The sequence below is a fragment of the Chanos chanos genome, chromosome 10 (genome assembly GCF_902362185.1).
Source record: "Chanos chanos chromosome 10, fChaCha1.1, whole genome shotgun sequence".
Classification (NCBI taxonomy): domain Eukaryota; kingdom Metazoa; phylum Chordata; class Actinopteri; order Gonorynchiformes; family Chanidae; genus Chanos; species Chanos chanos.
In genome coordinates, this window is record NC_044504.1 from 13,042,407 (window position 1) to 13,114,495 (window position 72,089).

Here is a 72,089-nt window from a genome sequence, read left to right on the forward strand (position 1 = left end):
GTCATTCTGGAAGACTGAGTCAGACTGGATTCCTCTTATTTTTTGACTTAAGAATTAACGTTCGTCTTGAGGATTGTTTCTCGTTCATAACGTAAACTCTTCTCAGTAAGTAGAGTACAAGATTTCTTGTAATCTTAGTATTGCTTATTCTTCATTCTTTTTGTCAGGGAATATGTCTCATTTTTTATTCTGGTGGATTTGGCATTGTTCTGTGTGTAAATTATGGAAATGCGTAAACTGACCAATAGTTATTCTTTATTTTGACATGAATATAATGTTCAACCATATCTAATTACTAAATTCTCATTGTTAAGACAGAGATAATACGAAAATTGTAGGGCACATTAATGAACATTAAAATGAATTTCTCATTCCCTTCCCAAATTTCAAACTAATTTGACACATTGTACCTTGAATGTCGTTTTGTGTCACATGTGGTGTGGAATCAGCTGGCTTCGACCCCAACATTTAGCTTCGTGTCTTTTTATGTATTCTGTGTCTTTAGTTGGTGAATATCTATGCATAGCAATGCAATGTCCTTGTGAGTCAGGCTTACGCAGCAAAAAATGTTGACAGGCCCGAGGTCTTTATCGGCTGGAAGCGCCACAATATTGTTTCAAGTTTTATTTTACTGGTTTTTGAGGTCATTCTTGTTTCATAAGATGATTTCATATCACGCAAAATTACAAACTTGGTAGTTCAAACTTGAGGTTGAAATGGGAGAGAGCGCACTATGCACCTGTGTACTAATCACAGTGAAAAATAGTAGTCAAAAACTGATTTGGGATATGGATTACCCTTGAGATCATGGCTCAGTGATTGCCTGTTTAAAAACTATAACTTTGAGTTCTCCATCAGTGATCTGCAAACTGTGAGAATGGATTTAGATAAGACAGGATGGCCTGACCAAGACTGCATAGCTGTCCTGTGAGAATGGATTTAGATAGGACAGGATGGCCTAACCAAGACTGCATAGCTGTCTTTTAAAATGATTCTGTGAGTTTGAAATGTTGCCACATTAGAGACATTGTCAGGAGGAATTCAAATGTGAGAGTTTCTCTTTCCCTTTTACAACGTGGCTTTCACAAGCATTTTGCATCATTCTGCGTTTTACAAGTAATTGTGTATGTGAGTGTGTGTGTGCGTGTGGGTTTGTGTGTGTGTTTGTTTGGGAGAGAAAAAAAAGAAAGTGTCTCATGAATAGTCATTTTTTTGTTCTCTCTCTAAAAAACACGTTGTTCCGATTCCCCTATTAAGCCAGATCCTATCCTTAGATTCTCTGGTTCGTCAACATGGAATTGAGATGTTGTTCTATCATTGTAAGCTATGATGCACATGGATGGCTGGAATTTCCCCCTTACAAAACTCACCTTGCTCTTCTCCCAGTTTCACTCAGGTCTGCTCAGTGTTAAGAGAGAGAGTGTGCTCAGAAAGAGAGAGAGAGAGAGAGAGAGAGAGAGAGAGAGATTTCACAGGTGCAGAATTGCTTTGCTGGTGTGTGAGTGAGCAGAATGGACAGGGAATAGGAGTATCTACATTGAACTGCTTCATGATTTAAAAGCAAACATGAATCATCCATCTTAATATGTAGTTTTGGGAGAAGAAGTAGCTGAAATGATGTTCCATTCATCCTGATGGGAAAAAAAAATCCTTTTCAGTAGCTTAGCTGCTCTGAACAAGTGCAAGTACGCCTAGAATAAAAGCAAGTCTTGCCTTTAACCATAAGTGTAGATGGATTTAGATAAGACAGGGTAGCCTGACCAGGACTGCATAGGCTGTCTTTAAAATGACCAGTAAATCATCCCGTGTGTTTGAAATATTTGTTACATTAGAAGTGTTGGTAGGGGGAATTCAACTGCGAGAGTTCCTCTTTTTCATTTACAACATCACTTTCACAAGCATTTTGCGTCATCTTGCATTTTACAAGTTATCACATTTTTGTGTGAACGAGTGTGTGTGTGTGTGTGCGTGTGTGTGTGTTTTGGAGAGAAAAAGAAAGTGAGAGTTTCATGAATAGTCTTAATGTTTTGCACTCTGAAAAATATGTTGTTCTGATAACTGTTGGGCCAGAAACCATCCTTAGCTTCACTAGTCAGTCAGCATGACATCAAGGTATTGTTCTGTTGTTGTAATCTATGAACTACATGGATAGCTGGGAATCCTCCCTTATGAAGCAAAATTAGTTCTTCTTCCAACTTCACTGAAGTTTGCCCAGTCTTTACCTGCAACTGTTAGCATTCCCTGCACTGCTCTCTCCATGGTTCGCATGCTGTGTGTTGCTCTGTAATGTGTCTCAGTACTTTACTGTCTCATTTGGTAACTGTCATCAAAATTCACAAGTGGCAGATTTTATTAGTTTATGTTGTTTTATTCCTTTTTTTTTTACTGTTCTTCTTTTATTGGTACTTTCACCAGAAGTTCAAGCCCAGTTTAGATTTGTATTACAAATTATAGCACAACATAAGTTCTATTTTTTTTACATATTAAGGGATAATGAGTAACACCATCTGCTGTCAGGGCTGTTTTACTTGCCAAATGACTGAAGCAAAATAAGCTCCTTTTCTGCCTCCATATCCTAATTAATACTTTTTAATGGAATTGTGCCTTACTTGAAAGTACCTCCAAATCTTCAGCCAACCCCAAACCAAAACAGCAGACACCCTGCTGAGTTGTGAGGTGGGGTGAGATAACTAAGCCCATTGGTCAACATATGGCAGTGAGCAGCCTAATAATGCAGGCTTACATGCTGTGCTGTCTTCAGACTCTGAGTGGAGCTTCACCAAGCAATAAACAGGAAGGGACTTTGTGAGAATTGTCAGTGAATGCGAGAGAGATACCTGTCATTCGGGGGTTCGCGTCAGCTCCCGATGGCTGAGTGGACAGCCAGGCCTTGCATTTACCTCTCCAAGCTCATTGAGCTTTTCCTCCACGAACACTCACCAATTGAGGCTCTTTGTTCATTACTGGCCATGAGCTGGTTTTGGCCTCAGTTTTTCAGGGAGGGAAAAGACGTATTTCTGGGCTTGGATTTACTCAGAATACACCAGGTTCTGCAAGATAAGGTAGCCCACTTCCTGGAAGACATGAGTACCTGTGTGGCCTGCCAGACAACTGCTGAGAGATCTGCTACCCTGGTAACTTTCTTCTTCTTCTTCCTCTATGACTGATCATAGTCTCTGTTATCAAGACTCTGATATACTGAAGCCTTTAATTTGTGCTCTTTTAATCAGCTACACTGCCAGGGTGGTTAGTTAAGATATTTGTAATAAAGTGGTACAAATAATTTCCAGCAGTTTGTCACAGGTGCTTTGCATAAAGTATGAACCAATGATCTCACTAAATCTATCAATAAATTAGGAAAAAGAATCCTAATTCATGCTGCAGTGGGGTCTGTTTGTGGAATACTGTTTTGTGCTTTTTGTGTTTACTGAGCCTTTAAAGAGTTCACAAATCAGCTCCAACCCCAGGGCTGAATAATCACATGTCAAAAGTCCCATGACTGCCTGACAGGGCTGGATTTTCCCCTGAACAATAAGCAAAGTTTACTTGAGATCATTTGTATTTTGCCCGATAGTTTCACTGCTACTCTCTCTCTCTCTCTCTCTCTCTCTCTTTCTCCCTTTCACTCTTTTTTTTTGAGACACCAACCTTTAAGATTGGGTTTTCCTTTTTCCCTATTTTATTGTCTAGCAGTATGTGACCAGCATTGGCCACCTTAGCACTAAGAATATTACAGGTTTTTGGTGTTTTGTATATGCTGGTTGCCTTGCATTTATGTATGCGTCACAGGTGATCTGATGAACATGATCAGTAGCTGTGTGGAATGTTTTTACAGGTGTGCATGTACATGTGAGAGAGAATAGATGGTTTTAGTTAAGCTCTTTGCTCCTGTAAAATGCTAGTTGAGGATAATCTCCCTTTTGGCAGATATGTTTGGTCAGTAATCCCTCCACCTCCGTAATAGCCTCACAGACTTCAGACAAGTTATTGCTGGCTTCTTCATTTCATCTGCATGCTGCTAATATTAAAAGAGCTGGTCAGAATGCAGGAGTGGTCAGATACCTCTGTTGGGAATACAACACTTAAAAAGATGGCTACTGTAGTGTATTTTGCAAAACAGAAATATTTTAGGTTCTTGGTTACTGAGAACTAATACTGTCTTGCAGTGTTGTGTGTCAGACATATTGATTCAGTGCATAATATGCTTCAGTGTATAATATGCCTCTGAAACATAGTTGGTTTGATGTTTGCAGGCACAGTGTTGTATGCTTTTAGATGAATAGGAACACCACTCTTTTAAAAAAAAGGGGGGGGGAGTGAGTCCTGTTGTGTATTTTCTTTTTGGTCTATTGTGTATGGAAGTTTAAATGTCACAACACTGAGCCTGTAAAGGCATAGCATCAGGTAACTCTGGAATCGAAGAGGTTTTTCACATGCTCAGGGAACTACAGGTAACTGTTTATGCACAAGCAGTTTGAATTGATGTGTGTTGCCCAGAACTTGACACACCAAGCAACACCTTTCTCCTTTGTGATTCAGAAGAAACTACTGTTAGCTCGTCTGCTGTGTGTTCACATAGTCTGCCCTTCATTTTAAATGAAATCTCAGGGATGGAGAAAACAGGGTGCTAAAAAGAGCCAGTCAGATGTAGACTGAAGGCACTGTTATTTATTAAATAATGACTATAAAACATTACGTATGATGACTCTCATAAAATCAAATGTATTTGATAAGCTTTTTGTATTTACTTTTGAAATTAAACAAACAAAAAAAACCAAACAAACAAAACTTTGGTAACCTGCAAAATTCCCTAAAGTTTTGCAAGGAATTTGTAGATCCTGAGGCTGAAGTCATAAGGCCTGATCAAACAGATTCTGCTCCACACCCTCTTCTCTCTCTCTCTCTCTCTCTCTCTCAGTCTAATCCACTGTCAGTGGTGAAGAATATCCTCTATAAATACCCTGTAAGCTTGGATCGCGCTGTTAAATGACAGGCAGCCAGAAGAGTCGTCATTGTGTGGATGTTATTGAAAAGGCTCCGGCCTTTGGCAGGGTGCTGATACTGTCTGGCCTCTTCATTATGTGCTCTAGAAGCTGTGGCGGGTCACGCGTGCCACGGGGAGGAGGTCCCCACCGTGTGTTTGACTAGCCTTTTGACACTGACTGACATGCATATTTTGGTGGCCAGCAGCAGCTTTTGTCCTGTGGCCCGCATGTGCAAAACATCTGACCGCTTGATCCTCCCAAAGACTATTAAGCCCAGATGAAGTAGGCATCCTACGCGTTAAAAAAAAAAAAAGGATGTGAGCCTTTTTGAGATGCGACGTTACTGACTGAGGATGATCCGATAAGTTAGAGGAAAAGGACCAAAGTGGGAGAAAGTGAAGATCTGTGGAGAGACAGATTCTGGCTGTCCGGCCGTTATGCCAGTGCTAAGGCTAGGCAGCCTGAGGAGGAAGAGCTTCTCGCTGGTCCGTCGGACCAAACGACGGGCCACGTCCGCCTGGAGAGTCCTGTACAGGCTGCTCTTCCTGGTGAGTCTTTAGCCACACTGACCAGCATGAAAATGTAAGTGGTTGGAACTGAATGAATGTGCTGTCTCTTTAGGTTTGTATTCTAGCTAAGCTACTGATAGCACTTTGTGGCCAATAGGTAGGTGGGATGTTTAATTGGACAGCATATGGGAGGATTAGTATCCGAAGTAAATCATCCAGAGGGCCAGGGAAGCAGCCGTCAGTAAGTAAGTGATCAGAGAAGGGTGGACAAACTCAAATGAAGGGTGAACAGGTTTGTATGTCATTGGCCAAGATTGTGGCCCACCCTCTCTTTTGCCTCCACTTGTCCTATGCTGTACACAGAAACTGGAAACTCCTCCTTGAGACCAGCCTCTCTGTAAGAGCGAGGGTACCAGCACCATATCAGCTTTTAATACCATTCCAGTGAGCAACTGGTGGGGAACTGGCTTAAGTTTGGTTTGTTTGTAGCTGATCTTGTTTTTGTTCAGGGTGGATGTTCTTCCTTTTGTCCTGTCATTCCTTTACTGGTGGAAACACATGGAGCACAGTGATAACATCATGCTCTTGCCAACATACTTTCAAATACATATGATTTTCCACATACCTCCAGTGTAATAGTTCAGTCCAAATAGTCTCCTGGGGCATCAGTGCCCTTTTTGTTCATTCATTTCTCAGGACATTTGTGTAAGACATAACCATGTAGTATACCTCAGTTTCAATACTTTTGTACGAGATACTAATTACATTAGCACTTCATTTTATGCAATAATCTAATTTATCTTAGTGAGAAGTTTGCCAAAATAATTTCGAAGTCTCAAGTTTAAAGCCATTTTGATGGCAACATGAAATGGTAACTTGCAGTGAATTATGAAATTAATGTGCCGACAACTTCCATTAAAAAGTTAAGAATGTTTTCAGTTATCATCTGCACTGAGTTCAGTCTGCTCAATGGAGCCTCTGATTGGTATGAAAACAGTATTAAATACAGGGAGTAGGAAGCGAATAGGTTTTCACAGATATTGAAATAGCTTGACGTCATAAATCCATATAATAGTTTGATTTACATGAGCAATCTGATTGAGATTTGAACTGCTCAAATTGCTTTGACTACATTTTATTCACCTTTCTATTCAGCTACCGTGAATTTTACCAGCTTATCTTATCTATCGAATTGTAATGCTTGTAACTGTGTGAAGCACCCTGTGAAAATATAAATGATTTTCGTGTTGATAAGGCATTGAGGAAATTCATGTTATCGTAATACCATACTCACATAGTTGTGTTGAGCAGTGCTGGGGTTTGGTTCTGAATTTGAATCCCGGCATTAGCACCGGCAGGGCTGGGCATTGTTAAGAATACAGTCGGCTGTGATTCGGGAAGGTCAGGTGGACAGGTGAATGCTCCCCACTATCGCGTTCAGCATCTCCTAGCATCAGTGTGGTGCTTGCACAGTTGCAGGTGAACCTTGGAAAATAGCACTGGCCTTCACACACGCTACATTTCACCTTCACATATACCACGTCCTGTAGAGATGCTGGCAGGCTGGCACACTGGCAGGTGAACAGAGGAGGTAGCTGACTTTGTGTGTAATGAAGGACACATGCACTAGCCTTCACCATCATTGGCATGAGGGTCTTGCAAAGGCATCAAAATATAAGATTACAGAGAACTGTTTATGCCCAAACTAAAAAAAAAAGAAGAAAAAAGACAGGAGAAAAAAATCAGTATTAATAATAACATTAGTGACTACAACAACAACAACAGTAATAATAATAATAATAATAATAATAATAATGATAAAAACACCAGTTGGGAGGCAATACTAAATTTAATATTGTAATATGAAGCAATACTATGACTGCCAAGAAAAAGCCTCTGATTAAACTTGTTTTCATTTTGACCTACAACTGCCTCACATAAATTTGGCAGATTGCATAAATCATATGCATGCCAAAATGAAAACTAAATACATCATTTTCTGCTTTTCGCGCCTGTTGTATTTTGAGCCCCTTGCGAAGGCCAGGATGGGTGTCTGGTGAATACTTTGCCAATTTACACAACTCTGAAATATTTCCTGCAGATTAGGAATCTGCTGTTAGTGGACTCATCTTCATTTGCTCAGTGGGCAAAATATGTCAGATTTTAGATTTTCCTTCTGATTTTGTTGCTTTAACTGATTTTTGTTTGTTTGTCAGATGGTGAGGACGGCATCTACAGTTGCCATGTCTTTATTGTCATGTGATTTCTCCAGGCTTAACCCTCAGTTCTGATCCTTTACGTTACCGTCTGATATTAAGCACATTCTGTTTGTGTGTGTTCAGTCAGTGCTCTCATGTCAGCACCCTTTAAACACTGCCCTCTGATTAATATTCGCATGAATAATACATACATGTTTACATTTCACTCAGCCCCAAGGAAATGTTCTCTTAGCCATTTTTAATGAAAGCACTGGTACCAAAAAAATTGTAGTTTAGAATATTTTTCAAATTAAACAGACTCCAGAACTGCCTGTTAACAATGTTGCTTGAATCAGTCATAAGTTTACAGATGATCTACTGTCAAGGGGGTAAAACAAACAAACAAGGAAACAAAATCCCACCTATTTCTTATATATTGTCTTACAGTTACTGTTTTGGTGCAAAGAACTCCCTGAATCACTCCTTGCGTGACAGAAGTAGCCCTATCTATGCATATTTACTTGAAATGAGTATTTTCCATTGCAGAGTGTGAACACAGTGTGCACACTGTACCAAACCTTTCAGGACAGTTCCGGGGGCCTAATGGAGGGTGAAAAGGAGTCAACAGTTTCAGAAGCCACTCCACTCAGACCATGTTCATCTCAAATATCTGCCACTGAGAGACTATGCAAGGTCATCCAGGAACTGGTGGACACGGAAAGATCTTATGTCAAGGTAGACCATTTTCCATGCAATTCTCTTATAGTGAGTTATTTCACAGTGAATCTTTGAAAGCTTTAAAAATAATTACCCTCTTGGAGTATTAACTATCAGGGCTAATTCTCTCTTCCAAACATTGGGGGTTAACTGCCTCTCTGTGTGTCGCTGTAAACAAAAAAACAAAAGCAAATGCCTAAGGGGAGAGAAATGTTCTAAAACATCTTGGCACCACACAGGTGAGATGTTCACAGTTTTTGTGTGTCCTTCTGTGAGGGAGTAAGGGGAGACCAGGGCTGGCTGTAACATTTTTAATGTTCTTGGGATTATCTCTCAGACGTTTTGAACTCTTGGGTTTAAGCATTGATTTAGACAGCTTCTATCACTATGCTTCAACTTAGTGTTCTCTCTAACTTCAATTTAACTTCAATTTAACTTTAATTTAAAACGTGCACACAAAGAATGAGTTTGTCTACAGTACAATACATGGGAAAAATATAGTGTCCCCCTATGTGTGCTTGGGATGGAATATCATGCGCATATTCAGTTTTACTTAATCATCACATTCAAGTCAATAGAACAAGGTATAATTGTGCACTTCAGCAAAAAAGAAAACAGCACTCATTTTTTTCTTTTCTTCTCTGTTTCTTCTTTTTTTTGCACTTTTGGCATCTCCAGAGCAAAATCATGATTAGCAGAATTTCAACATTTCCTCATTCTGAAATTGTCCCTGGCACTCTCCATCCCTCCTAAAAACATCCCAGTGCCTCTGTACCTCATGACAGTGTCTCAGGATGGTGAAATTAAATAATAATACTGGGGAGGAAGATGGAGCCCAAGCACTAAGTTTATTTAATCATGAGGAAGTGCTTGTCTTCCCCCCACACATAATACCCTCTGTTTTGTTCGTGATGTGCTCATGACGAAGAGCCAGAATAAATCATTCCCAAAATGAATAAATAAAAGGATAAAAGAGAAGAGATAAAAATAAAGAAGTCACAATAAATGAATGAATTAATAAATATAACAATAAATAAGTGATTAAATTTGGAAATAAAGTCTGATTTTGACTAGACTCGTGATGTTTTGCACTGTAATACAATGGAGAACACACAGTGCCTAACATGTTATTGTCCCAAGACTGAATTGACAATAAATAAAAGTTTATCTGTAGGACTAACAAAGTCAGATATACTAGTTTAATCACCATGGCTGCAATCAGAAAAGAACAAACTGATGTAGAAAAATGTGGTGCATTATAACCACTGCTGCTAACTGTTCAGATCAGAACAGAAGTGTTCCAGTTTTAACACTACCCCAGTGATGTGCCTTCACTCTGTGGACTGTGGCATGATGTGTCTCTCAGCTTGAAAACACATGCACTGGTGGAGCCTTGTAATATTACAGTGACTCTGTTGAACATTTTCCCTATAGAGGTCTAGGCGTAATTATAACATGATTTTCCACCAGATCATGTTTGTGAAAGTGGCATACAGTTTCTCAGAGGATTTTTTTTAATAATAGATGTTTATTTGTATAAACATTGATTCTGTTTAAATATATCAGAATATATTTGGATTTTTTCCACTTGGCAATTTCTCTGACATAATTAAGCACAAAAACACAAAAAGCACTAAAAGCATTTCAAGAATAAAATTGAGGGTAGGCGTGACAGGGCATTTAAGCATTGCATAAGTGTCTCTCCACCTGCTGTTAACTGTGTACTGAAAATACTGCTGTCATTCTCAGTGACGCAGTTCACACAACAGTCTACTGCATTACGACACACTACTGCATTTTCATGTTTCCAGTTTTTTTTTTTTTAGTTTGTATTGACTTCTTTAAATGAAAGGAAAGAAAACTGAAAAAAAAACCCCAATGTGAAACATTTTTGGTCTCTATAAAATGTAAGGTCATTTTTGACAAGTTTGAGCTGATGTGAAAATTCTCATTTAATTTGGTCATGTGATAAACGCTCACTGGCGGGTCAAATCTATGTGGTTGCCAATTAAAGATGAAAATATTTTATCTTACAGTTGATGAAGTGAGTGTACATGCATTGCCTCCTTATCAAATGAGAATAAATGAGACCAAAAGCGGTTAATGTGAACAGTGGTTGGTACAATTATCACACCTAAACCAAGATCTATTCCGCTTTGTTTCCTTAGTATCAAGATCAGCAGTTATGTTGGGAGGCATCTTACCATCATTCTAATTGTAAAAAATTGTGCTTTTTTTTCATTCAAATTTAAAATGTCTGATACAGGAAACACTTACCTCCATTTGAACATGTCAACTTCAATAGGACAAAAACGTCACCATAGGCGGTCCCAAGAGGTGTTTACTACATATTGTGTATACAGTAGCAGCCCAACCATGCTATGCCTAGTTTGCATTCAACCATAACGCAGCAGTAAAGCTCCTCTTTGAAGATGTGCTACTGCATGTTAATATATGTCATTGAGCTGGATTACAATCTCACCAGTCGTTTATGGGTTTTATGGTGGGTGGAGGTAGCTGTCCTTTCCCTGGATGTGTCCTTTGTCTGTGATGTGCTGCATTGGCACACTGGTATGCTGCCCTGTATCTGCATAATCAGAATATTGCGCTGTCGCAATGACAACGTGCCAGTGCCTTAAAACTGCCACAGCGGGCAGAGCAAGAGGCCTCTGCTATAAGTTACTGTTCCATAGGATCAGGCTGTTTCTTCCTGTAATTGCACTGTGTCAGTATTATGTGTGTGTTATACATATGCATGAGGGTTTATACATTTATACATGAGAATATGTCTGTGCTGATGTTTGAGTTTGTCTGATGTATGCCTAGATTTTAGATCTGTTTGATCAAAACTTTAGATTGCCGTTTTGCCTTTACTCTTGTACAGGATCTGAGTTGTCTGATGGAAATCTACCTGAAGCCGTTGCAGAGAGAGACATTTCTTACACCAGATGAGGTAGTGTGCAATGTCAATTATGGTGGCTGTGACACGATTTATGACAGGATGAACCAATTTAAGCCTCTCGTGTTTTTCTTCCTGTACAATTTTATTCAGAAATATTCCAAATTCTAAAATTCAATAACATGCAAGAGTACAAATATAGAGAGGAGTTTTTTTGGGGTTTTTTTTTGCAGTGAATTGCATCATTTCTTGTAACGTAATGCTGTCAACATCATAGCTCTGCTTTCAGGAAATGCAAATGTGTGAGACTTCCCAGTTACATGATAGATTTTTTTTATATTTAATGTGTGTGTCTTGTTGACATATTGATGTTTGCTAGCTGATGAACTCCTTTAGAGTCATCCAAGAAAAACAAATTTCAAATGAGATCTCTTGCTTTTTGTATACTTAATGAAAAGTACAAGCGGCAGATAAAGCTCCCAGTGGGAAAATAGCTCATAACTATTCATGAAGTTGGGAAATGGGTACTGTAGCTTCAACAGACTCCAAAAATTAAGATTTTTTTGTACAGCCAGATGTTTTTTTTCCTTGACACCCACTGTGACCCCTAAGAATAAATGAGGAGAGTTGACATAAAATTGCAGTTTTGTGCTATGTCCGTTCAAGTACAGTCAATACAGTTTACTAATCAGTGGCTATAATACACAGTGTTTGAAGGATTTCTCCATCATTAGCATCTGGATTCTTGGTTCTCTAGGCTTATCAGACCACTGCTCATTATAAGCCCTACAGCCGACCACTGATCCCAGTGCTGCAATGGTTTTGACCATGAACCCAGTTTAGGATGCCTGTGAGAGGAGGAGGGCACATTTAACAGCTATTGACTGAGACATGCCTGCAAACAAAATTATATAAATGTAGAAAACTATAGAAAACATATGGCTTTACACAAGGCCTCAGGATTAAGACAGAGAATGGTTAATGAATAGGATGTAGTGCTAAACCACAGGGATTCCAGCTTTGGAGTTTCTGTTACAGAGGGACATGATGTATGTTGATGGGTGGGAGTTTCTGTTACAGAGGGACGTGATGTACGTTGATGGGTGGGAAGGTTTTAGTCAGGTTTGAGCTTGCTATGTTCTCTTCAGAAGAAATGCTGCCTCTGGGGGAATTGGTTTCGGTTGTAATGCTTGATTCACTGATATTCAGGGATCTTTCTGATAAACTTTGCCGCTTCCATGCTACAAGCATAAATGACTAGTTAAGTTTTTGTTTGACTTACCTGGCCAGGTCTACAAAAGTCATTTGGTGTAACCAAATTAAGATTTCTTGCATTCTGTGTCTTGACTATGCAACACTAGTCCTAAGGTAATGAATATGATGTGACAGAAAACATTGCTATGACTGACGACTGATTAGTATTAGATCCCCTTAATTAACACCACAGCTACACCATTTCAATCATGATGGTGTCGTGAAATGAAGGACTGGTGTTTAGATGAATGAGCTGCTTGTCGTTCTCCAGATGGAGAGTCTGTTTGGCAGCTTACCAGAGATGCTGGACTTTCAAAAAGTTTTCCTACAGACTTTAGAGGAAAAGGTTGCCTCCTCACCAGACTTCAGATCACTACAGACCCCTGTGCAATTTAAGGTAAGACTTGCACATCCCATGTACACATAATATTTGTAGAACAAAAGAATGTTTTGTTTACAAATATCTGTGATTGTAAAGGTTTTCTGGAAAAAACCCAAACAAACAAAAAAAACCCCAGAATTGTTGGTTAGGCCCTGTTATCACATATATCATGACATTATAGATTACTGCATTTAATAAATCTGACAGGGATTGAATTACTGATGATAGTTTTTCCATACCATATTCTCTGCGTGCTTCAAAATGAATCCGTTTTGCCCTCTTTATCATTCTAAGGGACTCTGCATTGCTGTGTCAAAGGTTTGGAGCTCAGTAATGCTTTGTCATTCATTTATTATTCTGTCTGTTTTTTCAGTCTCTATTCAGTCTCTATTTGCTTTTGTTTTGTTGTGGTTTCAGAAACTGCTATTCTCCTTAGGCGGCTCTTTCCTGTACTATGCAGACCACTTCAAACTCTACAGTGGATTCTGTGCCAACCACATCAAGGTCCAGAAGGTCTTGGAACGAGGTAAATCCATCAATACCAAAAACCTAGTTGTGCTCTCGGTTTGCATCAGTAGCCGCATGGAAGTAACCGTAGAGAATTGGTACTGTTGTTGAAAGAATAATGCATTCCAGTTAACACCAAAGATTTGATTTGATCCTAATACTTACTTTTGGAAAGAAGTGCCACTCTGCCGTTGTAAGCTGGCTTATTCACTCTGGCCTACTGAGCTGTAGAGCAACCTGCTACGTCTGCAAGGAGAAGGATTGTACTTAGTGTGCAATAAACTAATGATTTTGAAAGCTGCAGTATATGATGGAATATAAATGTTGTATTTAATTTCGTACCTGCAAAATTGGCCCAGTTTTACAACTTGGGCACAGTGCCCGCTGCAGAGTGAATGAGAACGTCTGGCCGCCCCGCTGACTTCGGGGGAAAATGGTATCAAGCGTCTCTAATTTCCTCTCATTCAAAGATCAGACGAACGGGGACAGAAATTGCCGTTTAATGGCTAGTGAAAAAAAACAAAAAAAACCAGGCAAGCACTGACACTGTACTCACGGTGCTGGGTCAGGACACGGCCCTTCATGCATGCGGTGTCTGGGTGTGTGTCAGCAGTGCCTGTGAATTATACAGTCTCACACTCTTTCCACTGTGCCAAATCATCCACTTGCGCAGAAAAAAAAAATGTAGGTATTTGTCAACTTGCTAATTGCCTGCTAGTTGCTTACTGAAGAGTCAAAGCAAAAGCTCGTCTGTTATGTGGAGTACCACAATTATCACTCTAATGACTCATCTGAGTAAACTGATAGCACTATCTGACAAAACAAAGTGAACTGTAGTAGCGGAACCACATCTTGATACATTCGTGCTACTAGCAATACAGTTACTATAGTTATTTATTACAGTTACTATAATGAGTTCAGGTTGTAATTTTAATATCTACATATACCTGGTAAATGTGACTATGTGCTCTGTATTAACACTTTGAGTCATGTCATGCACTTTTACAGTCACTCTCCATGACAAACAGCATAAATTATACAACACCTGCAAAACACTAACTCTAATAGGACTGTTTCCTTTTTGTTCCATATTGCATCAGATATATTACATTGTTTTATACTTCACTGACCAAAGCATAGTTCATAGTAAATTTATCAGAAATCTGACAAGATTAGTCTGTGCCTGGCTGTGATACACCAGTGAATTTGGTGTGACGTAAAACAGTGATTCAGTGTTAAGGGAATGTAGGCTGAGTATAATGTAAAAGATGTGTGAAAAAATCTGTGGATCACGCTTCACATGAAGGACATGAAAAGTTTTCGTCTGCATCAACTAAAAAAAAAATCGCAAAATATAAGCATGCGCTTTCAGAAATCTTTGGGTGTGATCCCTGCCCCATAGGTGATTGTTTATTAGATTCCACACACTGGCCACTTGGTGCAATCCATCCCACCCATTAAGAAGTCCTACCCACATCTCTTCCCCATACGGACTGCTGCACCGGTAGAGACCGACTGGAATTCACAGACTGATTACTGGTGTAGAATAATAAGCGGTGTAACACTCATACTCCGCTCTTCCTTTCACCTGCAAGTGTTGACGCATCTGCAGTAAAGCCATTTTGCTGCAGTGGTTTTATGAGGAGGTTAAAAAGGCTGTGCTGCCACCTGGTGGTTCATCTAAATAGACCCCAAGGCCCCAGCCTGCAGTGCCACTACAGCCATCCCATCAGTAATACTGGCAGCCATGTAGACAAGAGCAACAATGGGGAAAAAAAAAGAAAGTATTGGATGAGTAGTTTACTTACGTTTTGTTGTTCCAGCAAAAACAGATCAAGCTTTTAAAGAGTTCCTTGAAGCGAAAAATCCAACCAAGCAGCATTCTTCTACGCTGGAGTCCTACCTGATAAAGCCAGTGCAGAGAGTGCTGAAGTACCCCCTGCTACTCAGAGAGCTGGTGGTGTTAACAGACAATGACAGTGAGGAACACTATCACCTCACAGGTACACACACACACACACACACACACACACACACATACACACACACACAAAACATCCTGCTTTCAGAGGCTGCTACTCTAAACAGACTTAAGTGACAGTAGCAGAGATAGATTGATATCAGCAAAATTGCTTTTCCACACATTCCGATAGCACCTGATCCAGGTGGGAAAAAAGTTTCATATTTGTTTTGCAGTCCCAGTTCATAACACAGTTTAATAACTCACTCTCTCATCCATTAAAAGGCGTGACATAAGCCATTGGATGGAACATTTTTTCTTCATACACACACACACTCACTTAGAGACAAAGCCAAATATATATGGATGAGATGTCCACATCATAAGTTTTCATGACATTACCAATCACCTTTTTTTTCCCACACCTCACCTCAGAGGGAACATTTTCACTGAAAAAATAGAAAAAGGACAGCAGATTATTTGCACTCTTTGCCTTATTGGATGAACTCTATCATGGACATGTAAATTGGATCTGTCCCAAGGAGGCAGTGCACTCTGGCCATGCCAAGAATATGAAACATCACTATACAGTTGTAAAATTATTATTGTTGCTGTATCCCTAATCTAATTAACGACCTGAACAGCTGTTTTGAATGAACAAAGGTTGATTCAGTTCCACTTTAATAGGATTATGGGTAATAACTTTTGCTACGCCCATTTCAAGTATGCTGAAGCTGACAACTGCCGAATTTCTGCTTTCATTAATTCAGAGGCCTTAAAGGCCATGGAAAAGGTGGCCAGTCACATAAATGAGATGCAGAAGATCTACGAAGAGTACGGCTCTGTGTTCGACCAGCTGGTTGCGAAGCAAAGTGGCAGACAGAGGGAGGAGGTAAAGCAGCAAAATAATTCATGACACAATCCTACTTCTTTTAATTCATCCTCTCATCATACCACTCTTATAAACTCAATATTATCGTCTTTTAATATATATATATATATATATATATTTTAATTACCAGTCCCATCTCTCTCCCTTTCCCAGGTCACTGAGATTTCCATGGGAGATTTTCTCATGCATTCCTCCGTCATGTGGCTCAATCCCTTCCCATCACTGGGCCGTGTGAGAAAGGAACCTAAGCTGACCTTGTTTGGTAAGTGGGCAGCATGGCACGGCTTTCCCATGAAACCCTGCCGTTCAGAGAGCTATTTACTGCTGCTTGTGCAATGAGAAATACCATATAACTCTGCAAAGTTCAATTCTGTCGACACCTTGTTTTTGCCAGGATATCACACACACACACACACACACACACACACACACACACACAAAAAAAAACAGATTCCAGCATTATTGGCATTCAATATGTGGGATCAGGAGCCTAAAAAGAATGAGGATGATTTAGGCTGACGTAAGTGGCTACAGTCAACCATAGATAAAAGTAATCTGAAAGTAATGGTTGAGTCAGTTAAGACACTGTCGGATCAAATCCTGTCTGCGCCTTATGTGTTGTCTGGGAATGAAAATGGCTGACTTGTCCTGTGTCAGGAGAGTTCATTCTGACTCCTCCCTTGTTGTTCTCACTGATGATCCATACGCTGGTGTGTACAGATGATTCATACGCTGGTGTGTACAGATGATCCATACGCTAGTGTGAACTGATGATCCATACACTAGTGTGTACTGATGATCCATATGCTAGTATGTACTGATGGTCCATACACTAGTGTGTACTGATGATCCATACACAAGTGAGTACTAATGATCCATACACTAGTGTGTACTGATGATCCATACACTAGTGTAGCTGCAGGTAGAGACAAGCGAACAGCGATTTACTTCTGCAGTGTAATGTCACTTGATTCATTGCAATTCACAGTTGGAAAAATTGCCGTTACTGGGTGTCTCACGAGATGGAGAAGCGTGTGCTAGCCTCACTCACCTCGCCTGAAGTGACTGCTGTGGGCTGGAGGGAAGATTTATGAGATTAGGGGTAATTGGATATTCTAGACTGGGGAAGAAAAGATGAAGTGGGGCATCAGTAAAATTTTCCAATGACTTTTAGGGCTGTAAGAAAATATGATGGTGACGCTGCTGCACAGCTTCTATCTCAGAAATTATGGCAAGAATTTTAACATAAAACATCTCAAGATCACATCTGGAACTGTGCTGTTTCTCTCATTAGTGTTTAAGAAAGCTGTGATACTTGTCTACAAGGACAACAACAAACTGAAAAAGAAGATGGTGAGTTCATCCTAATTCTTGCTATTACTATTAGGTCCCCTTTGTCTGTAAAGCTTTTATAATGTCTGTGTGTGTGTGTGTGTGTGTGTATGATAGAATATGCCAAGGTCGGTCCTGGCTCATGGAGACATGGAACAGGTTAAGTTCTGCTGGCTTATTCCCCGGTCTGCAATACAGGTTAAACTAGGAGATGCTGCAGGTGAGAGATCTTTAGCCTTAAACCCTACACATATTTTCCCATACTGAATTTTCACCTACACCTTGATATTTCTAAACTTCTCTCATTCTTTTTTTTTTTTTTTTACAGAAACAAACTGCATTTGGGAACTGATCCACACTAAATCAGAGGGCAGACCAGAGGCCATATTCCAGTTTTGTAGCAGGTAGAAAAAAAAGGTTTCACTATGAATCAAATGTTTTCCTTCAGAATACTAATGATCCGTGTTTCTCGTTCAGTGGACCAGAGTGTAAAGTCAGTGTTATCAAGGCGATCCGCTCTATTCTGAGGGAGAACGTTCGACGGAACTTGCTTGGAATGGAACTTCCAGTTGAGAGGGTCTGTAAGGAGAAGCTTGTTCCGCTGAGGAGTGCTCTACCCTCCTCTGCTCGATTGGGTTAGTGTCAACATCCTCTCTGTCTTTCGCTGCCTCAACAAGACCCTTTGGAGATGTGGTGTTACTGTTTGAGATGTGGTGTTACTGAACAGTATGCGGTGTGATTCCACAGATTTGCTGAAAACTCTAATCTGATTAGTCAGTGAGCAACCATTATTTCTTGAATAATCATTGTAGCATTAACTTAGAATGACCAACAAAGTGTTTGACTTAAAAGCCCCATAATAAAAGTAACTTAACACATTACTGTGAAATATTTTTTGGGAAAATAGCCATGACATAAGCGCTACAGTGTGAAGCAAGTGCAAGTGAATCAATTATTAGAAAATTAATCCAGTTTGATAAGTGAGAGAGCTCTGCTTCGAATCAGTGTCACATCAGCACGTCATCACTTATTTTCAAGTGACAGGCTTGATCAGTGTACATTATCCCATACTGAATGTGCAGTGTGCGTGGGGGTCAGAACCCTAGACACGTCTAAAATGCTCTAAATGTTCTCAGTGAACCGCCCTTAGGTGACCCTGTTGCTATGCACACAGTGCTCTCTGTGGAGCTAACAGTAACGGCAGATGGTGTCACTCTTACTCAGGAAGCTTGGTGGGGGTGTGTGTGTGCATATGTTACAGGTTCTTCTCGAGCCTCTTGGATGTGTAGACAGCCCCCAGCACAAACACTCGAAGCTCTGAGACCAGCCGATCCAGATTCAGACGACATAAGCTCCAACAGTGGCATGCACAGCAGTGAGGGTCTACCTCCAGAGCGCTCCTCACAGTCCGCAATCACGATTCTCCACGACTTCCCGACCGAGCATGGCACGGTCGAAGAGTCACACGTCTCCAGAGATCAAAACCGGGAATTCAGTCAGCGTTTTAACGAACAGAATTCTCTTCCTAGTACATTAGAGGCTAAATTCCAGCAGCTACACCTGACTGAAAAGGCTTCGCTGGAGCCCGCGCCTTGCGTGCAACCTGAGGGCAGTGAGGTTGACACGCCTGAGAGGCAGCCTTGTTTACGCCGTGCTCACTTCTGCCCCGTGAAGCGAAGACAGGGCAGAAATGCTGGAGGTAGTTTCAGGCGCAGACAGGGTGCATTACAGACTATGCGGCAACACAGTCGCTCACTGGACAGTCAGACAGAGTCTATGCTGGCGAATGTGGATTTCAACACCTTGCTCGAGAGGGAGTTCAGTGTCCAGAGCCTAACCTCCGTCACTAATGAGGACTGTTTCTACGACAATGTCGTAGAGGAGGGAAGACAGTAGCGCCACTGCAACTGCTTCTTCACAACCTGTGCCACTATGAGAGACCAATGCAGAAGTAACCTCTCCAGGAGTAACTCTCCAGCTACTCTCCTGTCCTTGTTAGACAAACAACCTCAATGCCAAAGTCTAAGATACTTTCTAAATGAAGGGTTAGGCAGGGTTGCTTACTACCTCAGGGTGTCTGTAACTGGTCTCTGCACAAGTCACTTAATTTTTTCAGTAAAAAAAAAAAAACATTAGCAAGTCTGAAAAATAAAGGGATCCATTATTTTATCATTAATCTTTATTAGAGGTCACCATGACGTCTTCCTGTGGTGCAAAGCAATGTACAGAGTGGCCGTCACTTTGAGTCTGCATAATTTGATTTAAATGTGCTAAAGTGGCAACTTGCCATAGCTAAGTGACTCCAGCTATGCAGAGTGTCCAAGCTGAAGCCTTTATTAAACCATTTCAAATGGGAACATAGTAGATTACTTCCCCGAATGACTGGAATTTCAATTGTGACTGTAACAATTTCTCAATTTATATTCACTACTGGTCTTTTACCAGTTAAAATGCTGTAACTCCTCATAAAACGTGTGTAAATCGATTTAGGGTACCGAAGAGATATCAGAATGTAAAATTAAAAAAAAAAAAAAAAACTCTTCCTTTTTTTGGTGCAGAGAACCAGAGTCACATTCCCTTTCAATATTTGGCTTTAAAGCTAGCAAAGCGAATAAACCTGAACATCATTCATCTTGATGTTACGTGCTAGGGGCAGGTGCATGGCCTTAGGTTGACCTAATTTTAGACTGATAATGAGGAACTAAGCATGGAGACCGTGTTTGGTCTCAACAGAAGACTCATAGCTCTGAATTCAGTGCTTCATTTGCTCCCAGTAACAGATTTTGGACTCAGAAATGATGATATTTTCTCTATCAGCTGCAGAGAGAGGTATCATCTGTTCCTGGTGTTCAGCGAACACATTCTTGATGGACGCAATAAATATGAAGATATTTATAGCTATATAAATCAATACATACTTCAGTTTGTATGTATATGAAACGATTCTTGAAGGATGTGAGTTACCACGCTTTATGCACATTATCATTTTGTAACGATAAATATTTAATTAGACTGATTCATTCACTGTGGTTTTATTTTCATTTTAGAAAATGCTAAGCCCCAGCTAGCTAAGTTTAAATATTGTGTACCTCACAGACTGTAATCTGTAAATTTATACGCTAATAAACTGGTTGGTTCTGCTTATTTAAATTGAAACCTATTTGATTTTCATTTAGCATAGAAATCAAATCAAACGGCATCCAAAAATGAGTGTCTGTCAGTTGCCTGTATAGGAGTGTGTTGCTGTGCACATTCATTGAAAACTAAGGACCTGAGAATACAGTGAATATGTTGAAAAGAAAGAAAAAACGTCCACATGATAAAATAAGACATGCCCTCACTTGCACAGGCACTGAGATCTGGTTCTCAGAACTCTTTGTGCAGAAGGAATAATGCTGAACATACAGCTCCATTACTCTGTGTACGCTCTAGAACAGTGTTTCTCAATCCGGCTCCTGGGGGACCCCTGCTCTGCATATCTTCTATCTATCCTTGCCCTGAACACACCTGATTAGTGTGATTAACATGCTCTTGATTAAATCAGGTGTGCTCAGCCAGTCAAAAGTGCCACTGGTGAGTTCAGCCAGGTAAGCAGAGCAGGGAAAGATGGAAAACGTAGAGAGCAGGGGTCCCCTAGGGGCAGGATTGAGAACCACCGCACTAGGATGCCAAAGCTTTTTCAGTATGACCCCCTCTTCCATCTACTACCCTGTGAGAATCATACAAAGACCTAAAATCTACTTAACTTTCTGAGTCTCATGTTAGTTATTTCTCTGCAAATTGAGTTCAATATCCCTCCCTGCTGTGGAGGAGCTTGTCATAACTTAACATTTGAGGTTGGGAGGATTACAAGTACTCAAATGACTATTTTAATTTCCAAAATTGATTAAAACAACAACAACAAAAACTTCATACATTTACGGCTATGAGACATATGTCTTTGTCCTCTTTACTGACGAGGTTAGTTATACAACAAGAACCAAAGCTGAGCCGTAGAACTCACAACAGATATACCTAGACTGCAGATTACCACACTCATCCACAGAGAAGAAAAACAATTTATTATTGAATGTTTCACTTGTTGAGTCTCCAGTCCAGTGTCAACATGACCAACAATAATCATGATTAACGTCCTCATCTCTTCACTGTGTAAGAGTCAAGCTCTTTGCTTCTGTCAGCTCGTCTCTTCGCTCGATTCTCTGTTAACTCTTCTCGAAAGTCGTAGTCGATGAGGCCTTGATTTTGAGCGCAGAGTCTGCTGTATGTGTCGGCCAAAGCCCGAAAGTGTGAAAGCGTGAGATCTACGGGCCGGAGTGTGGGGTCCACATCAGACTCGCGCAGCAACTGCTCTGCCAGCTCAAGACGCCGTGACTCCGGAAACAGCATCCTGGAACGGATTTCAAAAAGAGAAAAATGTGGGAGAAACCATCAAAGACTGACTTTGTGACTTAAGAGTTGGGAAAAACCTTCAGATTAGCATGAAACAATGAATTAGCACAAGCTCAGTCTGCACTGCACTTCCAGAACATGCTGAATGCCAACACACGCTGCTAATACAGCTGGCAGAATTTCATCAGCTCTCTTCTTGGCCTGACATCCCAATGAATCATAGCGGCAGCTCTGTTTGAAAAGAGTTCTTCTATTATCTCAGCCTACACAAGCACATAACAAGCTCTGGTGAGGAACATACCAAACCCATGACAAGAGCTCAGTCTACAAGCAGGTGTCATTTGGGGGTGGGGGTGGGGGCAAAAAAACGAAGATGTTGCTAGGGGTGACATAGAAAAGTGCTTACTCTAGCCCTCTGCGGCAGTGCTTCCTCCGGAACTGGAAGACATTCTTTACTATTTTCTCCACCAGCTTGAAGGGCTGTTGGATCTGGGGCTGAGCCAGTGGAGTGAAGTGTACCACCCCCACGTCCACCTACACACACCACAGGAGATAAAGCACACACACACAAACGCACACATACAAACACACATACACACAGACACACACAAAAGCTGTTAGACAGACCTGAAGTCTACACTATGGAACTGCTCCCTCACTCCTGTGTGAGAGAGAGAGAGACACAGAGGGAGAGAGGAGGGGGGGCAGTGAGAGAGAGAGACAGATGGAGGCAGGGAGTGTGGTATGGAAAAGAAAGTGATGACACAGCAAGTGATGCCAAGTCAGTTCTGGTTGCCACAGTAACACCTGTATGAAGGACCACAAAAACAAAGCCCTCTGTGTGTGTGTGAAACACTGCCCTTTTAGCAGAAGAAACAGACAGGTTTATCCAGCATCCATGTGAGTGTACACACACACACACACACAACACACACACACACGCATCATTCTGTATATGGTGAGTGTGTTCTGAAACAGAGACTGGAGACTGGTGTTTTGCGAGAGACTGTGAGAAGTCTGAGTTTTGGGAGGCAGTAAAGAGCCTGAGTTTTAGCTTCACTCTCTGTTCTCTTTCCCCAGTTCCCCAGTTGGTTCTAAGATGACATGACAAACTGTTAAAATAATCGTGCCAGACCCATCAAAGCCAAGCTCCTAAACACATCCCTCCCTTGCTTATTCTCTCTCTCCCTCGCTCTACAAAAGTGATGTCTCTTCTTTTCATTGTGGGTAATCAAACAGATAAAACATAGCTGTTGCACCCAGCCTAAAGCTTTTTAACCAAACATGTGTTGAAAGCTCCCTCATGAGGCCTGGGAAGGGGTCTCACACAGAGCTCCCCCGCAGTAGTTCCAAACCCATAACAGAGAAGACTGAAAAGAAGGCCCTACTGAATGGTGTGGGTGCCAACGCTGAGCTACTGACACACATATGCTTTTTCATTGCCCTCCTACTGGAGGAACTCATATAGGAAGACTGATCTAAGGGGAGCAGAGGTGCGAGGTGATGGACGCAGCGACGGGCTGCGTAACGCTAAGGTTTGTACGTTAACTTTCATCCTCTATGTTCTCAGCTTTAGTCGCTCCCACGCGGAGTGTTGAATACAGGAAATTTGCCAATTACTTCGCTTTGTATTCACATGGGCAGCCGAACTTCTTTTCAACCGAGGTTCCGAGGACAACGTCTCTTTAATGTAGCAGCCCAGTGTTTTGCGTGCTGATCTCAAAGTTTGCATGAGCTGAAGCGACGGGCCAGCCCTGAGGCAGTAGAGCGAGTTCCTTAAGCCACAGTGAACTCTCTAACTCCTGAGCTAACTCCAAAATCAATAAAAAGCACTGCTAAAGACTCGAGAGAACAGCTCTGTTTATGAATTACACCACATTACCACAGAGAGAGCGCTACAAGTAACAGGAGCTATCAGAGACTATAAAGTCATATTAGTGCCCTGACAATAAACATACTAACAATTTAGCCTGCTGTCACTCAAACAGCGGAGTGCACACAGCTGTGAATTTATCAATATGTTGTGATACAAATTCACCATGTTAGAAAACAAATGCATTTCTTTCTGCTCTCTCCTGGAGTCATTAAACTATTTACAATCAACATGGCACGGTGTTAAATTGCATCCAGGGTAAGTTGATTTTCCAGCTGTACCGTTTGCAGCCTTTTTCCTGTCATTTTGATTGTGCTTAATGAGGGCCTACATTGTCTCACTCACTGCTTGTCAGTTACGTGTCCTACCTTCACATTTTATCATCTTCTCCTTACAGCAATGTCAGAAATCTTCATCTTAAATCCACTTGCTCCTCCTGCCACCCCTGTGAGGATTTAAGGCAAGTTCCTAAGCTGAAGTCTGAGAAAGACTACTTAACTGCCCACGGCCTTAATGTCCTTCCACAACTGCCTTGTCATTCTTTCTTTAGAGGCTAAAAGGAACGTTCAGAAATGATGTCTGGATGAATCAAGCTATTGTACATTTTATACTTTTGCATGTTCATTTTAAAAGAGCCAAAACAAACAACCGCTTCATATGATGTTCATCTTCGGCTCTAAAATTGGCTTGTGCGCATATATTTAAAACACATTTAATGCTGAATAATAAGGCTGAGTGGTGTCTGAAACCTCGCTGTCTGAAGATCTCCTCTCTATGGAACTTTAAGGCACCAAAAAACAAAAGAATAGTCTCCAGCCTTCGTCTGTTCTGTGTAAAGCCAATTCAGCCGAAACACGTAACCCAAAACACAATGCACTCTATTGCTCTACAGCCGCAGAGTGACGGTCTAAATGCAGGCACTTTTTATGTTTGTGAAACCTAATAAGATGCCGTGAGAGAATCTGCATGACACAGTTGTGTGCAGATCAGCACAGATGTACAGTATTGGACGGGCAAGGTCGCTGGATTTGGAGGACAACCATAAACAGAATGCCCTCTTATAGGTCAGAATCCTTCTGCAGAATAAAGCGCGCACATGTGCACGAATGTACACGTACACACACAAAAAGCATAAATCAAAGCAATAAAATCCAGAGATGCGTGACAAGAAGTCACATTTATTCCAGTACAGACGGCAATGTAAAACTGGGAAGATTTTGTGATATCAGAGTATGTCCTGCAGCCAGAACCTTTTCTAATGTGTTCTTAAATGTATTTTCAAAGAATGAAACCAACTGTTTACCCAGAAACATTTCATAACCCTCTCTTCTTTTTTGTATGGCTGTTGGTCACATTTCTCTATTCAACCAATCAAGCAAAGTCACAACTTTTAGCATGGACCAATAGCAAAAATGGGTGCAGTGGGGGAAGGGTAGCAGAGATTTGTGTTGTCAGGTGTTTCTGAAGAAAACAAACTGGCGGTGACTGTCTTTTTACTGGAGCAACATTAAGTTTATTGTTTATTTCCCTGCGGTCTGTTAAAATGGATTTCAGAAAAGGCTAAATTTACCACCATAATCACGTACTGCGGCAAACAGGCTTACTTCATCTGCTGAAACATCCGGTCCAAATGCGATTACAAGCACTATGGAAAGTGTCAGAGACATTTAGCCAGTAAAGTTCTATCGCTCCACCCCAACACCAACATTTTAGCTTGCTATTGCTAGAAGCAGAGCGGAGACACTGACAAACTGGATCACGTCATACTTCATAAATGGTCAAATTGTATCTTTGTGAAGGAGAAGCAGAATCCTGTGAGTAGGCCTGTTTGGTTTAACAGGAAGATTATCTGGAAAGCTTTGTTAACGCAGAAATAGTTTTCTGTTAGCCATGGTGAGTAAGCTGTTTTGTTTTTTTTTTTCCTACTTTATTAGTTGTAATAATGTTTGCTGAACTTTCTGTTGGTGGCTCCAGTAGTTCCCACTCATTCCTGGGTGGAAACCACTGGGGCCGGTTAAAAGGCTGGATCGCTCCGGGCCGAGTTCTTAACAAAGGTCTTACTTAATCTCAGTTCACTATATTCAGAGTCTATTATCATTTTTTTTTTTTAAATTATCTTTAAATGAACATTTTATGGACTGTACATGGTGACCATCACAGAGATATTCCCTCAATTTGTGAAACGAAACCATTTCAAATCGGTCACACTCAAATTTCGTTTTTCTGTGTGACAGGAATCATTATTACAGTCTCTTTTCACTGCCTCCTCCTCAGACCCTTTCTTCTCTACTACTGTTACATCAACTCCAAATATACACAGTATCACCCACTACTATAAAATAATAGCTCTGCAGTTTGCTGTCAAAAATTAGCTGCGAAATGTAACTGTGACAGAAACATTATAATTACGGGATGACAAACGTTATCTGCCAACTGCGAACAAAAAAGGGGATCGGACGGGAATTTCAAGATAAAAGCCGTTAAGACTCTGGAATAAAGCGTAGGCACACGCTACATAAAAATCCCTCATCTTAGGAACAGAATACCCTCATGTCCAGTCAAGCCTTACAGCAAATGCCACCAAGAGGTCATAAAAATCAGGCACCATGCCTATAATAGCTTTTCGTGTCTTTACACATCAGCACCTCCCATGTCCACACTCCCAGGGTACATGTTAACAGCTTCTTTCCACACATCCTTCTTTATTTATATATTTCTTTCAGTTCCAAGCACAAACCCAGCATCAGCACTTAGAAGCTACTTAGTGAGGAAACACAAGCCAGCAAAAAAAACAGAGGACATTTTTCATGCTGCTGCCACCACTACCACGAGAGCCATAGACATGTTGCCTGAAAGTCAGCACTGGCACAGAGAGAGCCTTCTCAGTGGTGGTGAATATGCTGAATGCTTTCCACTGTGTTTTTTTTTTTTTTTTTATCACTTCAGGACTCAATAGAGGTGTCATTGAGGAAAACAATAGGGGAATTCAAATCATTAGACAACAGGGCAATAATAAAAAAACACATCTTTTTTTTTTTTTAACATATATATATTAAAAGCCACCAAAACGTGGTGGTGATGGTGTGATCATATCTATGAGCCATGTTCTGTTTTAACAGGGCTGTTTGGTTAAATGCACTGTGACAACATTACTATATCAAGCAGTCAGAGTCTCTCACTCTCTTTTGTCCTTTTCTGCCCTCTTTGTCATTCATGAATCAAGGCCGTGTTGCCCCTCCCACCCCCTCTTCTTTACCCTTTGAAGAGAGGAGTCGCGTGAAGGAGAAGGGGGTAGGGGATGCAAAGTGCAGCAGCTGTGAGTTTGCCCTCCTGAAGAGACCTTTATTATTATTGAAGAAGGTCAACTCTTCTGCAGAAGTGTGTACTGTCTGGGCTATACTAATGACATTTCACAACAAGCACACCTATAAAATTTCTTCTTTCTTCTGACGATTGTCCATCAGCAGTCAGTTGAAATCAGTTGACAAGAAATCCGCAGTCCCTCCCCCAAGGTATCAAATGATATCAAGAAAACTGCATCTCCAGTGGGCATGGTCTTCATCAGTTCTCAGAGAGAATGGACTTAGTACATATGCAACTACGCTAACTTATTTAAACAAACGGATTACACAGCGTTACTTCGCCGACAGAAGTTTTATTTTATTTTATTTGATAGTACGAGCAGCAAACAGCTAATATTATGGCACTTTGTCTCTTTCACAACCTGGAAAACTGATCGACTGCAAAATATTAAAGTTTTACGAATCGTTCTCTTCGGAAATTTGGCAGAAGTTTTATTAATTGTCCTTAATTTTTAACTTCTATTAGCTTAATTGGAATCTGATAGTGCGCTTCTGCTTTGAAGTGAAAACAAACGCGTTACGTGAATATTTTACCAACAAACATAACAGCACTTACCCTGATAACAACAAAAAATTCCATAAAATACACCGCTGATACCGCTACACAATAAGACCTCAAATTTAAAACATAGCCGACATTTTTTCGGTCTGAACTTGAAGCAAACCAGTAAATTATGTCGGTCAGCTCAGGCTACTGTGACGTAGAATCCTTTCGGCAGCCCTTGTTCAAAAGCACCGAGCAAGCATGTGTGGTCTACGTCTGGGATACCCTCTAATATACTGTTGCTAAGGAAATTGATGACATGAATGGGTCTGCACGGCTAAATCCGCTCCCTCTCACACCGTGTTTTGTGTACGTATGTGTGTGTATGTGTGCTCAGAAATCACTGCGAACAACCTGACGCGTCACAGATCATTCTGCACCAGCCGAGGTAAGGATTCTGCATCACGTTCTCTCTTAGAATAGCGATAAACAAATACGTTCAACTACGTCCTTGAACTGAAGCCCGTGTTACAATCACAGTAATTATAGCAAAGCTGTTACAATTAATTCCATTTGAGAATTCTGAGAAAATAAATATAACAAGGACTTCAGAGTTGTACACAGATATAAATGTGAAATGCTTCAATACTAATTTAAATTACCTTACTGTGTGGACCTCACATTGGCATTGCAGCTTAACTCTTACTCCGTTTTAGGACACTGCAGCTTTAAGTGCATATACTGAAGCACAGCAAATACTAGAAACTCATCGCTTCCCTCCAGTAACAGTTCCATAAGATGCCGGCACAAGACATGATATGGACAAGCAGAAAATGCACTGTAGTACAAAATCAGGGACCCCCTCAATCATCGGCAGCCTGCTCCCATCTGCCTGCATGCATGCTTCTCTTTGTTCCCCATGAGAAAAGTGCATGTGTAAGGGGGAGGAGGAGATCCGTTCAATTTTGTTTCTCATTACCTCAGCCAGGCACCGGTGCTGAAGAGACCACCGCTGCTCGTTCTTGCACCAAGCGGGTGAGGGGACGGCCGGGGGCTGAACTGGTTGAATGGTGCGCGATCCAGCGGCAGTGGCAGGATGGCGTCCATGGGCACGCAGATCTTCGCCTTCGTGCTGGCGCTGATGGGCATACTGGGCGCCACGGTGGCCACGCTGCTTCCCAACTGGAAGGTGAGCGCTGATGTGGGCTCCAACATTATCACGGCTATTTCTCAGATGCAGGGGCTGTGGATGGACTGCACCTGGTACAGCACAGGCATGTTCAGCTGCACACTGAAGTACTCTGTGTTAGCCCTGCCTGCCTATCTACAGACAGCACGCACCACCATGGTACTCTCCTGCGTGCTAGCTGCTCTGGGACTGTGTCTCGCCTCGTTGGGGCTCAAGTGCACACGCTGGGGTGGGGGTCATCGCGCAAAGCGCCACGCTGCGTTGTCTGCGGGGGCCTGCTTCCTCGCTTCTGGCTTCCTCTGCCTGGTGCCGGCTTCTTGGTACACTAATGAAGTGATAGCCAGCTTCTTGGACACCAACGTACCCGAGAGCAACAAGTTTGAGCCAGGGGGTGCCGTCTATGTTGCCTTTGTTTCGGCCGGGTTTCTTTTTGTAGGTGGCTTCATTTTTTGCATGTCCTGTTCGGGAAAGCGACAGGGCCCCCAGGATTTGATTCTGCTTCCCCCAGACAAACTCCTACTGCAACAACAGCAGCAGCTGCTCCAACAGCAACAGCAGCAAGAGCAGCTCCAGCACCAATACTGCTCTCTCTCACCTTTGGACAACAAGACTGGCTACAGCCTACAGGACTACGTGTAGTGAACACACAATTCAGCAGCCAGGCATGCGTGTGGTATACAACTGCTCAAGCTCTGGTTTGTGCGATTACAGGATGAAAAGGGGAGGATGGCAACATCTTTGATGCCCCCCCCCCCCACCTCCTCTCCCCCCCTTTTTGATCAGCAAGCACAAGCAGTGGAGGTTTCCCTGAGCAATGTCTTGGAATAGATGGATTGTGAGTACTGTGGTAAAGCTGATGAAGAGCTGCGGTGGAGAAGCAGAAGCGGGGGAGAGATAGAGAGACAGAGAGAGAGAGAGCGAGAGAGATAGAGTGGGAGAATGACTGTAAATAAATACAGATACTCGACGTCCATGTAAACCGTATTTTGACTTCCCTGGGAAATGGATTAACTGAAAGGAAATGTTTCTCTTCTTCTTCTGCCTCCCTCCCACAGCCCAAAGGTCAGAAATTAAAAGCAATCTTTTAGCTGCTAGAAATTGTTTGGTAACCTCTATTGAAAGTATGCTGGCAATATGTCTAAAAGAGGCAATAGTATGGGGAAGCCCCTCTTTGTAAACCTTTTTTTTTTTCCAATCTTTCAACTTGAGTGCTAGTCAAGTTGATGAGGTCTCTTGTCCTATTTTGATAGATGATATAATGATTGATATTTTGCCTAAGCATGTTCTCTGGAGCTTGTGCATAATGCAGTGGGATGCATAGTTGCCACAATGCCTGTGCCTAAAGAAAAAAAAACAAAAAAAACAAAAAAAAAAAAAACTGCAGTAGAGTATTACACAGCTGAAACTGTCTCGAGAGAAATGTAAGAGAATGCGCTGGGTTAGGCATGTCACAGCAGAAAAACATAACCCAGCTGATGACTTAAGAGGAGACCACCTCTACAGTTTGAACAGTATGATGTGCAACTGTTCAATGTTTTTGAATCCATTCAGTCCATACACAAGACAAAACAAGCTGCCTTCAGCTGAGAGCACACTGTCTTATGCTGTCTGAGGCAACTGCACCGTCCGAAAAGAAAAAAAAAAAACCCGCCTGTGTACTTTCTAGTCACGCTGCCACTCACACTGCCATGGAAACCGAATCTTCTGCCCAAATATCTCTATTGTCAGGGTGTCTGTGCTGGAGGGGAGGATGTTCTTTCCAAATCTCCACTGCGATACCTTCTCTTACACACGGCCAACCTCCCTCCCACCCACACACATCCACACACACACACACACACACACACACACACACACACACACACACACACACACACACACACACACACACACACACACAAACACACACACACACACACACACACACACACACACACACACACCAAACCTCAAGTTCTATTAATTTACAAACAGTTATCAACTATGATGTGCTTAAGGAAAAACCAAAACTTTGAGGACTAAAGAAAAAAGAAAAAAAAAAACCAACTAAACTAAAATGGCTATATCTGCATGATGCTGAGGTGAACGCTGGTGCTTTGTGACGCTGCATTCTGCTAATAAATATAATTGTAGTTCATGCATTGTTTAAATCAGCCATCATGTTTCATTCTCTAAACTCATTGATGGTGCACCTACTCCTGGCTTGCCTCCTACTGGAAACATTGTTCTTACTTCCAGAAACTCCTCTGTGCTGCATTCGTCCACAGTCATCCCCCCCTGCCTCATATAGATGATAACTGTGACAGAAAGAGAAGTCTTGCGTCGAGATCATGTGCACACACACACACACACAACCTCATACGTACTCGTGTGATAATGCAGCCATGGTCATGCTTCCCTGCACCGCTGAGAGAAGAGCCTGAGTCTCCCGTGTAGCTCCGGCAAAAAAAAAAAAAAAAAAAAAGAGAAAAAAAAGAGAAAAAAGAGGAAAAAAAGAAGGGTCCGTATAAGGGCCTTTACAATGATAGATGGAGCTGTGCATTTTTTCTTTGCGCAGATTCCTATGGGTGTGCAGATGGTCCGCTCAGCCCGCCACCTGCAGGCAGCAGCGGGCATGCTGAATATAAGCTCAGCTGGAGACTGGACTGACCTTCTGGGATGGACTACGCCCTCCACAGCGGGCCACTTCTGGCACCGTCACCCAACGCAATAACAAAATTCGCTCCCTCATAAACTCATTACATACAGAAATGTTTAAGTTGAGACAGTGGCAGGTCCATGAGTATATTTAATGATTCTGCACTGTTTGCTAATTGTCTCTGTATGACAAAATGGTTTGAAAGATGGATCCTATGTCTTCACATATTATATAATTTCTCTCTCAACTTTTTGTTCTCTCTTATCCCAAAGCACAATAATTTGAAGTTCATTACAAAGTTAGGTTCAGCGGGATAAGCTTGGAAACACGAGCCATGTTCAGGAATGTTTAAATCAGCCTTTGGATTTTCGTATTTCACTAAAACTCTGCATAGCACTAAAACATTTAGGAAGAGTGGCAGCTTATTTTATTTGAAGTTATGCACTTCTCCATTTTGTTTCCAACAGAACATGCGGTTACAGGTTCACTTAAATAGCAAAGCATGTTCATACAGAATCTTCTTTATAAGAAGACAACACATTTACACTGTTCCTCCTCTAGCCTCTGTCAACAGCCATTAGAGTGACTCTGACGTAAAATAGTATAGTGACACGGCTTTCTCATTAGCACAATAGGAAAACACACACACACACACACACACACACACAAACGACTGAATGTTTTGGCAACAAAGCCTAATTTTCATTCAAACAAATGCAGCTTATTTTTTTTTTTGTGGATGCCTCAGCTCTTCTTAGTTTTGCAGAGGGTAAAACTTGTCTACAAATGTCTTAGTATTGCTGTCTCAGTGTACTTGTGAAAGTAGTTCTATTTTTATTAATAAAACTATTTTGTGGATGTATGGCTTCATGTTTTGTGATTATAATGATATTTTGTTTTATGTGTAGTCTGATACATGCATTCTATTGCCTGCCAAACAGGCAAAGACTGTGAAAAGAGCAGACTGTATTAACGGTATTTTTAAGGGGAAGCTCACCCTTGTTAACACACGGGTCCCAAGTTTGACAGCTGCCTCCTTTCGGTGACATTTGATTATTTAAAATTTTATTTCAGTAAATTTTTTTTGCCATGAAATGTGTCGCTGTTGTTAATGGTAGGGTAACCGAATGTAGTTTTGAGAGTGATTTCTAGTGGAAAAACACACAAAAAGGGAAACACTCCAGAGTGTCTACAAATGCCGGGTTGAGAGTTACAAGCTCAAACACCGTAAAGGGTGAGGTTCCCCTTTAAAGTCATGGAAAACCAGGGATAGAGGCTCAGATGCAGAGTGGCAGAGTGGGTGCTTTGGGCCCCTCTGGCCCGTGGGAGAACAGCTAATTGAATCTCCCTGTGTAATCAAGGTCAATTGTACTTGGACCCCATTTCAACTGCATTTGACTGGGCAGTCTTCCTCATACAGAGAAAACCTATATGAGCAGCATTAGCCGCAGGCAGCGAGGTTCTATTTCAGAAATAGCACCTTATCCGTCACACTGTGTATAACACCACTCATAACACAGTGACCTTGTCACGGTGACCATCTAACTTGTCATTTGCCTGTCAAATTAAAGTTGTTAGGTGACAACTGTTCTATTTTGACACTGGCTTTCAAAGCTATTTCTGTGGTGGCTTTACCCATCAGACTCAAGGGGGAAAATAAATAAATAAATAAACAAACAAACATACTTGAGGGAGCAGAAAACTGTGGCCGGACAATGCGCACATGTGGTTCAGAAAAAGCTGAAGCAATCCAGCATAAACAAACAGGTTTACGATGACAGACTGGACTGTGATGTATTAAGGCAGTTCTCAGCTGGCCTATTATCCCACTTACGAGCATTTGGAGGTGGTCAAGTCAGTTCTGGCAGATTACAAAAGAGAGATTGACTGATACGAAAGAGCAATAGAAAAGTACATCAATCATAAATCTCCATAAGCGGTTATGGAGTGATGTAATACACGCCTGTGGACAATCAGTCAAAACACTCTTCGGCTGCGGTCCGGTTAATGGAGACCATTTTCTGATGCAAACAGTTCTCCTTTAGAGGACTAAGATGTAGATGATATTAATGGATGTCACGTGGAAGCCACAAATGACCTTGCCCTGTGCAAGGCTGTCTGCAAACTAGCACACAGCCCACAGGAATAACGATATTGCCCTTGCAATGTGCTGTAAACTGTGGTGGTAGATAGTCTAGGACTGTAAAGCCAAATGACTCAAAATGGAAATTTACATAATTTTAAATATTCCAGCTAGGAATTAGATTAGATTTCACTGTAATGTAGCAATAAATGCATCGCGAGGCATATGATGGAATTGTTTGTCTTAGAGCTAACTAATATTGCTGAGAATATGATAATCAATTTTGGGTAATTCAGTCTAGGAACAGTAAAAAATAAAACACTTGACTTAACGGACGTTATCTAAGATCAAATCTTATCAGGTTATTTACAGCCGCTACCCTTGACACAGGCCCGGTTTTCTCTGCTGAACCTTGTATTTCCTTTCGTTCTCTAAATGGTCACAAATAGTGTTACCAGTATTTCACAGCAGTTCACTGCTTAACCATATCCACGTTAAATACACTGCTTTTCGTGCTCAATTCGAATTCAGCATGTTCAAACAACAGTCTTTTTAAGATATGCTTCACTTTCCCCTCATATTGATTCCCCACATAAATCTGTCACCAGGCATGTTCTTCCTGACGTTTTCTCCTCGTAAATTCCCCTCTCGCCGCTCCTCCTGCAGTCTGTAAGAGGTCGGATTTGCAAAACCAGCACTTCCATTTAGATATCTAGATACTCTCCATGTCCCACGTAGTGCAGCAGTGCCCATCATCTCTCTCAACAGGCATTAAATAGGAACTGCGAAGAGAATTACTGAAGGGGTTCTGGAACATTCAATGATGTCAACAGTGTCTATTCACATTCACAGGCTCCTCTCATCAGCCAAAGCTTCTCAGAATTTTCCACTATCCCTAACCCTGAGGATCCAGGTCCAAACTACACTAAACCATTCATAACATAAAGAAAACCGTCAGCCAGACCGTGCAAGTTCCAACTGTATTTGTGACGTCAGAAAACACGGCTAACTTTATATCAAAACATGATGATGTTGAGATGAGGCTGGCCCGGCTGATTTCACGGACACAACGTGCTGCCTCTCGAAAGCCATTATTCAGATGAAGATTTGCAAACAGTGCATAGAGCACTGTTTAGGTTTCTGAGAACACTGGACAAAAACGGGGTGAGGATGTGTTGTCGGTGCCAAGCCATTTCTGCTTGTTTCTAAAGATGCGGATAAAGCATCCGGATTAAAATTTAAGCCCAACGGGAACATGTTCAAAATATTAAAAAAGGAGTCACAAAATAACTCCACCTTCATAAACATTTAGACATAAGCAACATTCCAAAGCTCCCCCGACACTGACACCAGACAACATGGAATTTTTTGAAGGATTTATGCAGTTTTCCTGTGATGATGATCATTCTATACAATTGCTAACTGACATAGCAAATGTTTTTGCTCATCTATAATGAACATAAACTTGTCACCTCTGTGTTGAAGTGCTTAGTCTCTTTGATAAATTGAGACTAAAATAAAACATCTTTAATATTGTAGGGCAGGGCTTTTGAGAGTACAGATGACAATCACAGGCGTAGTTATCTTCAGATGTAAGGCTGCACTGGTCCAGAATGTACTGTGCAAATACTCTCGCTTGTTAAAGACACAATTTTCCAACATGTAGGACAGACTCAATGTCCTCATATTTTCTGATGGGCTCTAACCACATTTAGGCGTATCTGATTGTTTTTACTGTAATTATCCAATATTCTTGTGCAAACAAACAAGCAAAGCTTCCTCCCTTAAAATCCCGATGAACAGGGTAAATGTAGTCAAGATGAATTTCTCCTCTACTCCTAAATTGTATTTTAACAGTAACAGTGATAATCTGAAGATATCCCCCCCCAAAAAAATAAAAAAAGACATCCACCTCTAGGCTGATTTTCTCAGGCAAAGACATATAAGACTGTTTTTAGAGCGTTACGGGATTGCAAGCTTTTTAACTTCAAAGTGAAAATCTCCATGGTATATAAAATATGAATTACCATGTGAGCTATGCTTCTATAGCTTCGCCCCTAACACAATTCTTCTCGTGTGAACCCAAGAGATACACAATTTTTGCTCACACTCACACTCTCACACACACACACACACACACACACACACACACACACACACACACACACAGAGTAAAAGTGTGCGATAAAATAATCATTGGTCGCGTTTCTTCTAAAAGAATGCACGATCTGTCCCAGTTTCATTCACTTCTCTTATGTTCCTTATGCTCCTTCAGCAGAATGAAATATTTACTGTTGAAGGAGCTCTCACAGAGAAAGAGGGGGATCCTCCTCCACAAAGCCCACAAGGCTTTCCCTGTCTCTTCAGCCTCATATCTCCTCCCATCAGTGAAATAAGTAAACATGTGTGATTAGAGTTGTGTTACAACGGCTTCATTCACAATTGCTACGCCGCACGATAGAGATCAAGATCAGATACCTCAGAACAAGGGACGAGACCCATTTAACAATGAACAGCAAGGTGAGAGATTGTTTAGTGAAGAGAGTGGGAAGTTTTCAACAGAGCCAGGTTATTTGAGAGGTTTGTGGGCAAAGTCCCAAAGCCAGAAGTTGTAGAATTTTGTAGCATTGTCCGCAAAGGTTAACACATTTATAACAATATGACAGGCCTTGTAGCAGAAGTGGAATTGTTTGTTTCATGCAATGAGTTTCATGTGGTTGGTTTCATTGTGTAACACCCACCAACAACAAACAAGCTACCTGTATTAAAACTCAGAGCTGAGGTCCGTCCCATCTACTTTGCTGACACGGGTTTCTAAAAAAACACTGCAAAACTTGAAGAGCATTATGATGAAGAACTGGCAGAAATATCATACCCTACTTACTTTAATCTTTAGTCATTATATTTTAATCATTAGGATCTCTCCCTGAGAAAGCAGCACGGATCATCTCAAACATTCTCATAACATTTTTCCCTGTATACTCATTACAAATGAGACATGCTGAGAACTTGGGCTTCACGATCTCTACGCACAAAGATATTTTTTGAAGCGTTTGTTACAACAAAATGACTTGTGATATGATAAAACACTTGTTATTTACATACCAAAAAATCAGAGTGCTGAAATCAGATCTCCATTATTATACTACCTACGATATAGATGTAGTATAAATTTTGAACCAATAAGCCTAACATGGACTCACACAGTAGGGGCACCCATAATTGGTCGGTATTTGCTGTCTATGCAGAGAGCAGTTGCACAGAGAAATATAACATAAGCTCCTTTTCAATAAAAAAACATGTCAGTGATGTATAGCACCCCAATTTCTCCAAAAAATGCACTTTAGTCCACCTATTTGGGCTGAATTGAATGCTTGCAGTCTTTTACTTTCATTCTGGCTAACTGATGTGCCACTGCTCTGATACCCCATCTGGGACATCCTTTTGTGCTGCCCTAAAAACATTTAAGGCCAGAGAGTAAACTGAGTACAACAGAGAGCACTGAAGACAGTGAACAGTGAAGAGAGTACTGAAGATAGTGAACAGTGAAGAGAGTACTGAAGACAGTGAACAGTGAAGAGAGTACTGAAAACAGTGAACAGTGAAGAGAGTACTGAAAACAGTGAACAGTGAAGAGAGTACTGAAAACAGTGAACAGTGAAGAGAGTACTGAAGACAGTGAACAGTGAGGAGAGTACTGAGACAGTGAACAGTGAAGAGAGTACTGAAGACAGTTAACAGTGAGGAGAGTACTGAGACAGTGAACAGTGAAGAGAGTACTGAGACAGTGAACAGTGAAGAGAGTACTGAAGACAGTGAACAGTGAGGAGAGTACTGAGGTGAGTAAATGGTAAGACAAGCAATAGAGCATACCTCAGGCTTGGGAACGAAGGCCCGCCCAGGGATTGTAAAGCAGCTTTTGACGTTACACAGGTACTGAGCCATGATGGACAGCCGACTGCGTTGTCTGCTGCCCGTGCTGGCGGTTAACCTCTGTGACGGGGGAAAAATGTCCAGAATTACTCCTGACTCAACCACTGCATGAACAAAGAAGTGTTAATGGTATTAAAAACAGAACATTTCATTTTCAGTACCAAGACAGAAGTAAGCAAATTACTAGTGTAGCTGATGAGAAGAGGTGGTGTCTGAAATCTTGACTGGCCCTTGATTAAAATAGCAGACCAAATCCTCTGGAGGGCAATTTTACAGACTGATCAATGGTTAGCGTGGCCAAAAGCTAGACAGGTCCACCAAACTAACAACTGGCATCCCACTGCTGCAATGCAGCAGCTGTGACATGATCAATGCGCCGTAAATGTGTAGCGAAAAACCAAGGGACTGGATGCAAGAGGAATTTAATCAATTCGTTTTGGTGCCGCTGCAGGGAAAACACACACTGCACTGACCTCAGCAACCTCTTTCTGGAATGTGAGGGTGAGTCTTGTACGCCCAAACACAAAGGGTCCGGTTCTGTTGGAGATATCCTCTAACCACTTTATTATGAGGGGAGTTGATACATTGAAAGGGAGGTTCCCAATTATGTGCAGGTCAGGCGGTTCTGATGATATTAACACACACACACACACACACACACAGAGAGAGAGAGAGAGAGAGTTAGAACATGAGGTGGAGACTGACAAAAAGATCCCAGATGCTACCAAAACTCACACTCTGAAACATCTGAGATTGAAGCATTATTTCAAAAGCAAAATCAATCAGTGGATGAAACGTCACTGACCGTCTTCCCATCTCTTGGCTATGTGAGGAGGGAAGCCTCTGTCCATTCTGTAAGTGAGGATATCGCCATGTACGATCCGAACTCTCCCAGGAGCTGCCTCTGACAAGAGCTGGTCAGAAACACCAAATTTACACTTAAAATAAAGCCAGATACTCTCATGTTTCTCTCAAAGCATCTGCCATAGTTATCTTTAATTTACTGCAGTAAATCTGATGCCAGGGCCCACGGGTGCACTGCTGGGCAGCCTCATCAGTGTGTGTCACTGGTCCGCCCTACATCTGGGAATTTGGATTCCGATCCCAGCTGTGCCGCTTTTGCCGCCTGCAGCCTGGAGTGCTGGGGAATGCAGTTGGCTGAGTTCCCGTGGGTGGGCATGACTTATCCCCTGAGAGTCTCCCTCTTTCTCCCTGCTTCATGACAATCTCTCCTCATTATATGAAACCTGAACGGTTCTCAGCAGAACTGAGCGAGCAGTGCTCTCGTTCCAAGTCTGTTACGTCATCTGACCATGCAAAAGGTGCACCAGTTGGTCTCAGACACATCAGAAGAGGAAAGAGGAGCTTCTATCCTCTGTCTGCTCAGGTGGACATTTAGAGCAATGGGTAGGCCATTCAAAACAGGGATAAGAAAAAAGGGAAATTCCACCTTTCTTGGGAATAAAATTCAGTCTTCAGAAAACATTGATAAAATTTTAAGCGTAAGGTCATAGTTATTTGGTAATAATTACTAGGTATAGTGAAAGGGCATGGTTTTAGTTATTGGGTACGGTAGAAAAGATAAGCTTCATTTATGGGGTCTGCTGTGGCTTTAGTTATTGCCCTTACAGTACCTCTGCCCTTGCCCACCTTTAATCCAGGTATGAAGCGTGTATCCTTCTCCACGACCAGTAAATCTGCCGCTCCAGCATTCAGGATGGATCTGGTGAGTCCACCTGGGCCTGGACCAACCTCACACACATATGCATTCCTCAGGTTTCCAGCCTGACGCACAATCTTGTCTGTAACAGACAGAAGATAAACAGCTCTCTATGAAGGGAACTTTGTTTAAATGGAATGAGTGAGGGCAGGGTATAGGTCTACAGGTACTAGTGTTAAAGCACACTTACTTTCCTCCTGTAATGTTAACACATTATGGATGATAAGACAATACCAAAAACAACCAATTTTATTTTTTAACTATCTGCTTTTAATCAAACTCTCTTGTTACCAGGAGAGGCTAGACACCACTGCACAGAGAGGAAGAGAGCAATGTTTTAAAGAGCTTATTTTGTGTGCAACATTTCAACCACATGGCAGTAAATCCAAACACATGATTATCAATATCTGAAGGAAAATGAAGATCACATGCAAGTGATGCAACGGCAAGTAAGAAAATACACCTCCAGGCCACACTGACTGATTGGTCTGTCATTAACGCATATTGTGCAATTTTTTCTTCATAAACTAACACTGGACCTATTCGCAGATCACAATGGACCTCTTATGTAAATCAAATTTTAAAGTGGTTTCATTGAGTTCTATACCAGATGCCAAGAAAACACTTGCATTCAGGTGGATATACAAGTTGATCTGGGTTTTCTGGCACGGTATACGACACTATAATTTACCCCTGTCTGATTTGCTGCCTTTTTTCAAATTTCTGACGCAGAAGGCTATCAAAGTTTCAAGTGAAATCCTGAAACTAGATGAATGGAAACCTGAGAAAACACAAAGCATCATTTTTTAATACTCGCTTCACTTAATTATTGAAGAAAGTAATGCAGCATCCATGTCCCAGTGTAAAAAAAGGATTGGTCCTCTCAGACTGTTACACCACATTTAGCATCAGTGACTGTAACCAAACATTTCCTGTGGTTATTGATCAGCCTCTCAGAATGCAGTGGAGGAAGTCTGTTCCTGTCTGCTGTACTGAATTGCTTTCATTCGGTGACATTTTTGGCCCTTTCAAGCATAAACTTCAAGCTTCGATTTTACTCCGATCACAGCAATTTCAGTGGGGTTTAAGTGTAGACCTTGACTAAGCCATTCTAAAACTTTGCCCTTCATCTTTATCCATTCAGGAGAAGCCCTGCTTGTCTGTTTTGGATCAGATCATTGTTTTGCTGCATCAGCAAGCTGTGCTCCAGGCTCCTGCCTCCAGCTTCAGCTCCCAGACAGATGGCCTGCTACTCCCCTGAACCATTAAATTTAAGTTTTTTTTATGACAAGGATAAATCTGCAGGCATACCAGTCCTGATCCCACTCCTTCTGAAAAAAAAAGGAAAGAAAGAAACTCCTGGATCTAGCTGACATCCTTCCATGTACGATTTATTTTATGTTTGAGGAGGATCGGTTTAACTCACAAAAACAAGGAGGAGCAAAAGGCTCCAATTTCTTTCCAGGCTAGGCATGTTTCTTTACGGTTTGATTCAATGACAGGTTTATTAGACATAATAAACCTTGTTTTCAACAAACTTTAACGTGAAAAACACACGTGGACGGTATTTTCTTGGTGTGGAATTGTCCTCTTAGGAAGCATACCTCTATCAAAATCAAAGCCGAGATCAGCGGATGTGACATTTCCTTTCCGGGATACCTGCAAATGCTTTAAGAATAGTTTCCAATTTACCAGCCTTTACTCTGAGCCTGCAGAGAAGCACCACATCCCCTGTGTCTCCAGCTTCCATCCCACAGATCTAAAAACTAGTCTGACCCAAACACAGTTTTTGAGATTGAAAGAAATCTTCAACAATGAAACAGATTTTAATATTGAGCACGTACAAGCAGTTCCAGGCTTGTGCACACTGGCTCGACAAAGCTCTGAACAGGATAAGCGCACGGACACAATCAGAGCTAGAGAGGACGACGTGAGTCATAAAAAAAAAAAAAATCTTACTCTGCTATTTCTACTACTACCTGTTCTCCTCTAGGCAAAATCACAAAGGAAATGATCAAGAAACACTGGCACATATTCATGGCTTATCTGATTTGCCAAAAGATTTTTGCTGATCCTCCTCTGGTCTATCAGTGAAGTGCAAGAAATACCAGGGCTTACATAGTCTGGGCAGAGACGTACAGAGGCACAGATGGATGAGACAAGCTGAGCCGTTCCCAGCCCTGCCATACTCGTGTTGTATGCACACACTGACCTGACAAGGTCTTTGTCTGTATTACTTTTGTTATGGGTAAAAAAAAAATATAAGATCAGCTTTTCATCACATGTACTTTTAGTAAGTTACACATCTGGAAAAACCAACAGGCATATTGCCACTTGGTATCATCGAAGGAACAACTCTAAATTTCCCTTCCCTAGTAATTTCTCATGGGCTGGTCACTCTGTCTCCTCCCCCTGTCTTTTTTGTGCCATTGAACAGATGAAACATTTACGCAGGGGTGGTTATGTAGACTGCAGACCATTTACGGCTGAATATAGATGCTTTCTCTGCATGGGAGGGATTATATATATATATATAATTTTTCTTTTCTAATCTAAGTAACCTTCATGTGACGCATGATCTTTCTCTCTATCATTTCAATCTATTTGATGTATCTCTAGGATGCTGATCTACTACGTGCACATCTATGCACCATGTGCAAGTCTCCCAATTATCTATTTATAGGAGCCAGGTGTGTGTGCAGAAATCTCCACAGCACTAGAGATGGTCCTTGGACCAACACATTTGCTGTCTTTGATCACTTCTGCAATACGGCAGCCTTGAAAAATACATTGCAACCGTTTTTTGTAATGTTTGCTTAAACATTGGCTCATTGCCTTTACATGCATATGGTGTGTGAGTTACACTCTCCTGTGTAACTCTGTGGAGCAGAAGCAAGGCTTTCTCTAAGTATGGCAAGTCAGTCAGGTCCTGATGCAGCAACACATGAGTTTACCACCCCCATCACGTCTGCCCATTGTTAAAAATGCTCTTACTTTTTAATACAATGTTCAGTTTGCCATCATGCACGACAATCCACAGGATCATTCAGGTACTTTTGGCAAACTTGAGACATCTAGCAATATTCTGTTTCTGCCTTACTACTCTGCCACAAATTCCAATTCCTGTCTAGTGTCTCTTGGACAGTAGACCTTTGGTGTCCTTCTTTTCCACTCGCTCCCTCCAAATTCCATTACAACCACAAATAGATCTGACCAAATTCAGTGTGAAAAATGTGCTGCACAAATATGCCGTCTTGAGCAAACATGGACAGACAGATGTATTTGAAAGACATACTGAATTCCAGGATTCCCGCAGCCCTGATTCTCATACAATCCTGTATCTCAAATTCTGTGAGAATCTGGCGATATGCATACTAGTTTTGAATCTCCAAGTATATTAAATGTTGATGGCAGCAGTTGTGTAAAACACAGACCGTTCAGGAATTGCTGAGGGTAAGTCAGAGAACTCTAACCATTCCTCATGAATTTCAGTACAAAAAACCTCTCATATGACTCACTGGAAAAGCCCTCTGTCAGAATACAAATTTCCATAAGAATATGGTTCTATAAGTGGCAACCAGTGTTGGGGTAGTTATTCAAGGAAAGTAATCCATTACATATTCCTAATTACTCCTCTCAGATGGTAATGGAATTACTTTACTCATTGGAAATGGTATCACACTACACTTGATTTTATTTCTAAGTTATTGTCTAAAACCCAAACAAATCTACAGAACAGAAAGTATGAGGGCAAAATCTAGTAGTCTCTTCAGCACTTTGTTGCTGGTTCAACAACACACAAGCGAATATGTAGGCTACAAACACAAATGAGATCGTAATTCCGCGTAAGCAGAGGACATCAGTTGAGTAGGTGGTCGTTTACACTGCTATAAAAATGTGGTCATATGCGGTCCAGACCACCTCCGAATGTGGTCCAAGTGATCGGATCTCGTTGCGACCTCAATGCGCATTGGATGCATTTACACCTGTACTTTTGGGCTGTCCACTTGTGATCAGATCACCAAAATCGGATCTTAATGCAAGGTGTAAACAGGGCCTAAGTAACTATACCTGTTCTTACATGTACTCAGTAATCACTCACTCACATTCAAAACACATAAACACCTTAAGTCAGGTTAAGAACTGCCTCAACATATACATCTTCATCAATAAAAATAAAGCAGAAACATTTTTTTTTAAAGAAAATGGAATGCACATTTTCAGATGGGCTCGGCACATTACCAAAACCATTGCTTATGCTGAACTTGCTTTCTAATCTCTGAAAGAGCAGTTTAGAGCTTATTTAAAAAAGGCTCTAAAACCATGCAGTGGAAAGCCTGTCCCTCTCTGGGGTCAGCATGAGACTGCTCAGGCTGAAAAGTGAGTGCTGAGAACTGACAGGCAAGTAAGTTTCGTTTAAGTGGGCTTTGACAAACTTTTTGGTAATTTGTGGCTTTGACCAACTTTTTGGTAATTTGTGTTTTAAAAGGACTGTGGCAAAAAGCACATGTAAAGTCTGCACTTGCTGCTGCTGTATTGACTCACATTTCTTACGTCAGCTGTCACAGGTAGTGAAGCGAAAGGGACAGGCACTATGTCCAATCCATATTATTATATGGGCAATATTTATGTTTTGAACGTATTACACGTCATTAATATTATTCAGTTAGAAATATGCATGTAACGCAAGTAACAAAATTTAAACTAAGTCAGAAATCGTGATGTTGTTATAGGGATCCAACACCAGAAACAAATGTAATTAGTTGTAAGTAACAGCATTACGCCCAACACTGGTGACAACAACCTCCAATTACAGGAGGAAAGACGGAGGTTACATCGAGCCATCACATCACTAGTGCTTTGTCTTAAAAATTAAACTGAGACAAACAAAAGCGCTCATCTTTCATACACAGCACACAAACTAATGACAGGACGTTACGGGACATTCGGTGATGTAGCCATTAAAAAGAACAGGATGCTATCTCACTTTCTGTGCTACCAGAAGCAATGGAGGCATTGGGCAACCCTCTTTCATTTCTCTGAACAGCTGAAAATGATCTGAACACAAAATTGTTGCTTTAATAGAAGAAATACAATCATTTTTAAGCAATTTTGACCACTGCTTAAAAACTGGAATTGTGCCAAATTCTGTGAAGAACTGAAACAGAAGGGACTTCTTTACTTGGTTCAAAGTGTTCCCTTTGTCAGCAATATTGCTCCCGCTTGTAAATGAAATGGAGGCTTTCATAAAACCCAGAGGAGTTTCCCTGTGTTATTGGATTATAGACATCCTGGTACAAATCCCAACTGTTCTCACTTTCCTAATGAGAGCTCAACTTTTTCTGAACCAAGATCAAGGAGTTTTACACCTTGTATTTCACTATTAAGCCAACAGAGAGGGTGATAATTGCTCACACATCAGTGGTCTTACCCAGGCTTTGAAGATAATACAATAGCAGAGGCATGCTAGGGTTGACAGTGGCCTACTGGTAAGGGACAGGGTCAAGTGGCCTACTGGTAAGGGAAAGGGTCAAGACACTGTTCTCTGAAGTCATTCCACAGCCCTGTGACCTCTGACATAATACAAATTTGTAAGTTGTGCTGAATTAAAGTGTAAGCTAAATGAACAGCTCTGTTTTTTGCCAACAATGGATACATGTCATATGCTGTATAACGTAAGAAAAATGAGGGATTTCTTTTTTTGTATACTGTATTATTAAAGCTGTACTCACTGTGACTTTTAACCTGATCAAAGATATTTGATAACAAATTAAATTTCTTCTTTTAGGGTTGGTGTCCGGCTCCTCTGTCACATCTGTTTGTCACCATCAAACAGTGTCATCACTAACAATATTGTCAATGTTGCTGTCTTAAGGGTGGAACCGATACAGTTTAAAACTGTTTGAAGGCCAAGACAGAGTAATCAATACTGACTGATTACTGTCAGGCGGTTTCAGCTAGCTTTATCTGGCTTTTCCCTTAGATTCACTATGCAGACACGTTCTTGCATACCCTTCTTTAATACCAGACTTATTGAAGATCCTGACCATAAACATTATATTTAAAAATGTATAGTTATAGATTAGGCTGAAGATAGCTCTGACAGTGGACGAGAGGAACAGATTTATGGTAAGTACTTCATCAGCTCTTGGGAAACAAAGAAGGCAAGGGGTTAAAAGAAGCTAGGTGCTTCTCCATGGAGATATAAGAGAAACAGATACATAATAGGTGGACTATCTTATCCCATCCAGTCTATGTTAAGGGACAACATAGAGAACAGTTCCAGTAAGATTTTGGGTTAAAACATTTTTGAAAAACATTCCTAATTGCCTTCTTAATGCCCTTTAGAAAATGAGTGAGGCTAGGGAAATTCTGTCTAATCAGGCTGAGGTGAAGTTCATACTGTATTTCTATAACCTAATGCTTGGAAAGTAACTGACTCACCTGTTAGCTTCATGTCAAGCAGGAAGTTCTGAGAGAGCTGTTTCTCTGCACGCAGATTATACAGCTTTATGATCTCCCCAATGGTGGGGAGAGGGGGCAGACGAAAAGATGCACATTTGCCAGTTGCTGCCATCCCTACAGACAAAACACAAAAGCAGTATGTCCACATTTACACTCAGGCAAACATTAGAAAAGATTCAAGGCATACAACCAGTATAGTGTTCATATTTAGTCAAAATGAGAAAAAGTAGAAAGAGACAGTTGAAACACTATCAGTATTTTCGGCATGATTTTATGGGGCAAGTCGATAAATGATTTCCCTGCATGACATCTTGTGGTTATAGGGATGAACTGCATGCTGTCCAACTCCCACAGATTGACCTGTGTAGGCGTTCATTTACTTTAAGTGGAAAATGACTCGCTGATAAGGCAATGGCACCGGTATTTTCTAACACTCTTATTCCTAATTTAAGTGAGGACACTTAAAAGATTGACTCTCTCATTCGCTCTGATGAAATATATATCCAATTGGTCACTTCAGCTGATCTTGTGTTTCCAGAAACCACAACATGAGAGGGATCTTAATCTAATCCGGTGGGCACTCTCAATGTACAATAATGATTTGCAATAGATAACACTGCAAATAAATATCCCTACATCATGTAATACAAGACATACTTGTACAAATATCATCAAGTCTGAAATACAGAAGTTCAAAGAGGACAGTTTAAAAGTTTCTTGAATAGTTATAGCCTTGCTTTACAGTTGTTGTTATCATTATGGTCACCGCTGTGCTTTAATTCTCCCTTGGCTTTCCTCCCAAATACTAACTCCCACTAACATCACGTTGTTTTAATCTCTCTAATTACACTGTGTCTTTAAAGATTTAGTATGCAATAGAATGACTGTATGAAAATAATTCTGCAGCATGACAATTCTCACTGATACCAATAATGTCAATAGTAATTCTTATATCCTTGGCAAACCAATCCAGAGACAGACTACATAATTGGATTATTACTGTTACTGTTTTACAATTGTCTGGCGCATTATCTGTTATAGAACTTGATAAATACTGAATGTGTTTATCTTTTAAGTTAAACTAGTACTTTCAGTATAGCTGCCGAACATATCTGCTCTGCCTTTTCTCGACCAGTGTTTATAACAATACTTAATGTTCTGCATTCATGACATAGGCTAGAAGCAACTGAGCAATTGCTCAAGCATGATTTGAGGTTCAACATGAAATGAGAGGTGTAGTGGTGGGCTACGCTAGCACAGTCGACCGCTGAACATGACATTGAGCTAAAGCTAATGTTATTTGGCAGTTACCGAAAACATCATTGTCTATACATGAAAACAGCGTATGCTTCGGCCCCTTATTATTTAAACGGTCACCAAAACCGCGTAACTGTAACCCCTGAGGCAAAGTTGTAGCAAATGCAGCAAGAGAACCAGCTAACACGTTTTCTCACCAACGTGATGATGTTCCTGTAGTAGGTCGACTCTGTCGTGATCACAAAATGACATCCAATGAACTGGCCACAAATGCAACGGTAACCAATCAAACATAGGGAGGCGGGCTTGTTCGTTCACTCAAAACATCCTGTCAGTGTAGTGACATATCTTGACCACCAGAGTGAACCAAAGAGCTATAAATCGGAAGGTGCTCAACGTCTATTGAAGCGAGGATTGAGTTTATTAAGCGTTTAGTGCGACAAGCGCGCAGCGTGTCAAATATCAACGAGACACGAAACCTTATTGTCGAAGTCCCGAAAGTCGTTCCGTCCATTTGTAACCCTTACATTGCAACTCTCATCCCTTCAAGCTGAATCCTAAGCAGTTCAGATGACAACATGACTGTGATTAGGTCAAGCCACAAATGAAGTTCTAGCTAACCACTCAAATATCTGACGCTTCATAAAGAGCAGTATTTCTAGCATGCCCGTAAATATGTATGTTATGTACAGTGCTTCAAACTAAAGTCATCCCTTTAGGACTTCTCGCTAGGGATTTCCTCAGTATTCCAGTTGCAGCTCTTGAAAGTCACGGCACTCAAAGCCGGGACAGTACTTTAGAGGTGCTGGTGTTCAAAGTCAATGCTGAATCTTACAAAGGATAAGGAAGCAGCTTTTTGCATAACCAAGGTTAACCATCTGGGATATCTTTCATCTGCAGGACCATGAAGCAGATGATCCTTTCGCTACTGGTGAGTAACTGGCATGGTCACCAGCACTGCAGTGCCCTGATGGCTGCCGTATGAAACCTGTCCCATCTGCTGGAGTTCGACATGAAAACCATTTCACTCTCTCCAGATACGGGCCGTCTGCAACTGCAGTGAGAGATTCCTGGACATATTTGAAGGCTAACCAAGAACTATAGAAACATCCTTAGCCAGACAGATGTATATTCGCACATGAGGCACACGCCATAGTGCTGTCCCTTACCTGGGATGGTGGAAACACATGTATGCAAGAGAGCCCCACCTCAACCCCACCCTGTCCTCCCCAGTGCCACTAGAAGCCAATGGAACATTATGGAATAGGCCTCTGAGGTCACGATATGAATCTGGTCCTCTATCCTCTTCAAAGCCCTAGTCAGGATATTACTGGCTGTCTTGCAAGGGATGTGCATGGTCTAGTGATAACCTAAGAGGAGGATGGTACTGACATAGGAGAAGAAAGCCCAAAGCTGCTAATGAACTGAGGGATGAGGTTGTAGCAAGAGTCTCACCGTCTGTTACTACCTGCCCAGTGCTATGTGATCACAACTACACTAGCACACTCACCCCTCACAATTACACTTTCTCACCATTACACTACCTGTTAACAGGAAAGTTAATGATTCAACAGAATCCTGTTATCCCACATTTTAGATGGTGTGAAGGCTTCAGGTTGCCTTAATAAAATGAATTAAAATTTCATTTTTATCTTAAATGCTTTTCAGTGGCTTTAAATGAGTTCTGTGGACGATAGTTCAAGATCAGTTGTTCAAGATTTGTTCAGTAAAACCGTGAAGTTCATCCCTACTGACCATCTGCTTTATTTAAACCATGTCCTGAACAGACTAGTATTGTGTCTGCCCGTTCCACAAGGGTGAACTTGGTAGGTTTGTGCACATGTAATGCACAGTATAGCATGTTGATTTACATTATTACTTTTTTTTAATTATCTTCCCTTTGTCATGGATAACCCACTGGAATCAGAAACCAGGTCATTTGTCTCTCGTTATAAAAATAGTCCACATGGGAGAAGCCCAGACATAGACACTGTAATTATGTAGTACGTCCTTTGACTTCACAGACTGCACAGGCTCAGGCACTATGATGAAATGAGTTTAGAGCCAGCACAGGTTCAGCTTGCCTGTAAAATCAGACAGAAAGAGACATGAGTCCTGCTTCTGTGTGTGGGATTTTTCTCATGGATCGCTCTGGAATGTCAGGGATTGTTTTAAATGATAAAATCACAGTGGAACACTCAAGACAGCACGGTTAGTGCTCTGATACACACCACAGGACTTTAGTAATCTTTCATAACTATTCTTCTCAGCAGCTATTTTAGAGAATCAATGCATATATAAATAAAATAATACATTCATACTAGTACAGGCAATAACATATGAAAGCTACACGCTTTCAGTTTTCAGATACTTTCAACCCCAAGTTAAGTGCTGTTCTCATTTTATCTTTTTATCGGTCTTGTGCTTACCTTTTGATCATTTTAAATGACCAACAATATGTGCCACCAGGTAGATATCTATGAGTCCTGAAGATTTGAATACCTGGGAGCTGGAACCCTGTTAATATCTGACCTTTTCCATCGTGGCTGCAGCGACACCTTATTCAGTCAACTTTGCATGTGAATCTTGAGAATATTCACGCTTGTGTGGTGAATGTTCGTGTGAATGGTTTCATGAATGACCATATGAAAGATGTAAGAATGCCTCCATGAGATGTAAGACGCAACATTAGTAAGATTTGTTGATTGTTTTTTTAAAAAAATCAAAATTTTATCACAAAGACTGTGCAGAGTTTGGGAGTTTTTTGACTGAAAATGTTCTGTATGTGCGCTCCACGCACAAAAGAGATTCTTAAAAATAAGCTGTCATAGCAGGGTATCAGAAGTTTATAAGAAAGCATCTGTATCACATTCATTGACACTGTTTATGTGATTCCTACTGAACTGAAGTTGATTGACACTGAGGAAAAACTGTGGTCCTTCTTTCAAAAGCAGACACGCTTCAGAGATTTCATTGATCCCAGGTTCCACAAAGACAGACAAAAACAGAAGACGAATCATTTTCAGCATTCTGCATATGTTCAGAGATGTAATCATTAAAGCATACTCTACATGAGTATGGGAATATTTTGAATCATTTAGGACAGGAATTCTTTGTACTCCCTTCAGTTTTCATTGCAGTCCTTTATACAGTGTTAGTGAAATGATCCACTCAAGGTTTACAGTGTATGTCAAGTTATTATGCAGCCATGGTGTTTAGACATCTCGTAATGACGAGCCAGTGAGCCTCTTTCTTGAGATATTCACTTCTATGTAAGTAAGAAGTCATAAAAAACTTAGTATTTGTAGTGTGCCACATTATTATTCAATAAACAATCTCAAGCAAAAAGTATGAACAAATCAAAAAAGTAATTTTCTAATGTGTTAGTTGATTAGTTGAAAGAAAAAAATCCATATAGAACTTAAAACTGCAGTTATCCTGTCCTTTTGACTACTAATTAACAGCCTCTGGTTAAAATCATAAAGTGTATTTTCAGATATGCCTGCCCTTCTTCCAATTAAATACAGTCACATGTCATCCATATTTTCAAGCTAATTTTTTTAATTTATTGCAATGTTTTGCAGACTTTTCCAAGGCATTGCTTTAGAGATATGCTGCTTTCCATTAGCATAGGTTCTCCACTTGAGAGCAGACAAGGTGTTCTCAGTGGAGCTGATTTCGAGTAAATTAGCTTGCCATTCCATAATCCATTTGACTGTGAACCTTTTTGACTCTAGCTAGCTCCAAGAATACTTTGAAGCATGTGGTAGTGCATTGTCTTGCATAAACAACATCTGTTTCCTGTGTCTAGCTGGCTTTGGTTGTTTTTTTTTTTTTTAGACACAGAAGGAAGTTTCTAGAAAATCACGATATCCATGTGAGTTCATTGTGACACCATCAGTGACCCAAAATGGGCCTATAATTGAATCTTTTATGATTTTTTCACTCATATCAAGACGCTTCCACCGCCCTGCTACAATTTCAGTTGAAAAGGAACCTCTGCACCTGTTGGTATCCAGCCAAGCGCCCAATCTTCATGTCCATCCAATGCAGTTCTCATCTCATCAGTCCAAAAAAGCTTGCCAAAGTCAGTTTTCAGGTACTTTCAAACCTCAGCTAAGTGCTGTTCTCAATTTATCCTTTTTATTGGAGGTCCTGTGCTTACCTTTTGATTATTTTCAATGACCAACAGGATGCGACGACGGGTACTTATCTATGAATTCTGAAGCTTTGAATATCTGGGAGTTGGAGCCCAGTAAATATCTGACTTTTTCCCTCTTGACTGCAGCAACACCTTGTTCAGTCAGTTTTCACGTGAAGCTTGTGAATATTCTTATCTTATTTTGCTTCACTGTTTCAAGCAAATCTACTGAGTGCAACAGTAACAGCTCATAATTTGTGATTTTCAGTGTAGTGCACCCGTGATAGTAAAGTCTTTTACAATTTCAACACACTTGATATTTCTCTTGCCCATTACATCTGTGTAATCAGTCTTCTCTAGTCAAAAAGATGTGGCACATCTAAATTAACGGTTTTAATGAATACCATATGACATACAAAATCAAGGCACATCTAATGAATCTCACTTGTTTTTAATTAGACAACAAAATAACTATGGTTGAGTAATGAGAAGCTTCCTTCACTGAGAGGAGAAAAACAAGAACAAGTTGTTGCAGAATAACTTGGAACACATTGTAGTTTAATATGCCATTTGATTTTCACTGATGTGTAAACCACTACACGCCTTACCAATACTACAAGACTATAAAACATTATTAAGACTAAAACACTGGTGAAATAACTAGATGGTACTGAAGATTCTGGCAGTAAGTGTTATTGATACCTGTTCTGGCATAGCAGTACTGATTCTCACACTGAGTCTGTACGTACTGATTCTGGGTTGAGTTAATGCATTGGTCACAAGCTCATATGTACGCATTTTAAGATCATATATAAGATTAAAAAGTACAGACAATGTAGAGCGGTTCCAGTTCTAAGCTACAGTATAGAGGAGAAAGTGTTTGGGGAGAAGAACACTAGAGGGCAGTATTAGTATTCTCTCAATAGCAATATTACTATTGTTTCCTATCTTGCTCACATTAAACCTCTCACAAGCATGTTGCACACATGAATCAGCTATTCCATTTGAATCTATCTATCTATCTATCTATCTATCTATCTATCTATCTATCTATCTATCTATCTATCTATCTATCTATCTATCTATCTATCTATGCAGTCAGTTTTTGGTTTCAATACTTTACCCATGTGTATGGTCACTCCTCCCATGATATGTGTGAGAGTTGTTTGAAGCTGGCTGGCTTTGCTTTACCATTTACCATAAAAATACATTTGTCCACAAGTTTTAAAATCTATACCATTGAATTAACCCTAGGACCCTGGGACCCTAAAGGTACTATGATAAAATCAGTATCGTGTCTGGACAATTGTTGTAATAACCTATAAGTCTAAATTTCAGACAAACTGCCATACTGCAACTGCCACATGTATAATTTCATCAAGGTGAAATAGTAATAGCAAGTCTTTTGCCACCACAGTGTTATCAAAAACCAGCATGGGAATTTGTTTTCAGTTACTGGTGATCCAGTGTAATGAGTGAATACATCAGCTAGAGCACACTGTATGTGCTTGATGAATGTCAGCTGTAAGGTCAGTCAATTGCTAGTCAATTAAAAACGTTGCAGAAAACATCTCCTGTTTCTGTATGAAAACTGTGAAAACTCTGACTAAACAAGAACAGACAACTGCAGAAACAATGGACGTATATCTCTTTAGATTTGATATGGCAGAACTGTTAATGCCAATGAAATTGTCCATCACATTGTTTTTCCATGACTCAGTGAAATGAACGACAGGACCCTATGCTTTTTTTTTGGGAGGGGGGGGGTCAACCTGTAGAGCAGAGAAAGCTTTAATTTTGCACTAATACCAAGTCAAAATCTTGTGCAGCAGACAGTAGTAGGACAATTAGCTGCCGCACCTCAGACATTAAAATTGTATACATACCTTTTCAAACAAACAGAAGTAGAAAACCCAGGCTTAGAAGAAAGAGGAGTATTGCTTACACACTTACATGCTGACTTTCAAACAGACAGTTTCATCATGTTCAGAGATTTAAAAAAAACCCAAAAACTATAAAAACCATTGTGCGATGATGCGCTGGGGCTTGTCTCAGAAGGCCACTCCTCCATCAACAGCCACGCAAACCTTGATCTCAAACAGTTCTTCTGGGTTGTTAGGGGGTTTAATACTGCAGAACATTAGTGTATGATGAAGAAATACATTTTACATGTGGTGATGAATGACACTGTGGTAGACATTGTTAATAAACTGGAGGCCAGCTTCTGCTCTCTACATCTCTTTGTTTGTTGCTGCTCAAGGGAGTTAGTCCAACTGGAGAATCACTTTTGCCTGCACTGTGTGACAGCTCAATTCACTCAGTGTATAGAGCAGATGAGTTGATGAGGCATGCTACACTAGCAAACACATACAGATTAATGGTAAGGCTGTGAAAAGTTTTTCTGCTGTGGTACTGACAGGAGGGGTTAGAGGAACCAGCAGTCCTTCACTTTTTCATATCCATATCAAGCTACATTACGTTGTTCATCTAATCATTTTTTTTTACCGTTAGTGAAAAGTGAACGATTGTATCAGGGGACAGATGAAAAGACCAGGAGGCGTGGAATGGCAAAATTGGAAGACGGAGGAAAATACATCTGAAATAACAGCTGAAATGGGCTTCTGTATATCCACCGACTAATTTTTGTCTTAAAATTACTAGCAATTATTCAAACCTTCAATGTAGCTTGCCTGAACTACTCATCAGTCAATTAGCCAATCAAAATTTGCCTGTGTTTTAGTTTGGAGGCTTGACTGCCTTCAGTTCTCTCCCCCTTTTAGATATTTGCTCTGACAGTGACAAATTACTCCTTCGTTCCCTGAGATTGGAAATTAAAAGCATTTAAGGTTGCTCATGCATTTATGCTAATGAGAAATTCAGACATGATTTGCATGCAAAAGAAGCAAGTCTGATAGCTCATCATTTTCTCTCTAGCTGTTTCATATCACTGCCTGTTATTATTATTATTGTTATTATTATTTTTGCCAGTGCCAAGAGAAAAGACATGCTGTTTATGCCATAAATGTGACATTTGTCACAAGTTTCATTACACACTCAAATTTCTAATAAAAGTAATAAACTTTGATTTATGCAATATATGGTGCATTTGAATGAAAAACGCCAGAGGCAACTCAACAAATTAGGGTGCTCTGATTGGTTCTTGCTTTTAAGACTACAGGAGGTATAAGTTGGATTACAATAGTTGCTCTTTGGACGTGCAACCTTTTCCTTTCTTTTGGTTGCTTTTTAAATAGGGGAATTTAGACTCGATGTGTTATTTAAGCAGAAAAATTATGTTATATGAATGGAACATGTCTGAAAGAGATTTTTCACCAACTATCATTTATAGTGTATCTAAAATAGACATCTGGGTGAGTGCATGCATAGACAGAGTGACCCATTAAAGTTAGCTTTCTAACTTACTTTGTATTACTAGTTAATTATTACGTCTTCATTACTCTAATGGATTACGGTTATATTACTTTTGTTACCTTCACCAGTACAACTGTAAAATCACCAGAATTCTTGTGGGCATGTACACATATGCACACATGCCAGCTTTACAATATTCAAGTCAACCCGTTAAATGAAGAAAACACAGCTTTGCTTTCAGGATCACTTGTGACACTTTCTTCCTGGTGTCTGGAAGCACCAATTCACTGTCAATTACAACTCCGGTCCAAGATGTCACAGGGTCACGTATTGCTCCAAATCCTGGAAGAAAAGATGAATGATCTTTGCCCTTCTGTTACAAGAACCATTATCCTTCACTTTTTCACCATTGTCACTTCTTTACCATTTTGTTTCACCTTTGTACACACCACTGGCAAGTACACATCTTCCTCCATGTTACTGGTTAGGTCTGTAATGAATTATCTGATACCTTTAACTACTATCCAGTTTAGCCAGGGCATCAATCAATCCATAAACACAGTGCTTTGTTTGTGCAATTTAACACAAAGCCTTTGGATAATGTGGGGTGAGTTGAAAGGTTTGAAGACACAGATGCATAACCAGTTGTATGAGCTGCATCCAGCTAATGTGTAAGTTTTGCAGCTCCAGTCACAATCTGATTGAAGAGTAGTATGTTTTAATGTGAGGTGAAAAAAAAAAAAAAAACAGGGGTAAAACTAGAGGGTCATGTTTGATATTATATTTGCTTAAAAGAAATGATTAGTTATGCAAGAGTTTTTGTTGTTGCTGCTGAATTTTATTTAGTTTTATTGCTGATGGAAATGTTTAATTAAATTCATTAGCATGGATGTTTAAAGGGATTATTGGATCGGCTTGTATTAACATATGTGGATGATATCTTTCTTTCAGTTTGTTTTTGTTTCAGCAAACAGAAGTAACCCTGGAAACCGACACATTCATTAAGATATAAATTTTAAACGTGAGATTCATTTATTTCTACAATGCACGGCTTCAGTGGCATTTTCTCTGATGGTGAGATGTTTGGAAGAGCTAAATCACTGACATGACACTTCAATTTGTCATCGTGTCACTGCAGGGAGAAGGCTGCAGCAATTATAAATATTGTTACATAGCAATTAAATAGGCTGCATTCATTAAGAATTTCTCTATGAATTAATCATTCAAAGCCGTAATGGTGACTGCTGGTACAGACATTCCAATTATGCTTCTTAATTAGAAATGCCAATATTAAGAAACAATTAAAACAGAATATATTAGAGGAGTCCCTTTCCAAAATCTACTCAGCCAAGGAATACGTAAGATTACTATGCAGCATAATGCTCTAAATTGAATGTTGTACCCCAACTTCATATTGTTTGAGTAGTTTATTGGGAGAAGTATGAGAAGGTTTGGGGTTCTTTTACTGCTGTGCATTTCCTCTTAAGAACTGCCTGGTGAACAACAAAATAAAACACATCTCTAACCTTTTGGCTGTGAGCTCATGTAGATCTTTCTGTTTAAGATCCAAAGATATTGGAATGTTCCAGATGGTTCCCTGAGCTGAGACAGAGAAGTGAGTAAAACACCAATACTGAGGTTATACAGTGATAAATAATTGCAATATTATTGGATTAAGATGATTATTTAGCAGAAACCAAACAAAAGAGATCTGTTTGTGTTGGTATAGAATAGATACGCTCTATTATAGGTGTGTATATACATTTTAATCCTAAGTCGTAGGACAAAACATTAAAGAATAAAGTTGTACCAGTGAAGAGAGTCAGGAATTGTCAAAATTTAGAGTAGAATACCAGTACTTTGGGTCGTTTGTTTTCTCAGTGTGATTTAACAGATGACTTGGGAGGCCAATCATTTTGGACCGAGTAGGGCCATTACTTTAAAATGCAAAGGATGTACAATCATAAGATAACTTTTCATTAAGTATGCTTGTCCTTGCTCCTCATTTTAATATTGTTTACCAGAGTTCACAACTAACTCTGAATATGAATCTAAAAGGTTCAAACTAAGAACTAGACAAAGAGTGCAAAGTGGCCTACATGGTAACTGTCTTCAATATTCCTTTAATATTTCGAGTCGGCTTTGTTAACATGTTACTCTCTAATAGATGTTTATACAACCTGTGGTCAAAAAGGTTGAAATGGCAAAATGGTCAGAAACGGATATGATGCGCATTTCGGTGCAAAACATTTATCATAATGTAATGTTAACATTAACATTATACAAAAAAAGAAACTGAACAATTTCCATTAGATGAGTCCATTAGTTTAATAGCTACATTTTGAGTGTCGTGAGATAACATAGTTGTCTGTCTCCACATGTTTCTATTTTAACATCTCTGAAAGGTGAGGGGCAGGGGCATAGAAAACCTCACCGTATTTACGGCAAGGTCAGTTTTTATTTGGGGGGGGGGGGGCAGCCCACAAATGATTCTGGTGTTATACATCTGAAAAGGTCACAGGCTGTATAATGAATAGTAAAATGTCAATTCTGAAGATTCTCATTCAAATGTTTTAGTCTTTTTCCAAGGGGAGCACAAGTGATATTTACCCATTTCCTTTCATGCCTTGAGTAAATATTGTTTTTATTTCAACTGTAAGTGTCAAACCAAATAATAGAGTGAGAACTCTACTACTAAGCACGGAATGTCCTGAAAATAATTCAACATATCTATGCATAAAAAGACCCCACATATCTGAATGAGAAGGACAGGGAGAAGAATCAGGAATATAAACTAGCCACAGATAGTTGTGAATCTGATGTTTTGACAGAACAGTTGGGATGGATTACGGGTGCTCGGTGAATGGCATGTAGTGGTGAAAGTGTATGAACTACGTGACAGCACTCAAGTTGGCTTGGTTACTAAAGCAGTCGTCAAAGTAATGATGGACACAGCATTTTCTTTTTGCTTCCGTCAGAAAGCTTAAGAGCCAGCCAGAGCAGTCTACACCGCGTATGATACCTCAGCACTTGATTAGAAGCTGTCGTGTTGGCCGCACTACTGTTTCAACTCAGTTTCTCCGTACCCATCTTTACGCCCATTCTGAATTAATGGTACATTACACATAGTCATAGGCTCGTGGAAGCATAGTTTTCATGATGCTGTAATAAGAGAATCTTATCCCCATGTTTCTCATTGTGGACCTGAATGTTACACTTAACCGGGGAAAAGTAAAATTTTCATGCAAATTCAGTCCCTTGCCTCTTCACATTATATCACCTCATATCACTGGGAATAATTTTTCTTCGTCTTTCTTCTTTTTTTGTCTCTTTAATTTTTAACCATGACTTCTTGTATGCCATGTTTAAATGACAATAATCTACTGTTACAATGACTGGATAATATCTTATATATGCTCATGTAGTGAGGATCATTTACTATATCTTCCCACCCTTAAGGAATGCCTGTGTGCATAAAAACCACTATAAAAAACTAACAATCTTGCAGTTAGAGCTGAAAATGGCATTCAAATGGCAATCAAAAGAAAATAATCCTTCCAACACAATTTCCATTAATTTCTGGCCCTTAGACAGAAATATCTATATGCCCAAGGCATGCTTAAATTGTGCATGGTACCTCTGAAAAGCACCATGGTTCCCTTGTGTCAGACCCAGCATCCCAGCAGAAGGCAGAGCTCTGTAGAACAGTCACCCAAGCCTATTACCAACCGGCTAGGGCACAGGGGAGACACTGCAAGAGGGGCTCTGCAGGAAGAGATGCAATATTTTTTCAATAAAGAATGAATTTCAGCTGAAGTCACTAAAGACTGCTCACTTGATTAACACAGAACACCAGAGACAATCTCTGTTAAATAGTACAGAAGCGTAAACTGAATATTTGTACAGGCAATGCCTGACACAGATACAGAGGACAAAACCACATCATCACAAACTGGTTTGGAAAACCTGAAAAAAAAAGATTTAGGAGTTTTTTCCTGTATTTTTTATGTTAGATTGAGTAGACTGATTGTTTACAATCAATCTACTTAATTGTAGAAGAGTTGGACAGAGAATGAAAAAGTTTACTCTTTACATTTAATGACTACTTAGAAGGTCCTGTAGTCATACTGAACACCTGTCCATTGGCATCTACAAGTAATCTGTTTTAAACAGCTTGTCACTGCAACAATGCTGTGAATGTATGGCCTGTCAAATTCTCAGGCCACATTGTTAAAAAATCCAACCCAATGAAATCAAATTTGCATATCTAGTAACTCAGCCCCTGACTACACCTCAGTACTCTGAGTGTTCCCCTAAATAAACATAAAACCTGATTTAATCAGACTTTCTCCTTCAGAGCCACAACCCTCATGTCACAGAAATCACAAACAAAAACACAAAACTTACACATACATATATTACTACAAAATATAACGATAACTCACGTGCTACCACTGAGGTTTATTTAGAGTTTAGAACACGAATACACATGTACACATGAGCAGTACACTCAAAACAAACTTTAATCACTTAAGACAAATAACTGTGGACCTTCTGTGGAACAGTTCTCACTGCATTTTTGACAGAAAATATTGCTTCGCCAGTGCAGAAAGCAAATTAACCCTGAAGACCAGAGTCATTTTAGTTTTACAAAAATGGAATAAGCTTGATCAGGGGAAAAAGAAGCCTGTCTCCATTTAATGTACTGTGCACTTCTGAAGGTCATTCAGAAAATTACACATGATCAGAATGATAACTGTATCCGTAGGCTTGATTTTCCATTGGAAAGTGTATTCCACACATAGTTTCCCTGAACTGATCATTTCCTGACTGATCATCTGAGGAAAGAACTAGATGGGGAAGTTTTCTTGAACTATTAAAGGAATTTTTCACAGTGGATCATTTGACATGGTGAATTACTTGACAAAGTAGATTATTTGATAGAATGCATGATTTGATACATTGCACCTTGCTCTATTACTGTTTAAATGTCAGTGGCAGGGTTTGAATAAAAGAGCCATTAAGATGCATAAGATCATATTTGATGAGTTTCAATCAGAGGATATGAATGGAACATTGTCAAAAGATCTTTTAACCTTGTACCTACTCTTTCCTGTTCAAATATCTATGAATATCTATTTTTTTTTTTAACTTATTTCCAGTTTTATGTAACAGAGCCTCATTTCTATACATCTCAAAATATCTCAGTCATAAAGATTACAGCGTAGTTACATAAATAAATAAATCAATAAAGAGGAAAATAAACATTCCATATTAGCAAGTAAATATCCAACATTATTGCTTGTACAAAGTGGAACTACTCTTATTTACAACCACGCTTAAATGTAAGCCATATTGAACTCTAAATAACGGCCAAGAAATCAGCTTGTTAAATTGAATGCTGTATGTCTGATGAGAATAAAGCCTTCAAATTCCATAACAAAGTTAATCCAGGGTAGGTGACCAGTAGGTTGTGGCACGCCATTAGGAAAACACTCTCATTGTCTCAGTCTTTTTTTGTAAAACTCAGTTTAACACATTTAGAGACTTCTCTGTGTGTCTTATTATCTATATGCATTAGATACAAGCAAGCTGGATGTGCTGAGTCTTTGACAGGGAGAGGGCTTATTTCTTTTCAGCTGTTTTCATTTCCTATTTAAAATTAAACAATGTCCAGTCATTAATACTGCGTGTGCTTTAAATGTAGAGAGAAAACTAATAGATGACTCACACCAGTGTCTGAGTCATTGTCTAGAGTGGTAATGGGTAAACAAACTGTCAACACACTCTTGTTTTATGTTTACATAGCTGCGGGATTTTAGCATTTCTTTCTGTCTCTTTTCAATAATGCATCACTCATCACTCTGCATACATTTTCCACTGCATAACATTTACTCATTCAAGAATATGAGAATGCACAGTATTGATTTTAGTGTAGACTAGCAAGCAAACATGCTCTCATTTAAGAGTGCACTGTACACATGAGTGGTACCAGCAGCATTCTCAGTGAATCTCCACCTACATATGCATCTTTGAGACATATCTGAAGAGCCAAGTACTTATGGTGGTGCACTCACAGAGAGTACAGAGAAAGGCTATGGGATAAATGATTGGCCAAATCCAGTGATGGAAACAGACAAACTCCGCTTACAAAGTCCACTTACTCACTTCTTCCACTGCTTGTTCACTTAGCCCTCTGCTCTGCTCACAAGTGGCTGAAATAACGAAAGTAGCAGCTGATCTTCTGCTATGCAGCTTGTGATCTGGTGGAATCCTATATGTACCTTATGAAATAAATGTCTGTCAGTGCTGGGAATGTTCCATTTGCATTTGAATATATGATGATCCTGTGTATGAGACACAAAGGAATTTTGACAATGTTGGTTGCATTTGCTCATTACAACTGCATCCTGACACGAAGTCATGGCATACAGTGCACATGCATTGAATGAGCTTCAAGGTGCAGTTTTGGTTTACAGTTTTAGGAAGTCTTTTCTCACGCTGTTAAGATGATTTGCCTAACTTCAGTTTTGTAGTTAGATTAATTATGTTTTCAAGTTTCAAAACGAAACTTTAACAGAATTTTACATGAACATCAAAGTTTGAGATGGACAGGACAGCTGAACTGGGAAAAAAATTACAGCGTAAGGGGGAAAGCCAATGAAAGGGCACAGGACTAGGCAAGACTGGGAATAGTCATCACAAGGGTTCGGTTGTCTTGCTGGTTGGTCCAGCCAGACTGGAAGGAGCTTTGTAATGATTGCATGCCAAATGTGTAAATTTTCATCTTGAACATATTCATGTGGTCAGTTCATTGGAGTGACACAAAAGCTTGGGATGACTGGAATTTTATGTTTTTGAACTCAAGGATTTTTAAGGGTTTTTTTTGGTTGTTTGTATTTTTAATGCTGGTATGTTGAACATCCATGTAATTACACAATGGTAGCGAAGAGGGACGACATAGATTTCATTCAACCAAGTATGCAGGCCAGTAGATCAAGCCATGTGGTAACTCGCAAACAAATGTAACTGAAGTGGTTAGATGTGGACGGTGTCTGGGCGGCTCTGTTGGCCGGTTGTCAAGCCTGAAGTTGTCCGTTGTTTACACCAGCCTGATTTATCAGATTTTTCCCAGTTTAAACTCATTGGGTGTCTATTGTTTTCTAAAATAACAAAATGATGACAGAAAATTTGTGCATTTTCAATATGCTAAACCCGCCCCCCCTCCCCCAGCCCCTCGAAAAATCGCAACGTGATATAAGGTTTTAAGGATAAAAGTGATATCCACGTCCGGGCAGATTCGGACGAGAAACGGTTTTAGTGCATCTTACCTGTTTGTAAAGCTTCATGTTTATTGTTCTACAGTGCAGTTCAAAAACTAGACTACAGGAGATGGGGACGGCAAGAAATAAACACTGATGTGGATTAGCCCACTTCTGGTGGCCCAAAGTAGACTGCAACTAAAAGCCTGTTTCGCGTTTACGCTGATTTAAAAACTCTGGAAAAATAAGTGGATCTGTAATGATAAAAATCGAATAAAGTAGCTTTTGGTAAAATGCATAAAAAAAGATCATTTAGTAGCCTAAATGAAACATCGGTCCTGCAGTGTCATCATGTTTTTAATGGTGTCGTAATACTATGCATAGATAGCGAATGGTTTTCTCAACCCTGTTAGATCTTCACTGAGGAGCACCTGTTAAATGCTGGATCCACGCTGTAATCCAGGGCGTGTTTTGTAAGCGTAGCGCGGCAATGGATGGACAGTAGACTACGCTGTTGGAACACAGTTCCCTGTCATGCTGATCCGGTGAAGCTGTAGGAGACGCATTTACGCTTGTGCGAACCAGAGGGAAAGTTTCACATAAACCTGGAGCATAACGTTTCTTTAGAAAAAAAGACAAACTGACATCAGGGTGTTTTTACCATGGTCACCACTAAAAGTGGTTCCCTGATCTCCTTTGTTCAGTTTGCGACGCCTCTTGTCATCTGTATGCTATTGCTTTTTCTGCATTTATTTCTTTTTCGCACTCAGTATCTTGTGCGTCTGCTGGTATGTTGAAATGATCGTGGCAGCGCAAGTGGCGTCGGCTTCGGCAGATCCTTGTAAAAACAACCCTTCTCCGGGAGGTTTGGTTCAAGACTTAAACTCTGTGAAAACGACAGAAGGAGCGACGCAAACAGTTGGGGACGGGAATAAAGCTATGGACAACAATATAGATAACTATCACCCTGACGATTTGAGAATGGCTAGCAGAACTTATGCATCGAGCAATCCTGACACACGGGAAAGTGGAAACATGTCTTGTGCGGAAACAAAGTCAAAGTCGAAGACTTTTACAAACGAAAACACGTGCGTAGTGAATAACAAACTGAAAAATACCAGTGGAAATCCCACATCTCACCATCAGACACAGAGACAATTCCATCAGTACCATCAGGAATACCTTGGACAGATGCAGAGTGACGGTCACAACATGACATCAACCCATGGAGAAAAAGATAATCAACAAAACGCAGAGAGTATTTTGAGAGACCAGGATGGACAGCAGAAAATGTGCGAAAGTGTGGAGGATCAGTCGGACAAAACGAGGGTAGAGCTGAACAGCAGGTATGGGCAAAGAAACCTTGAAGAAACGAATAGCGCACATTTTCATTATACAGGAGAAAAACACACTGGAAAAGACTTCAGTAATTATTTTAGTTATAATTCAAGAGAAGGAATTTGCTTTGATCAACATGGCGGGCAAGAAAGCTATGGAATTGCAACAATGCATTCTACAACGGCTAATAATATGGAACCAGTCCCACACTCTCCTGATGGGTACCATGGTAATCATTACGGCCATCACACCAGCTACCGACAGGGCTACCGTAGCGTGAGCTATGGGACTATCGCGTCACATCAGGACAGTAGTGTGTTGGGCCAAAACATGAACTCTGCACCTAGTCACGGCAAACCAACACTGTTGTCCTCTGTTAATAATGCTGGAGGTTATCAGAGAGGTCCAACACAGAAGCAACACCCTTCAGGAGCGACACCCACTTTAAATCAGTTACTTACATCCCCAAGTCCGCTGATGCGCAACTACGGCAGTGGCTGTCAGGAATTCAACAGCTCTGCAGCTCATCCACAGACCATGGGGCTGAGCAAAGACTTAAGTTCTCGACAGCGCTCCGTAGTGCATGGCTGGGGAGGACAAAGAAATCACCTTAGAACGAGTCCAGGAAACAGTGGACAAGGTGTCAACGGACACCAGGTAAACCCAATTTTTGTGTCAGCAACTTCAATGTTAGCCTGCGCGACAAGTTTTAAATCCAAATCTAACAAAGGCTATTGAACCTTAAAATACCCGACAGAATGTAAGATTTCGGTCAGCATAAAAAGCGAGGTAAACTATCAAGTATGGTTTTCCTATAATTTGTTTAGCTGAGAAATTAGAAAGGTAGACTAACTAGGCAAGTTATTTGAGAAAGTGCTCATCCCATTTGTAAGTCTAACGGAAATACTGGCCCTATGAAGCTGCTTTCAACAGTTTACAACTTCAAATATGATTTAACTGTGCTTTTGGCTCAGTTGACTTCTATTTAACCCCCCCCCCCCCCCCCCCAGTGTTTTCTTTACTTGACTTAAAAAAGGATTTCAGATATAAAAATAATGGCAAAACTTAATCATCACGAGTTTTTAATGCGCATCTAATATGGGACCAGTGTCATTTAGCTATTACTAAACTTATTTCAGTAGGTCAATGAGAAGGCTTGGAATAATGCATTCTTTTGCATTCGCCAATAAATCTTGACACGTGGTAAATCATGAAGCAAATGAAACTACCCGAGGGGAGTTATTCATCTCGGCATCGATTAATGCTTTCATGTCGGGCTCTGGTACAGTCCGCAAAATTGTCTGTCACCAGCAACCATGACTGCGGGAAAGAGGTTTACTTTATCTCCAAGCATTAGGATGTGAATTATTGAAGTAAATGTAGTTAGTGTAAATAATCCTCACATCAAATTCGACATTTCATTGTATTTGTTTTCTATGGCTCTACACTGGAGCGCTCTGAATTGCCTTTGTGAACCATCGAAAGACTCAGCATGTTAACAAGGTAACACAGCCTTCGGCCTGTTCCACGTTGCCAGTTTAACAACTGAACGTGATAACTTGGTATAATGTTTCGGTTTATCAAAACATCCTTAAGTCTTGCCATCCTTGTTACTGTAGCAATACACCTCAAAACAGGCCAGCGCAAATTTTGCCAAACTTCTCACAAGCTTTAACAATCAAAAAGTGACAAAACATAAAATGAACTTTACGGCCACAAATACAAGGCATTCAGCGCAATGCAAGGCTTTCAGTTCTATGTATATTTTAACACGGTTAACAAATAAAGCTAAACGGGACATTTCAGTTTGCAGTTCAAGTTTAGTCCAGTCGATTTGAGTGATAGTCGTCAGCAGCCGTCATCCGTTTATCAGCGTTGCTCCGTTTGAATAACACCGGTCCTGTATCACAACACAGGACAAACAACGACTTAAAGGCTATATAGGCCTATTTCAAATAGGACAAACATAATTAAATAAATAACGATCCACAAGCTTGTACGGGGAGAGAAAAGGAGTTGAACGTAAGCAAATGCGAAATGTAAAAATGAAAAAATGACAGCAATATTTCACAGAATCATATTGATCAAGAAGCATTTAGCTCTCCAACTCCATAGTATTGCATTTTTTTTTACATCAATTAATCTAATGTCCTCTTACAGCTACTCATTAGAACACTAGAGCGGTTCTTTTTGTCCTAATTATTGCAAATAATCCTGATTCCCGATGCGTGCGTACGCATTTCTCAGATGTCACTTCGTTAAGCAGCTCGTTTAGAGTCTGGCCTCGAGGAACCTAAATTCCCTTTGCCCAGTTACCTCGCTAACTAAAGCCAGGTGAATACGGAAGCAGTCTAAACAACATAACTGAAATGTTAACTTAGTACAGATCAAATGGTTTTATTGGTTTTGAAAATGTTGGGTCAATGTTTAAAACATGTTAACAAAACACGGTAACACACACTGCGCACCTCCTCGCTAATAGGTCGCTTTTTGAGTTCATCCCTATTTCCCTGGTTGGTCTGTGGTGCACTGATTATTAGCGCACAATGGAATTAGGGGATAGGTCTTTTCCAAAGGTTTCTGATTGGCCTCTCTATTTCATCAGCACCCTCCAAAACTGTGTATTTTGATAACTCAAAACATCAAAGTTGTGAATGAATCGTTTATGTACAGAAGGCACCCACTAGTAGCATTACACTGGAGACATTACAATACATCCCTCAATTAAAATAATGTGTTTGCGTGAAAAAAGTGATGTGTTTGAATAGTCTCAGGTCATTTTACTACTCCTGTTCAGTGAGGTTTGTTGGGTCTGAAATATTTACCCTAGTGATTATCTCCACATTGCCATGTGGGCATTTTATGATTTGTATTAGTGCCTGCCTTTCTCTTCAGAATTACACTACCTTCCACTGTTGCTAAAAGTATCAGAGTAGTGTGCACAACTTACAAGTAGTAGGAGAGCGTTGAGTGGTTTTATAAACAACCAAACCACTAAATTTCAGGGTTTTCCTAGTTCCAGCAAAGTCACTTTCTGTGTGAAGCACTCCACAGGGGTGTGAAGAGGGGTTGCAGAATGTGGTTTTTTAGGGAACTGGTGGTGCAAAGTGATGTAATATTTTAAAAGTTGCATGGGCTTATTTTTAACCTCTGAAATGTTTCTTCACTTAAGTATATATTAAGCTTGCAGCTCTCTCTCTTTCTCTCTCTCTCTCTCTCTCTCTCTCACTCTCTCTCTTAGGCTGTGTGAGTTCTCTTTTCTCAGCAGTTAGAACCAGATGTTTGAATCTGTAGCATCTCCTCTTCAAAAGGCACTATGACCTTTGCATGTCTTAATTCACCATTTTTGGTGTGGTATTTGTAGTATGTATGTATGTATGTGTATGTATGTATGTGGCATTATTTGGCATTATTTGAGTGTATTGTATAAATATTGTTGGATTTTTGAACACTGTTTGAGGGCAGTATTGTTATGAAGGTGGCATTGTTATACATTTCTGAATAAAGACTTGTGAAGTATCATTCACATTTCCATTTATGACAAAATGACAAAAATGACATTCACATTTACTGCAGTGTGTTTAATAGTAGTATATGGCGAACCTGCATGGTTGCAATATAAATTCATAAAGGAGATTACTTGCAATGTGCTGTTATACCTCACTGTGTATGGCTTTTGAATGGAGCAATGCAACAGCCCAGAGTCCTGGAGCCTGTTGATGGTTACTGTTTTTTTTGATGAACATCCACTGGTTGTGTACGATAAGCATGTAAAGGTTATTGTGATGTTAGGTTGATCTCAAAGTACTCTCTGTTTCTCTGGTCACATGAGCATAATCGCTAGTGCTTACCATAGGCAGTAATGCTGTACTGCAGTTTTTAGGAATTTTGAGGCGTTTTCATTTTGAGCTCTTTATGTGTTGGAGGTTGATGCCGGTGAGCTTGTTAACTTTTAGCAAAATTAAGATATCATCAGCAGGAACTGTGTTGAGTAAACGTGTTGACGACTTTTAGAGTTTTATGTGTAGGTTACTGGTGCTATGTGTTTCAAATTGCATTAAAATCAAAAAGGTAATGCCTAAATTTAATTATCTTGGTTAAACTACAGACTAAATTTAATCACTTCCGTTAATCTACTGAATTAATTTCACTCCATTTAAACTACTGGCTTCATATGACATGAGCTCACTGTTGTTCCCACATGGGTTTAAAATGACATTCCCATGGTATATATACAAAACTAAAGTATACAGTTGCTGTTTATGATTTATATCTTTATCAAGGTGCACCAGTAATTACTGTGGAAAAATCTGGGGATTTTGAAGATTAAGAGATTTTTTCACTGAAATTTCTATGTCTTAATCAGCTTGTCTCTGAGTACTGTGTATAAGTTTATGAGTGTCACCAAAACATATTTCCCATTGTGTGGCTTTGAAAGTGAAGCACTGGCTACACTCCCAGAAGAATGTAATCTCAAGCCAAATCATTAAGTCTACAAGAGTGGAATGGCACTTAGGGGATTCCACCCTGAGGATGCAGGTTTGTGAGGATATCTGATAGGATAGATAAATAAGTAAATCCTTACTGACAGTTTGGAGACCGAAGATAGAAACAGACACTGTTAAGCCTTTTGACATAGGTTTGTTGAAGCTAATTTTACATGAAGAAAAATGGTCACAGGGAGTGTTCCCGAATGTAAAATAACTTGGGGAGAATGCCTAAAACATACTGATGTGGGTTCGTGCTATTTCTTAACATGCAGTGTATCAGCCCTCATGCCTTTTCTGTAGGCCTACATTTCATTCTCAGTATGTCTTGTGGCCCATTGCACTAAGCACTGGGCTCTTCGTGCATCCCTGTCTATTATAAATAATGCTTTATGCATGTCATTCACTGTGTGCTGTAACTCTTACTTTATGACTGCTTACATATCAAAGATTTAAATATCCAGAATCATGCTAGCTGTTGCCAGAGGGGAGAATCGTTCATTTCCGAACACGCTGACAGATTACAGAGTTGGTGTTGAAGGGTGTGAGAACCAGTAGACACATAGAAATTCTTCTCTTGGCCCCATTCAGAATGTTAGAGAACATTTTGTCTTATCTTCCACCTTGTACATATTTTATCTTGCAGCGGGAAGCACTGGAGGACATGTTTTATCTTAAACTCATCTCTCAGCATTACTCCAGAGAGCAGAGTTGGACCCCAATGATTTGTAAAACACAGACTGATGTAGCATGTGAAAATCACTCACAGAGCAAGAATGGACACTGGGTAAAAATGGAATAAAACATGATGGTGAGAAAAAAAATAGTCAGCATGGGAGGTAAAGGATGAGAACTGATTATATTTTATATTTCCTCGGGAGTGCGCACCAAGGTCTTGGGCTCTTATGTAGTGGTGGTGGTGTTGATGATGGGGAGGGCTTTACTGTTAGGCTAGTCTTAAAATAGTTAATTGGGAAGTCAACGGTTTTCAGGAGTGTTGTAATTGAAAACTAAATTAGGTCTGTAAAACAGGACGCCCTGTTTTATAGTGAATCTCAGGGAAACAACATTATTGGCTATGAAGAAAAAATGTCATTGTCTTACATAGTTGGGAAAGAGAAGATCATGAAACACTTATTTGTATTCTTCAAACTTGAATATCTTGCAGTATAATATAGGTATTTTCAGTAGTTAACACTACAATGCTAAAATTATGGAAATTTCCACTTTATCTGAACTTAGTGGAGCTGATATTAGCCTTATCACCACTGGCAAAGTGTCAGTTATGCCTCAGGTCAGCTGGCATTTTTTTCCCCAACAGTCATTAGAAGTTGGCTGAAAGCTGGCAGGAACATTGCTGAGTCGGACAGATTTTACTGGTGCATTTTAATAAGGCTGAAGTTTGCTGAGTGCTGTCATTGGTCCAGTCATTTGAACTGAATTCTCTGTCACCATTTGGAATGAATGAAGAATTAGGCCATTCTTGCTTTCTCAGTTTCTATCACTTTCTTTAATCATCGGAGTGCTGCCTGTTTTAAAGGGATACACTACTGAAAATTAAGTTGAAGATCTTTTTTACTCAGCCCCAAAGCAATATTTTGTTTCTTTTTCAGTTATATCTTGTGTGTTTATTGCTGTGGTGATGACATTAAGGCTGTACAAACAGAAACTAAATTAAACATCCATCAAAATGTTCACATATTACCAAATGTCTGGTGTCAACACTGTGTGAGTGGAGACTTTGCCTTATTTTAGTTGAGTATCCCTTTTAATCAAGTTTTTCTGCTTAATAGCATTTGATCTGAAATCATTTTGATTGTTTATCTTTATCCAACTGTAAGGATCTCACTCTAGTTGATCTTAATTGCATCACAGAGGCATCACCTGAGGACAATATCATGGATATTCATAGATATGATGGATATTCATTCATGTAGAAGAAGGCATTGTCACCATAATTTAGTCACATTTTTGTCATCATTAAAGCTATATATAATGGCTAATTATTCTAAAATTGTAGCCATCTCCACCTCAGAACAAGCATTCCTTATATCTGGAATTAACTGGAGCTTCTGCTCTGTTGTATAATTTGCTGAAGATAATTTCTTCTGGCATTCCATCATATAAAATGAAACACTGCAATATGCCTTTGGCTGTAATTCTACCTCATTTGATGATTGGGCTGTTACTAAATCAGCGCATTGCTCTAAATCAGGAGCAAAGGCACAGGTGGTATATCTGTCAGATTAGAATTGTAACTGGCAAATAACAGGTTTTTATATGTGTGTTAAATGTATATTGCCATGACAGCTTTAACAACATTTTGATGTACTCTGCTTTACATGGCATTTATTCTGGAAATTATGACAGCTTTTAGCGAGAAATCTATTCCCAAGCCTGTTTTAAATATTTGAAATATCTAAAAGTGTCTGCATGCAACAGTTGTGGGATCGAGTATGATCATTTTAAGTTGAACTTTGCATATATTATTTCAACTTTAAATCATCCAGTGGAACTGTAACCGCTTCTAATTACATCATTTAGAAAATACGTATTTAACTTAGTGTGTCTCTGTATAAAAAACAGCATGAGCAAAGAATCCACACAAGAGTACTTTTGGTGAAAAAGCATGTGAGACAACGGTGGGGACCTGTTAGAGTCCAGGGAATTGGATTGCATCGCAGGCATCCGATGTGCTCACATCTAGCCCCATGATTGATTCGGAGATCTTAAGAGATTGAAAAAGGCTTGGGTCCAGAACTCAGCTGAATAGTGGCCTTGAAAGGACAAAGGGGTCAACACCCATCCATATCCATGGGCCCAGCAGGTCAACAAGCCCATTTTGTTGGGAGCAAAGGCATTAAGGGAACAATCAACCCTGTGAGGGTTCACTTCAGTTGGTGGGGCTCAGAAATCACATCTCATTGTTCATACAGTGCAAACCCCATTTCCAGTCTCATCAGCTTTAAATCAGAATTTCCACAACCTAGCCAACATATTTATAAGGTAGTGTCAAACACTGTGTCTATTGTGTTTGTGACCCGACAGTAAAGCAGACTCTGAAAACATCATAATTTGCCTAAGTAAGTTTTTCTTTATGTCCTTGGTTTGTTTTGTCACCGCACAGAATCAACTGAACTGAAATGAAGCTAGTTGTTCAGGCACTTTTAAATGATAAACACACACAAATGTTTTTGCTGTTTTTGTTCCTGCCATTTAAGCTGCAAGCACGTTCAAACTGTTTAGCAACGGAAAAATCTGCAGTAGCAGAGCAATACAGCATGTAATATTTTGCAATAAATCAATCAATAAGAAAATAATGTTTTACATGAAGATTGTTTTTGAAAGAACAGAAAAGCAGAATCGCCAGCAACGTGCTTGACGGCCTTACTCTGTTATCCAGAATACTTCAAACAGTGAACAGTTTTGCCAATCATGATGTGTTGAAATTGTGAAAAGAGAGGAGCTGTGATTTCTCTCAGTTTCCAGTGAAAAGATCTGCCTCTGTCTTTATTTAAATGTCCTCTTCTTACTGTAAGACTCAAATCTTGCCATAGTTACTGTCACCTGTACAGACCTAATGTTCAGAGAACATATGCTACATTCTTCAAAGCAAAACCCTCTCCTGATTGCTAAGCAAACCATTTTGGTTGAAGGGGGAAGGGGACTGGAAGAGAGCTGTTTTCTTTCTTTCTCACAATCTCTGAGACTGGACAGTCCGTGTGGACAGCTCGCATTTTCTGCGGGTGTCTCAGTCTCTGTGTGAACTAGGCATTGACATCAGAGGATGTGCTGGCATTGCACCCAGCATTCATTTGGCTGAGGATTTTCATTTGGACACACTCTATGAATCAGAAATGTGTCCCACATTATGGGTGGAATGATACTAAAGGTATTATAAAATTCATAGGCACTGCCCTTCATCCATAGGTATCACACTAATTAATAGCGTTTAAAGGTTGTGTGGGCAACAGGGAGATGAGTTTAAACATGAAGTAACGTGCTGTATTAGAGGCTTTTGTTCACACTGAAAAGAAATGACTTGCTCTTTGTCTCACTTCTTTCCAGTGTATTTCTTCATTATGCTCTTTGTTTTTGGTTCATAACTCCATGTATTTGCTGGCATCTTGTTCTCTGTGCATATAAGCTCGCTGCAAGCCAGCAGCTCTGCCATTAGAAATCTTTCCCGTGATCCCCCCTCTATACACCCTGGGTGCACCTGCCAAAAGCCCTAATGCACATAAAGGATGAGTGGTCTGACAAAGTCAGCTCTGCTCTGGGAATCTGCCAATGTGATCAATGTGTTTAAGTTCTTCCACCCTGCTTGCCACCCTATCTGCTTGCTTCTTCATAACCTGCTCCACATCCTCCCTTACTTTACTCTCTCTGATATGTCCCTGATACACTCATGCTCCTGTACTTACACAATGAACATCCTAAGATGTCCTAAGGACCAGTTTC

The 72,089-nt window shown here is 40.2% G+C and overlaps 4 protein-coding genes across 4 annotated transcripts in view; 3 read left to right on the top strand and 1 right to left on the bottom strand.

Moving 5' to 3' along the window:
- The first annotated feature begins 5,422 nt into the window (after positions 1 to 5,422).
- tiam2a (TIAM Rac1 associated GEF 2a) lies at positions 5,423 to 19,531 on the top strand. Its single transcript, XM_030787366.1, has 13 exons — positions 5,423 to 5,533; positions 8,239 to 8,427; positions 11,294 to 11,362; positions 12,834 to 12,959; positions 13,362 to 13,470; positions 15,275 to 15,454; positions 16,182 to 16,303; positions 16,457 to 16,565; positions 17,598 to 17,656; positions 17,753 to 17,862; positions 17,959 to 18,039; positions 18,113 to 18,270; positions 18,897 to 19,531. Exons 1-13 carry the CDS (start codon positions 5,423 to 5,425, stop codon positions 19,529 to 19,531), a joined length of 2,058 nt encoding a protein of 685 aa, XP_030643226.1.
- A 2,186-nt stretch (positions 19,532 to 21,717) lies between these two features.
- On the bottom strand, positions 21,718 to 47,236 carry tfb1m (transcription factor B1, mitochondrial). The gene is made up of 8 exons (XM_030786113.1): positions 47,226 to 47,236; positions 45,751 to 45,885; positions 39,237 to 39,388; positions 38,392 to 38,500; positions 38,060 to 38,211; positions 37,527 to 37,646; positions 22,431 to 22,558; positions 21,718 to 22,022 (listed from the first exon to the last, which is right to left on the bottom strand). Exons 2-8 carry the CDS (start codon positions 45,881 to 45,883, stop codon positions 21,770 to 21,772), a joined length of 1,047 nt encoding a protein of 348 aa, XP_030641973.1. The 5' UTR covers positions 45,884 to 45,885; positions 47,226 to 47,236; the 3' UTR covers positions 21,718 to 21,769.
- On the top strand, positions 28,840 to 29,571 carry LOC115822329 (claudin-20). Its single transcript, XM_030786114.1, has one exon. The coding sequence runs from the start codon at positions 28,840 to 28,842 to the stop codon at positions 29,569 to 29,571; it is 732 nt and encodes a 243-aa protein (XP_030641974.1).
- Positions 47,237 to 63,333: 16,097 nt separating the features above from the next.
- Positions 63,334 to 72,089, top strand: part of LOC115823319 (AT-rich interactive domain-containing protein 1B-like) — a 92,440-nt gene continuing 83,684 nt past the window's right edge. Inside the window, exon 1 of the mRNA XM_030787367.1 lies at positions 63,334 to 63,798. Within this exon, the coding sequence (XP_030643227.1) occupies positions 63,334 to 63,798 (465 nt within the window). The remainder of the gene's footprint in view (positions 63,799 to 72,089) is intronic.

Coding starts and splice junctions, on each gene's coding strand:
- tiam2a (XM_030787366.1), top strand. CDS start 5,423: ATGCCAGTGCTAAGGCTAGGCAGCCTGAGGAGGAAGAGCTTCTCGCTG. Junction 13,471..15,274: donor CCAGAAGGTCTTGGAACGAG/GTAAATCCATCA, acceptor TTGTTGTTCCAG/CAAAAACAGATCAAGCTTTT. Junction 15,455..16,181: donor GGAACACTATCACCTCACAG/GTACACACACAC, acceptor TCATTAATTCAG/AGGCCTTAAAGGCCATGGAA.
- LOC115822329 (XM_030786114.1), top strand. CDS start 28,840: ATGGCGTCCATGGGCACGCAGATCTTCGCCTTCGTGCTGGCGCTGATG.
- tfb1m (XM_030786113.1), bottom strand. CDS start 45,883: ATGGCAGCAACTGGCAAATGTGCATCTTTTCGTCTGCCCCCTCTCCCC. Junction 22,559..37,526: donor CCTTCGTTCCCAAGCCTGAG/GTATGCTCTATT, acceptor TGGTGTGTGTAG/GTGGACGTGGGGGTGGTACA. Junction 22,023..22,430: donor CACTGCCGCAGAGGGCTAGA/GTAAGCACTTTT, acceptor AATCCGTTCCAG/GATGCTGTTTCCGGAGTCAC.